The sequence below is a fragment of the Dermacentor albipictus genome, chromosome 3 (genome assembly GCF_038994185.2).
Source record: "Dermacentor albipictus isolate Rhodes 1998 colony chromosome 3, USDA_Dalb.pri_finalv2, whole genome shotgun sequence".
NCBI lineage: Eukaryota > Metazoa > Arthropoda > Arachnida > Ixodida > Ixodidae > Dermacentor > Dermacentor albipictus.
The window spans coordinates 8,370,043-8,434,928 of record NC_091823.1 but is presented as its reverse complement, the minus strand read 5'-3'; the positions used below and the strand labels follow the sequence as shown (position 1 = coordinate 8,434,928).

Below are 64,886 nucleotides of genomic sequence, written 5' to 3'. Positions count from 1 at the left end.
GATCATTCAGGACTGCCTCGTACACATGTTTTCGAGCGGTGGTGGCATTTGCGCATGCAGCTTCTAGACATTTCATAAGAAGTGCCTTAGTGCAGCTTGCGTATTCAATTTTACTGCAGCTTATTTACGAGTAGCAACTCCATGTGAAAAAATCGGACTACTTAAACAAATTTACTTCCTGATGGACAGATTAACAGTTTGTTTCCAATGGTGTTTTGATAGTTTTAAGTGGTTACAAATAGGAATCGGAGAATGATCATACAGCCGCATGTCGTCATCTGGGTGTCATCAGCTCTTTCAAAGAATTATCAATGCGAAATTCAAAATTTTTTTTTCCCCTGTTGCCACAATAGGTATCAAAGAAGTAACGGTATGAAATACTTGGTTTCATGTGTGAGAAATGGTTACGCATTTCTTTAAGCCTTCAATATTCAAAAGCACTCGTAAATTTTCTGACAGTGGCAGCGATGCAAAGATGAGTGGCCAAATGCACAGTATGCATGAATGAACAGATAAATTCATTATGAAAAGGATAGCATTCACTTATGTGGTGGTGGGCGATCATGGAGGATTATGGCAAATTTCATACTCATAGTGGAAAATTAGACCAAATGGGTCCAGTCCTATCTAAAGGTCGCACCTTGTCAAAATCGAGGAAAAAAGTGTGGCCCTTGCACAGGTTTCTATGGCAATTTCCTAGCATGGTCCAATTGAGTGAAGCTAAAACCTTGGGCAGGGCATACATTCTCCAAATTACAAAATTAATTTGCATAAAATTACAAGTTATTCCTATTGTTCACTTAATTTTGTCATTTGAAATGAACATTAAAAAGTAATTTTATCAACTATTTCTGCTTGCTCCCATTCAAAACACTAACAGTTAAGCTCACAACCATAAAAGGAAATAGACAATGAAGTCAAAAAGTATAGGGGAAGTTACTCAATCAGTCATTTCTATGTGCCCAGGAGCAACCCTAAGATCAGGGTGCTGGTACATGCATACAAATAAAAAAATGAAGTGATGCATAATACGAGAAAAAACAAAAAAGGAGAGTACATACAACAAAATGCAAGGCAAGTACAAAATAAAGAGGAGAAAGGCAGTTGAACAGCGTGTGAAACTATAAAGGAAGAACGTAAATCTTGGAAAAGTACAATGACAGTGACGTACGAAAAACATCAAGATCATGAAAATAAGCGTTATAAAGACTTGTTATTCTGTGGACGGTTGAGTGTCAGTGATGACAGGCTCGAACATGAAAAGGATTTTGTTCCCTGGTGATATCGCACGAAATACGAAACATGATACAGCTGAAGAGTTCGGGGCAGGTGAGAATACCGCAAAGGAGTTTGAAAAAAAAAAAAAAAAGACAGGTCAGTGTGATTAAGCAGCAAATAAGAGCAGTGGCAATAATCCAACAGTGCTAGAACAAGTTCCAGTGTCAGTGTTAGCAAAGTGGTGGCCATATCTGCTTAGAAACGTTTTCTAGACCCATTCTCTAATGTCACTGCTGGATCTAGAAATGCCATTCCAGACAACCGACGCATATTCGAGTTGAAGAGGACAGGTTGTTGTGTACAACTTGTGGAAAGGTGGAGGAGAATCGAATTCCTTTGCTAGTCTGCAAACAGTGCCCAGAGAGTGCATATTTTGGCATACAGACAATGAGGTGAGAGAAAGCATGAGGGAAGTCTATTGTTATGTTTACTATTAGGAATGTACGAATAAGGTAAAGGAAAATAAAGTGGAGAGAAAGAAAACTTGCCATAGGTGGGAGGCGAACCCCTGCAGTGTGCATGTAGTGCTTTACTCTCATCTACTTTTCTGGGTATTTGTGTGCAAGCCCCAGGAATGTTATCCAGTGCCACTTCACTGAGTTTTTTCATATTGTTACAAGCACGGGGAAAAGGGGTTTATTGAGGCGTGCGAGAGCAGGAACGGCAGGCTACGAACAACAGGAATGGCCGCTGCACAGTCTTCCTTCTCCTCTTCCCCTCTCTTCTTGATCCCCGCGTCCCTTTGACGCGCTTGGACGTAACATGCCTCCCCTCGCAGACAAAGCCCCCTGGGCGAGTCAACTAGCTTGTCGTGGCGTGCATGATTTCAACCGTGCGACATGTGCGACTTGTGTCCTAGCAGAACGTCTACCAGTGTTCGTGAGGCGCGCGAGAGTATAGTTAACTTCGCTGACTTTGTCGATGACAACATACGGTCCATCGTAGTTTGCCAGCAGCTTTTGACACAAACCGCGCTTCCTTGTGGGAGTCCAAAGCCAAACGAGATCACCAGGGTGATATGTAACAGGCCGATGTCGTGCGTCGTAGCGGGCTTTGGAGTTTTCTTGTGATGCCAAAGTCCGAAGACGCGCAAGTCGCCGAGCCTCTTCAGCGAGGCATAGCGCATCGGCGACCGTAGGATTGTCGTGGTCGTAAAAAGGGAGGACAGTGTCGAGCGTATACCGGGGCGGCCGAGCATATAGAAGGAAGAAGGGGCTGTAGCCGGTTGTCTCGTGCTTGGCGGTGTTGTAGGCGTAAGTAATAAACGGTAGAACTTCATCCCAATTCTTGTGATCGGACGCAACATACATGGAAAGCATATTGGTGATTGTTCGATTAGTGCGCTCAGTGAGGCCGTTCGTTTGGGGATGATACGGCGTCGAGTGCCGGAGGTGCGAGTTACATAAACGCACAAGTTCTTCCACGATATCCGCCGTGAATTGACGTCCCCGGTCACTTATGATAACACCAGGCGGTCCATGCCGTAGAACAATAGCGTAAAGTAAGAAAAGCGACACTTCGGTGGCAGTTGCTGATGGTATAGCCGCCGTCTCGCAATAGCGTGTGAAATAGTCGGCGCAGACAATTATCCAGCGGTTCCCCTTAGATGACTTTGGAAAAGGGCCCAACAGATCAATTCCAACTTGCCGAAAGGGTGAGCTGGAAGGCGGCACAGGTTGAAGGAGACCAGATGGGCCAGTGGTTGGGCGTTTCCTACGTTGGCACTGTATGCAGCTGGCGACATAAAACTCAACCGAATGTCGCATCCGGGGCCAGTAAAAGCGTTCTTGAATGCGATAAAGTGTGCGCACAGTGCCTAAGTGACCGGAGGTAGGGTCATCATGCATAGCCTGAAGGATTGCTGGCCGGAGACGCTCCGGCACCACTAGAAGGAAGCGTGCACCCGTGCTTGAGTAGTTCCTTTTGTACAGGAGCCCGTCACGTACACAGTAGCTGCTTGTTGCACTTGAATGGGCAGAAGTAAAGAGTGGCTCCAATTTAGTGTCTGTCCGTTGTTCTGCTTTGAACGCATCGATATCCGGAAAAGCGGGTGTCACAGAAGCGACGAGATGATCAAAATCGTCTGCGTCGCAGTCCGTCGTGGCAAGCGGCATACGGGAAAGGCAGTCTGCGTCAGCGTGTTTTCGGCCACTCTTGTAGGAAACAGTGAAGTTATATTCCTGCAACCTCAAAGCCCAGCGCGCAAGGCGACCACAAGGGTCGCGAAGGTTCACGAGCCAGCACAGGGAATGGTGGTCTGTGACGACTTGGAATGGGCGTCCGTACAAGTACGAGCGAAATCGCTGAACCGCAAAGATTACAGCGAGGCATTCTTGCTCTGTCACCGTGTAATTCCGTTCAGGTTTGCTTAATGAGCGGCTTGCGTAAGCAATCACGTGCTGACGGTCGTCATAGCGTTGGACCAATACGGCACCCAGACCAACGCCACTAGCATCTGTGTGGATTTCTGTCGGCGCAGTAGGATTGAAGTGGCGAAGGATAGGTCGGGAGGTTAACAGGAACTTCAGCTGACGAAATGCAGAATCGCACTCGGGTGTCCAGTCAAACCGTGCGTCTTTATGTAGCAGATTTGTCAGGGGATAAGCGACGTCAGCAAAACCAGGAATAAATCGGCGAAAGTAAGAGCAAAGGCCCAGAAAACTGCGAAGTTGCTTCACTGACTGCGGTGCACTGAATGCCTCGACAGCTGCCGTCTTGAGGGGATCAGGCCGGATACCGTCTTTGTCAACAAGGTGACCCAGCACAAGGGTTTGACGGTCACCAAAGTGACATTTCTTGGAGTTCAGAACCAGGCCAGCGTTTTTGATGCAGTCGAGGACAATATCCAGGCGCGTATTGTGCTCATTCAATGTGCGCCCAAATATAACAACGTCGTCAAGATAGCACATACAGATGTTCCACTTTAACCCACGCAGAATGGTGTCCATGAACCTTTCAAAGGTTGCTGGAGCGTTGCACAACCCAAACGGCATCACATTGAATTCGAATAATCCATCCGGGGTTATGAAGGCTGTTTTCTCCTTGTCTGCCCGGTGTATAGGGATTTGCCAATATCCTGAGCGCAGGTCCACTGAAGAAAAATAAGAGGCCGAATGCAGGCAATCAATTGCATCATCAATCCGGGGCAGGGGGTAGACATCCTTCTTAGTCACGGCGTTTAATCTTCGATAATCTACGCAAAATCTCCAGTTACCGTCTTTCTTTCGGACAAGTATGACCGGAGCTGCCCAAGGACTCGAGGACTCTTGTATTATCCCATTTTTCATCATGTCACTCACTTGTTCCCCGATTATCTTGCGCTCGTTAGGCGACACGCGATAAGGCTTTTGCCTGATCGGGCGCGCAGATCCCGTATCGATAGTATGGCGTGTTCGTGACTCGGGAATCGAGAACGCTTTGTCCGGCTGCGCAAAGTCAAACACTGACAGATGCTTAGAAAGCGTATCCACCAAGGTATGGCGCTCCCTCGTGCTGAGTGACTTGTTTATCATAGACAGAAGCTTTTTGTCTGAGACGTGGCGAAGGTCAGCAGGTTCACACGGCGGATCTGTTAGTACGGCTACGGACGAGGACGAGTATTCTGTAAAGTAGGCGAGTTTCAGGCCGTCTGGAAGCAGGACGGGTTCTGCCGAGCAGTTGGCCGTCCACAAGCCAGCACGCCCCTTGCCGATGGATACCACACAATGAGGGACAAAAATGTTCTTCTTCATACAATTTAGATGCATTGGCTCTACGGAGGCATCGAAACTGTCTGGCACTTCACCGCGACACACAACCGGCACGCACACAGAGGTGGACGCAGGCACAACAGTATCTGCAGATACACAAAGTTCACCTTGACTGCAAGTCTCCTCTAAGAGCCCGGACGAAACATGGCCATCGACGCAAACTTCCCCCGTGCGACAGTCGACGGTCGCACCACACTGTCGCAAAAAGTCGATGCCCAAAATCACTTCGTGCGTCGATCGGGGAATAACTACAAATTCCGTCGCGAAAACTCCACCAGCCAAGGATACGTCAGCAGTGCACACACACACAGGGCGCAACGACTCGCCGCTCACTCCACAAAACGTTGCAGCCTGGTCCCACCGAAATACAACTTTACGCCCCAACCGACCTTTAAAACCGAGACTCATTACGGATACAGTTGCTCCGGTATCCACTAAAGCCATTGTAGCAACACCATCAACAAGTACATGCACTTTGTTCTTAATCATAGCAACTGCAGGGGGCATTTCTGTCGATAGCACGTGTCGAGCGACCTCACCCCCATCGGCCGCGCTAGCTAGTTTTCCGGTTGTGAAGGCGAGGCGGAGCGGCGCACTGGCGATGGAGACTGACGTAAACGCGGTGCACGAGAAGTCGGCGGTGGCGTCAAACTCCTGTCAGATGCCGGCGAGCGGCTCCGGAAGCTTCTCTGCCAGTAATCGTTGCCAGAAGGGACGCCAGCTGACCAAGAGGTGGTGTACGGCTGTTGAGTTGTCCTCGTAGGAGGTGTGGGCCTTGTTGAAGATCGGGATCGACCATTCCACGTCGTTGGGCGACGATTGCAGAACCTCGCTATGTGGCCCGCGACACCGCATTGGAAACATACCGGCAGATGCCTCAAATTGCGATGTTCTTCCATGTAGTCGCGCATGTTGCTGTCGACTGCATAGACAGTAGGTGGGTGACATTCGTCATGGCTAGGCATCGGCCGCTGGGAGGCGTGTGTGCGGCGTGGGCGTTGGTCGTAGTCATGACCGTGATAGCTCATGGTCCCTCTCGTTTGTGGGGTAGACCTATACTCGATGGTCGCTGAGTTCACCGTGGGTTGCCATGTCGTCGAAACGGCCGTGTTTCTCATCTCGTGTGGTGAGTACGCGCCAGTGATGCCGGGTGTGCAACGGTACATCTCTTCCTGATGAAGCAACTCTTCGCGAACAATCTGCCGTATAGTGGATGGAAGGTCAACACACGAGCTTGGGTCTACACTCGCCACCGTCGTGACATTAGCCAGGCGACCAAACTTCGGTATTATCCGTCGCATCTTCAGCGTCTCAAAGGTTCGGCAGTGGCGAATGACGTCAGACACGGAATCCAAGCTTTCCTTGCCGATCAAAAAATTGTAGACGTCTTCGGCTATTCCTTTCAACAAATGTCCAACTTTGTCATCTTCAGACATTTGAGAGTTGACTATTTTACACAGTTTCAGCACTTCTTCTATATAAGTCGTACAGGTCTCGCCGGGAATCTGAGCTCGTTGCGAAAGCGTCTGTTCAGCGCGTTTCTTTTTTGCGCTAGAATCTCCAAAACACGCTCTGAGCTCCTCGACGAAAAGCTCCCACGAAGTGAGCGTGTCTTCGTGATTCTCGTACCAGACGAGCGCAGTGTCGGTAAGGGAAAATACAACATTGAACAACTGTGCGGTCGCGTTCCAACCGTTAGACCGGCTCACCCTTCGGTAGTTCGTGAGCCACTCGTCGACATCTTCTCCGGCTTTTCCTCCGAAAGTGAGTGGCACGCGGTAGTATTGCCACGGAACACCAGGTGCTGGCCTAGAAGCCGCGTCAGATCCTTCGGGAGTCTGGCAGGCGTATTCAGGCATGTCAGGTGAGGGTGGCGGAAGTCCGGCAAGTCGACGGCTTCGGCGAAGTTGTAGCAGCGTAGGCTCCGTGGTTACGAGGTGTACCCCGCACCTCCACCAATTTGTTACAAGCACGGGGAAAAGGGGTTTATTGAGGCGTGCGAGAGCAGGAACGGCAGGCTACGAACAACAGGAATGGCCGCTGCACAGTCTTCCTTCTCCTCTTCCCCTCTCTTCTTGATCCCCGCGTCCCTTTGACGCGCTTGGACGTAACAATATGCTTGTGACCAATAACAAAAAAACGGGCCTTTCTTCAGATCCCCTTATTATTCTGGCTTTTAATGATTAAACTACAATTTTATATGTCACAGTAAACACTGCGACTATTATTTTCTCAAATAAAGGAAGGTAAAAGAGGAAACCACAGGGAATGAGCACATTTTCAGCAGTAAGGAAGAAACTGTCTGTAGATCACATGACTTCTTGGAATGCAGAAGCATATTAAAGCTTGGGAGAATTAAGTCTGCATTTTTAGAACTGTTTTCAGTGAAAGCAATAAATATGTCAAATGTGTCTTTGCAATGTGAATTTCTATATTTGGGTAAGCGTTCGATAAAAAGAGAAGGGCAGTGCCATAAAAAGGGTGACTATGAAAAATGCTTTAGGTCTCGATCTGTGGTCATGGTGAGAAGGCGTGGCTTTTTGTGAAAGCCAAAGTGCTGCATGGTTCACCAATTAAAGCCATTAATAAAGGTAAAATCAGACATCCACCTGTTTGTAGCAATTGCTACTAAGGAAACCCACACGGGTTCTTCGAAAGAAAAGCCTTGCAGTTGAAGAAAAATTCGTCCTGGTCCGGAACTCGAACCCGGCACCACCACCTTTCCAGGGCAGCCGCTCTGCCATCTGAGCTAACCAGGCGGCTAGCAGATGGCAGGGCGAAGTCGAATTTGTCGACAACACGAAGCAAAGGCAAGTGTTTGGTGTAATAGTTCTGCCGAAAACCCGCAAGGTGGAGAGCAATTGTAGCCTTTATAGCAATTGCTACGAACGGGTGGATGTCAGATTTTCCCTTTATTAATTACTTCTCTCCACCTTGCAGGTTTCTGCAGAACTATTACATCAAGCTCTTGCCTTTGCTTTGAGTTGTTGAAAAATTTGACTTCGCCCTGCCATCTGCTAGCTGCCTGGTTAGCTCAGATGGCAGAGTGGCTGCCCCAGAAAGGTGGTGGTCACAGGTTCAAGTCCCGGACTAGGACGGATTTTTCTTCAACTGTGAGGCTTTCCTTTTGAGGAACCCATGTGGGTTTCCTTTGTAGCAGTTGCTACAAACAGGGGGATGTCTGATTTTGCCTTCATATTAATTACTTCTCTCAACCTTGAAGGGTTTCCACAGACAGTCAATTAAAGCCATTGCATAATAGTAAGAAAGCTTTTATTTTTTGCACATATAGGCACTTGAATAAAAATGAAATAAAATATATTTTTTAAAAGGTAAAAAATGACAAGATTGCATACTTTGCTTTGGTTTTTCTGTAAAACTGAAGCAACAAAACAATTGGTATTGTTGCTGCAAATATACCACTGTGTGACCAAAATGCGGATTAAGTTGCAGAAAAAAGCTGCCTCCTGTAAGCGACGTAAGGCCAAGGTGCATGAATGCACCAGTACTGCAGCAAGAACTAGCCTGTCGGGCAATTCGGTGGACGTGACATGCACTTTGCGTTATGGTTGGCTTATTAGTCCAAGAGAACTTCACTCTTAGGTCGGACAGTTTCAGCAACACCTGAAAAATAAAAGAGGAGTAGGGGTGATCAAAACAGGTAAATAAGCTGAACAAGTTTGTCAAGGTGAATATGTTTGATCACGCTCAAAAGTGGCACAAATTTGATGATATCCACGAAATGAGAGAAATTCCCCGACATTCATCTACAAGAACAGTCCAGAAATTTTTTGACAGCATCTTTCACAGAAAAAAAAATATATACAATGAGAACGTGAATAAGGATCAGATAACCCCGAATTGAAATCTGCTCAGAGTAATTAATTTGAATCTGCCGATGTCATTAAGAAAAGTTGTGGAGCTGCATAAATTTTTCTACATGATCGTGAATGCAAACTTTTTTTAATTTTCCAAATAAAGTGTTGCAGGAAATATTCCTTCAGTATCCAGTGGTTGTGAATCCAGAACAGACTACATTGGTGTGGTGACATTATTATATGAAGTGATCATTTTCAAGTTTGCCAGAATTTTTTTAATTTGCCTGTGGCATATAGCATAATTCTTTTCCTTGGGCTGGGTTATTTGAAGAGCCGGATACTACTAGCATGAGAAATCAACACACATTCAACTTGGTAACAAAAATGCACTAATTATTTTATGGCATATTTGCAATTTACAAATTGAAGTCGAAGAGTTTGCAAGACATATCCACTTGAAGTGAATCACCAGTTTTGAGATATTTCCTATATATAGGTGTTCCAGTTACTTTTGTGCATAAAAAAGTGTTTCGTTAAAAAAATTGACACAGAAACTCCTCTGGGAGTTGTCTAACTATGTGTAAGCATTGTGCTGCTTGTGGTACGTCCACACTAGCGACAAAAACGCGCGCGACACAACGCGCGCGGCGAGCGGTGCTGTCGCGCGCGGCAAGATTCACGAAAAGCGGCAGCAACGCGCGGCAAACGCGCTAATGGGTGCGAGACCCATTTTTCGCGGCAGACGCGAAACGTCCACCAATCAGAAGCGAGCCGCTTTACGGGCCGCGCTGTTGTGGCGCCACCTGTCGCATAAGCAAAGAATCATAATCTATGGGCTCTGAGACTGAACAGTGACACGCGCGCCGTAAAATCTCAGAGGCCATTTCCAGTCAAGGGGGCTGTTTTTGTTAAGCCTTACCAGACCGCCACTGAGGCGTCGACGAAGAATTCGCCTCGCAATGGAGGCGTTTTTGGAAACCGTTCGCGGATATGCGTACCTCTATGATAAATCGAGCGTCGGACAAGGAGCTGCGCGCCAACCGCTGGCACATTATGGACAGCAGTTTGGCATGACAGGTGAGTAATTGGTGAAGGTGGGGAAGCAGAGTGTGCGCCTGGCCCTCAGTGTCCCTGTACCGCACTCAAAACTTTCTCGTCCGCTGTCTGGCACGTCGGCGTCGCACAAGTAAAGAACAAACAAGTATTATAGTGTTCACATGTCACCAGTAGCTCCTCGTCCGTATCCGACATGCCTGAGCGTGGCCGGCAGAGGCGCAAAAAAAACACAGACACTTCCGATGGAAGACGCAATGGGCAGAACGGAGAGTGCGTTGTCGCGAGAAGTATCGAATGGAACGAGACAACGCGGGACTCCACGGGCCGCTGCCGCGTGCCGCAAAACGCGACTGTGGACTTGCCCGCACCCGTCTGCCGCGCGGGCGCTTGCCGCGTGCGGCGTGTCGCGCGCGTTTTTGTCGCTAGTGTGGGCGTACCGTACCATTACTCATCTCCACACAGCCGGGTGTCATTATCAATGTTATGAAACTTGATCTGACCAGTATAAACCCTTATCAGCTCTTATCAGTCATCAACTTTATAGGACTGGATCTGAGCCTTATCAACCCTATCCTTATGCACCCTTATCAGTGCGTACTAACCTTATCATTCTTTAGCACCTTATCCATCTGCGTAGAACCATTATCTACCGTGATGAGACCCATATAACTTCTTGTCACTCCTTAACTCATTGACTGCTTATGTCTGTGTTACACGACGTGAAGCACATGAGCCCTCGGAGATGAGTGGCATTTCGGTTGGTGAAGTCAGTGAAGGTCGCAGGCTCATGCACGAGAATCGGCAGCCAAGGAGCTCGAGGCAGCGGGTGCAGCATAAAACATGCTCAAACGTATGTAAATTGTGCAACCGGCGTGGTGTATGAAATCCCGCTCAAGTGTAGAAGCATCTACGTGGGTCAAACGGGCCGTTGCGTGAATGAACGCGCAGGGAAATATGCCCATTCAATTTGGAATAAAGAAGAAGCAAACTTGCCCGCTAATTACCTTGCGTGCAGTGGATGCGAGCCTCTGCTTAAGAAAATGAAAACTCTAGGAAAAAGTAAAAATAAAACAATGCGTGAGCTTTTGGAGGCCCTACCACATAAAGGAAAACAGCAATAAATGTGTTAGCAACACTTCTGTCAAGTTGTACTAAAAGGAAAAGAATTTTCTGCACAGCTGTTGTTGATTACGAGTTGACTCGGGTTTTTTTACTCTCCCTCTCTCATCCTTTCATTGGCTGTGATTCCGCATATATAAGGCATCTTCACACAAATAAAACCAGTTGATCGTTTGCGCTCCTTCCGTGTCTGTCGCCTTTTCCTGTGGTTTTCTTTTTTTTTGAATGCGCAACTTGGTTCTTCAAAGCAATGCACCAATTAGCCCAGCAAGAAGTTCTTCTAAGCTGCTGTAGACTTAAATCCCAGCTGGATTGAAATTTTGGACTGCATAAAATGCAACTTTTCGGTAGTGTAGATACTATGCAGCAGCCTTCATGCAATATTTTACATTTGAACTACAAGTGGCTGCATCATGAAAACCTGATAAAAATAGACCTTCTTGATACCAAAACTAAAAGCCACTACTGCTGCTTACCAGAAATGACGCAGAGCCCAAAATGCTGAGAATCAGTGCAGTGACTAGTAGCAGTAAACTCCAAGATTGGACGGCACTGTGGCACATTGAACATTTCAGAGGTCACCGTCTGGGATACTATATACACCATATCTGCTAACCACGAGATGCCTGTGTTGCCTGCTAATGTGCTATTTGAAAGCTGTTAATAAAAATTTTGACAACTACCAGCTCAGCAGCTTCACCAATATTACTTCGATAGTACATAGTACAACTAACTTATGATCAGCTTTAGCCAAATTAAAATTTTCTTGCATTTGGCCTTTTAGCGGAACACTGCTGTCATTTTTCTGCACTGAACTCGAAGCTAGTAGTTCTGCATGGATGCTAGCTCATTCTCACAGCAGTTCTTTGTATCTGGCACCCTGCTGTCACAGTACAAAGCACCTTGCACTCGCTGCCTGATGGACTCCATAGAGCTGGTTGACATGTGATAGACATGCCATTAACAACTGCCTCACAACCAGTCTTGCTTGATGCTGTTGTTGCTGCTGCTCTATAATGCTATATCCGTGTCAGCGAGAATTGGCACAAACACCATGGAGTGTTAATGCTATGGCTTCAGCTGCACAGAACGCCATGGTGCCACCATGTAGGAAACCTTTACCTGAAGCAGCCCTGCCCTCTCGGGTGGCACCGTCACCTTTGTCCAGCTCATGCCTCTGTTCACTGTTCATTGGGGGAACATCTGCAGCTTCCTTCTTGTAGAGTTCATCAACAATCTCTGTGACCACGGGCAGCACTTGGTCCAGCATGGTCTCAGTCTGGTTCATGACCAGCAACATTTGCTCTTTCAGGGCCTTGACACTGCTTTGAACCTCCATCAGATGGTGCAGCAGTGTGTCTATCTGCAAGCAGCAGGCATAACTACTCCACTCACGGGCAAGACTTTGTCATAAAAGCTATGCCTCTCCTTGATAGTATAGTACTTTTTGTCCCAAAGTGGCCGTTGAGCTCTTGCATGCATCAATAAGGCCAATGTAATGGCAGTACAGTCATTATCTACAAGAGGGGATAAAGGCACAGCTAGTGTGCTGCAAGGTACGAACACTAATATGTATTTTTATGCGCCAGAACCACAACATAATTATGAGACATGCCATAGTGGGCACCTCCGGATTAATTTTGACCACCAGGGGTTCTTTAACGTACACCCCATGTACGGTGCATGAGAGTTTTTTTTCATTCCACCAGCATGGCTGGGTTCGAACCCATGACTCTGAGCTCAATAGCACAATGCCATAGCCACCATGGCGAGCAGACACTGTTTTCATAGCAAACTGTAAGCAAACACCGAGGATGAAAATGCATGAATGCACTTCGGTTTAATTAATTTAACAATAACTGACAATACCAGTGATGGCAGTTATTCAGGCAAAAATAGGTTACACCCCAGGACCTTAGATCCTTGCTCCTCAATCAGAGAACTCTATTTGTAAGTGTCCTATTGATTTAGAATTCCTTTGGGATATGCAAAAGATTAAGTTTTTTTTAAAATAACAAACTAGAACATACTGCTCCTTTATACATGCTCGCTTATGTTGCCATTATTTTCGTTAAATTTACAATAAACCAAAGAATGAAATAACCAACTTGCAATGATGAGTTGCAATACATCTGGCTGAAGAACAAGCAAGCATTGTGTTTGGGAGTGTACGGGTGTATTTGTTTTTTAAATTGTTTTTTAAAGAGACGAGCATAGCGAAAGATGAAAGAGCAAATGCGGAGCGGGAGATGAAAGACGCAAGCCACAAACGGCGAAGACCAATGAGAGTGGCCCCTTCAGTGACGTGCATGAGGTAAACTGGTGCCATGCGGACCCGCCCGACCGATTGATGTGTACCTGTATCTGGTCTCGGCCAGACCACTCGTTTTGTACTACTGTCTGCTTGCGTCAGCTCTCGCTCGCGCTTGTTAGGCTTGCTTGGTTTGGTCTTGTTCATGCTTGTTTCTATTGCCATGGTTTGCAATTGTTTTGTAATCAGATTATATGCGCCATGCGAATTGTGTAGTACTTTCTGGAAGCCATGCAGCATTAGTGATTACACTGGAACGTTCGACGAGTCATGTTTAAAAGCCGATGTGTTTGACCAGCAAATCAGATTTTCGACGATTGCCGACTCTGCTACATGTCTCTCTCAAATTCTTTGCCTCAATATATCGCAAAATGAAAACACGTATAGAGCTGTGCTCAAATTTCGCATTAGGGAGTATCGTAATTGTCGGTTAAATTCTTTTTTTCAGACTAAACTGCAAAGTGAATGACATAGCCGCACTTACTTTCTTGGGCCTGCTAATCAGGGGCGTAGCCAGGGGGGGGGTTATGGGGCTTCAGCCCCCCCCCCCCCCGAAATTTTTTCGTGCTGTCATGCGCCGCCGACCAAAACAACTCCCGGCGCCGGAAATCATGCTCAATTTTGTCTAGAATGTCCTTAATTCACGCTCGAAAAGACATTTAAGCGAGAACATTGCGAAATCGGGCTGGATTTCGCAGCAACGCCCATGCACCGGGAGTCACATATCGTAACGCAAGGAGCCCCACCGAGCACAAAATTTCAAGGGCGTTTTGATGGCGAGCGTGCTCGTCTCGGCATCTCGCGGAGGCCGCGGAATCTACGGAGCGCTTGGATTTCAATTCAGAAACTTTGTGGCTATAAAGTTCTCATAAAATTTTGATGCGAAAGGTGCATTGACATTTCCGAAGTCGTGCTTTAGATTTTCAATTACGGAACTTTGTGGGTTTAATGCTGTTGTAAACATTTGACGCCAATGGTGCATCGACTTTTCAAAAGTCGTACATCGGGCCATACAACGAGACAAGCCAAATCAACATACTATCAGACAAGTTGACAAAGCACGCAGCGAGGTCCTATGAGACAAAGCGTTGTGGTGGTTCATTTGTGCCGTCAGGTCACAGAAAAGAATATGAAACATTTTTTGCCACCTGCGCCAAAGCATCCATGTCAAGACACTAAATCCACCATTGTAACTAAGTTCTTATTTCTTTTTCTACCTAGACTTTTATTCGCGAGGATACATTGAGCCCCTTTCTCTTCTTTTTTTTTATTTTTTTCTCGTAACCCGCGGGCTGCCGATCCAGCCAGAGCGCATGCGTTTTTCTCGTGCTGCATCGACAACCGCGCTACGCACTTGGATGCGCGTTCCTTTTCTCTGGCCGGCTGCATTTTCGCCTGGCAGAGTTTTGGACGCTTCCTGGCTAGCAGACGAGAAAAAGAAACAATGCATAGTCACTCACCGCCAGCACTGCGGGGACTCGACGGATTGCAACGAGTTCGCTTGAGCGCAACCTCTCCGGAAAATTTTGTCTCGCCGGTGTAGGATACCAAGCATTATGCGTATGGTTTTCTGTGGACCAAGCATCACACGATTTCTTCGATATTCCTTCGGTAGCAACACTAGGTGCCCAAAGTAGGCTTTCGATTGTAGCCAATATGCGTTCCTTTGCGTTATTCTATTTCGCCGCCCCCCGCCCCACAAAAGAAGAAAAGGAAGACATTGTTGCGGCGCAGCGAATTGTCGCATGGTGAAAGTTCGATTTTGTTACTTCTTTTGCGGAAAGTAATGGGCCACGGGACGCTTCAGGTGCTGGATACTATTATATTATTGCGATAGCAGCTATATGATGACTCCAGGCGCATTCCTGCTGTTGCCCGCATGTTCCGTATAAATAAAGGCCAAGGGCGATAACATCGTGACCACGCGCCGCATGCTCTATGTGCAAATGAAAGCGTGGGGGGGAAGGGGGGGGTGAGCTGACGATGAGTCTTGTGTGCGCAAGGGAGAAAAGCGGGGAGGAAGCGCGCCGCCTTCCGTCGCACGCGATACATTTTTAGAGTGGAGGGAGGGGGGGGGGTGATCTGTGAATCTGTGGTTGCTCAACCTGTTTATTTGCCTTGTCTGACACATTATATATAGTGACTTTTTCTTAGGTACGTAGATTTATTGGAGACTTATACGTATATTTAAATTTCTTGTTGCAAGGTTTTGTGTATATGCGCAGTGAACTTTGTTTCCAGTGACAATTTTTGCCCTGTATCAACCTGTATCGTCACCCCGCGCAATAATGGTTCGGTTCATTATTTTCGAGGCATGCGCGTAGCACATACGCATCTCATTTACATGTGACATGCAGAGGTGAGGTTAAATGTTCTTTAATGCTCTCATACACTGGGTTGAACATGGTTGCGTGGCATAATGGACACTCCAAAAGTTGAACAGCTTGATGTCATTAGGTTTTTGACAAATGAAGATGTTTCCCCAAAAGAAATTATTCGCCGTATGGCTGCCGTATACGTTGAACATTGCGTTTCATTGGCCACTGCGAAGCGTTGTAGCCAACTGTTCAAAGAAGGACATGAAAGTTACAAAGAAGATCCATGGCCGGGCCAAAGCCACCGTGCAATCACCCCCAACACAATTGAAAATGCCATGGTTGCTCAGTGGCTATGGTGTTGGGCTGCTGAGCACGAGTTCGCGGGATCGAATCCCGGTCACGGCGGCTGCATTTCGATGGAGGCGAAATGCGAAAACACTGGTGTACTTAGATTTAGGTGCACGTCAAAGAACCCCAGATGAAGGCGACGACTTTTTGTCTGCAATTGTGACCGGGGATGACTCGTGGTGCCGCTACTACTAGCCTGAAACACTACGGCAAAGCTTACAGTGGAAACATTTTAATTCAACATTCCCAAGGAAAACAAAGGCCGTCATGTTGACTTCTTTTTAGATCGTTAGGGGCCATTATTGATCGAATTTTCTAAACCTGGAGAAACTCTAAATCCTTTCAGATATTGTGAAAGGTCGTATCGGCTGCGTGTCGCAATCAAGAACAAAGGACGGGGAAAATTGAGCATTGGGAACATCTTGCTTCACGACATTGCCCGTTCCCACGTCGCTGATGTGGTTAATACAAAACTGGCAAAGTTCAAGTGGGAAACGCTGCAGCATCTCTCATGCAGCCCAGACCTGTTGCCTTGCGTCTTCCACATTTGGTAAAATTTGAAGAAACTGCTCAAGGGAACCACATTCGTGTCAGAAGATGACGTGTAGTCATTTACAGATTTTTGTGGCAGCAACTCAAGGAGTTTTATGAGCGGGAATCACGCGACTCGTTAGTAGGACAAGTGTCTAAGTACTCATGGTGACTACTTTTAAATAAAGTACCCCGTTTGTCATATATTCGCATTGGCTCACTTTAATTTGACTCGCCCTCGTATATTTTGCACAACTCCTGCTTTTTATATGTGCGCTCTGTTGCGACTATAATTTCCGAGCAATGACTCGCAATACACAACCGGTGACAGCTGCTACTGCTCAATACATTCTAACAAAGGACAGCGTCATTGAGATTTTCCCCTGGTTGTTGCATATGTACGAAAATGTAAACAAGGTTGTTGAATGACATATATATATATATATATATATATATATATATATATATATATATATATATATATATATATACATATATTTTTATCCCTTGACTAAATTATAAGGGGAGGCCGAGCTGCAAAGTGAGCCCCCCACGAACGAAATTTCTGGCTACGCCACTGCTGCTAATATATAACATACTGCATTAAAGAAACTGAAAAGTGCAGCAATAACAAGCCTGTAGTTCTTAAGAATAGCAATCTTCAACAATATGGAAGGATTCTTACAGGATAAAAACATACAGCAAACTGCAACTGCAGAGAGATTATGGGGTTTTATGTGCCAAAACAATGATCTGATTATGAGGCACGCCATATTGTGGAACTCTGGATTAATTTTGACTACCGGTGGCTTTTTACCATGCACCTAAATTCAATTACATGGGGGTTTTTGCATTTCGTCCCCATAAAAATGTGGCCACCGTGGCCAGGATTTAATCCTGCGTCCTTGTGCATAGCAGCGCAACACCTAAGCCCCTAAACAACCACAGTGGTTCAAACTGCAATTGCAGGGGCAAGTTTTTGTGATTGATCAACAGAGACCTGCACAAACATACCTCTCTGCTGCATCTGGTAGCTATGGCAAATTGTCACGATGAGAAAAAAAAAGCAGTATGTATTTTTCAAGACCAAAAAATTTAACTTACTTTTGCACTGAGCACAGCCTTGGATGATGGTGCTTAAAAAAAATAATAAGACAAAGTAAGACAATATCAAAGTACAAGAACTAGTTAGCACAGAGTCGCACTGTATATAGCTCATAATAATCCGAAATTCCACTGATTTAAACAAATCACAAAGTCCGCTATATTTTCTTTGCATTATGAAGTTGATACAAAACTTTCTTTTAGATAGAATTATTTCAAACATTCTGGCTTTACAGAGTACAGCCAGATACAGCTTCTCGGAGAACATCCATAAGGCATGAAGGATCAGAATTCATCAATGTCTGATACTTGGGGTGCAAACTGACCAACTCTACCCACAACTATGGTCTGTCTATCCGTCTCTCTCTGTGCATGTATGTGTGTCCATTTGTATATCTTTTAGTTACATTCTGGGTCAAAGCTTAATAAACCATGGATAATCCAAGTTTCTAATGCATCACCCAAACAAAAAAGCTGATGGCCCTATTAAAATCTTAGTGCCTCTACCTTGAACATGCGAAGTGCTAATGCTTTTTGTTCTTGCTGCTCAGTGAGGAATGCACGTGTAACACTCAAGGCTAACACCAGTGTTCTAGGATTTCTCTGCATTTGACACTACACTTTGGCTCAAGAAAGTGGTCACTGTGCTTCAATAACACTTTGTGGCGATTCCCGAGTAAAAGTTTTGTAATTGGACGCTTTTGGCATGTGCCAAATGCACTGGAGTGAAGGTGTATTCTTTGAGCAACTTGTCTTCGTAGAAACCGTTAAGGAGTGTGCAGTGTCTTATTCAGTTGGGGGGTGGGGAGGGGGTGGCAAGGGGGTGGCATGGTGTTGTGGTGCATTTGGTGGAGTCGAGGAAGGGCTTCGAATGGATGCCTGTATTCAAATATAAAGGTAAACTACATAAAAAGAGAAACACAAGAATGAAAGGAAAGGGGGTACGGGGGCAACTGTGCGCAAGCAAGAAAACAAAACATGCATGTACAAATCTGTGGTGTCTGCACATACGCTTCTCCCTGCTGACAGCACCATTGGTGGGAGCTGCCGGTTGCAAGCTGGCCTTTGTCACAGCAGCACTGGATTTGGCCTGCGAAAGGAGGAACAAACAGACCATATATCTAGCACAACAAGCAGGTAAAAAATAACACTGCGACATGTTAATAACTAATTATTAGTAATTAACTATAATTACCTCCGGCATCATCAATTTAAAATCTGTGTGGTGTGTGTCCCGCATCTCATTTTGAAGTTGTTCTTGGTTTTATACAAAACAGCAGCACATCCATTAGTAATAAGGAAACAAAATCAGTTTCAGATTCGTCATTATCAGCCTATTTTCTATGTCCACTGCAGGATGAAGGTCTCTCCCAGCAATCTCCGATTGTTCCTGCCTTGCACTAGCTGATTCCAACTTGCATCTGCAAATTTCCTAATCTCATCACCCCGCCTAATTTCCCGACGTCCTCGACTGCGCTTCTCTTACCTTGGCACCCATTCTTTAACTCTAAAGGTTCACCGGTTATGTGCCCTATGCATTACATGGCCTGTCCAGTTCCATTTCTTTCTCTTAATGTCAACTAGAATATAGACTATCCCCATTTGCTCTCTGATCCACATCGCTCTCTTCCCCTCTCTTAACATTATGCCTAACCTTTTTCATGCCATTGCTCTTTGCACGGTCCTTTTCTTCTCAAGCTTCTTTTCTCAAGCTTCTTTGTTAACCTCCAATTTCCTGAAGCCCCATATATTGGCACTGGTAGAATGAAATGATTGTACACTCTTCAACGACAGTGGTAAGCTCCTGGTCAGGATTTCGTAATGCCTGCTGTATGCACTCCAACCCATTTTTATTCTTCTGTAAATTTCCTTCTCATTATCACGGGCCCCTGTGAGTGACTGACCTAGATAAACATACTCCTGTACAGATTTTAGAGGCTGACTGGCGATCCTGAATTCTTGTTCCCTTGCCAGCTATTGAACATTGCCTTTGTCTTCTGCATCTTATATTCAATCCTACTCTTATACTTCCTTGGTTAGGATCATCAAACATTTCTTGCAGTTCATCCCCAGTGTTGCTGAACACGACAGTGTCATCTGCAAATCGAAGGTTGTTGAGATATTCACTGTTGATCCTCACTCCTGAGCCTTCTCAGTCAAATAGCTTGAACACTTCTAAGCATGCAGTGAATAGCATTGGAGAGACTGTCTTCTTGGCTGATCTCTTTCTTGATAGATAATTTTCTACTTTTCTTGTGGAGAAGCAATGTAGCTGTGGAATCTCGTAGATATTTCACAAGATATTCACGTATGCCTCCTGCACTCCTTGATTACGCAAGCTCTACTGAATCAAATACCTTTTCACAATCTATGAAAGCTTCAGGTTCTGGGCTAACTAATCGTAAATGAATAATATTACACAACTTGCATGTGTTAAGGACATTTCCAGTCAAACTCATCAAATCCAACAATTCAGTTGGTGCATTTGTCATGCACCAATGTTGACAAAATGCACATGCAACACATCACCTCCATTCCTCACTTGTTTCCTCTGCCCACTCCACTCAGTCAAGCAGCAGCAGCTGTATTGATTTTGGAAGAAATTTACAGCTTGCTCATTTTCATACTCTGTAATGGCGGACTGGTTAATGCAGAGAAACTAGAAAACAGCAGTACAGAAACGAGATGACAGTAAGAGGGATGGCGCAACCTGTTGTTCAGTACTTCTTGCTGTTGTCTCGTTTCTATGCTGTTGATTTCCAATTTCAAACTTAATCTTGAATAGAAATAGGCAGCAAATAGAACACCAACACAGAAATACAAAAAGCAGCACTGCAATAGCGGGAACATGCAACCGCAACCATGCAGTTCGAATTTCAAAACAAAATAGTGTGCAAGAATGGCAACAGCCAGGCCATAACAAGCATCGAGTCACCTTAGAATGACAGAAAGCTGAGCTAGTTGGTAAGGATTCATAATGCAAAAAAGAGGTGAGGTTGTCCAAAAAAGAGGTGAGGCGTGTTGTCCACTTCTCTACTCTTGTGTCCTGTCTGCACGCCTCACCTCTTTTTTGCATTATGAATCAAGTCAACCTTATTATTCCGGCCCAAGTGGAAGCTGCATCAATCTATTATAGTGCAGTTCTGAAGGATGTGAAGGTCTCAGCAAGCAGTTAGTTTCAGTATCACACAATTACCTTTTATGTTGAGATAATAAATCTTTGTATTTTTCTACAAAGCCACTTGCAAGGTTTCCTATTTGATCTTGTGGAGGAGAGGCACGAGTGCACATCAGTCTTTATAAATTTCAAGACCGTAATTTTATGTAGGGGTGTGCAAATACCAAATAGTAGATTTTGAATCGAATCAGAAAAAAAAAAAACAAAAAAAACAAGCTGAATATCGAATCAGAATTTTTCTTTCACAAAATTTAATACTTTAAAATTTTGGACAAAAAACAGTGCATGGTGCTGCACTTGCCCAGGTGTCTCCTCGCATTGCATAAAAGAAATGTAGCAAGCTATCAGTAACTTAGGTACATAGAAAGCACTGATTACAGCTCAGTTCTATTATATGAAAGTCTGGAAAACATTTTATGGTAGAATTTCTGTTGAACAGAATCAAATGCTTTTTTTCCTTGACAACTAATCAATCAGTGACGTTCTGTTGTACTGAAGATCAATGACATTGTCAATTTAATAGTGGACCTGTGTTTTGCAGCAATCTTTTATTGATTGCATAGAAATTTTTGCCTTCCAGCTTTTCTCTAAAATGCAGAAGGGCTATCCAACTTTACGGCGGTTGGGTTATCATAAGGCCAATCTACACGACAGTCAAAATGACCGCAATTCACGTGACTCAATCACCGCGCCGTGTGTAGCTGGTGCTGATCCTAAAGAGAAAGTGCCGTCAGCACAGTCTCATTGTCAGGATCAGCTCATGGTTTGCCACCTGTCAAAGATTCTGAAATCTGGAGGGTCATGGCAAGTTTTTTATTCTTCCCCTTTCGTTCATTTGTCGTTTTCGCAAATGCATGCAACCAGGTCATGACACTTTCGCGTCCACTGTTTAAATCAAGAGCTAGTCTTTTAATGGGTTCCTCGAATCTACAAAAAGACAGCGATGTGCGTCTACAAGCAGCATTGGGAACGAGAGGCTGTTATATGGTGTGTTGCAAAGATGGCAGCCATGACCCAGTGACGACAATGACGTCTTATAGATATCTTGTGGACAACCTCTGCCAGGACATGGATATCCTAGGGATGTGTCGAATATGCACTGCGGACGTCCTTCACATCACCATTTGGCAGCAGTTTCCAAGTCCTGTGGACATCCCTTGCATGTTCATGAGGAACATCATGGGGACATGCTGCGTGCATTTTACGGGTATGCCCCAGGGCCATGGCCAAGGGCTTTTGCACAGTGTTCACCTTAATGTCCATAGTGCAGTTGTAACACATACTGCATGACAGATGCAATGGGCAGAGCGTCCATGCTCAAGAACAGATACATATTGTGCACGTTACGTGTGCTCTCACATACGTGGAAGTGGAGCACTAATTCTAGGCCTTCCGCCAAGCGCAACTGGCTTATCGAACTAACTGAAGCTTTTAAAGTAAATTGTGTAGAAACATTTGTAAAGTACGGTGCACATACGATACAGACATGATAGCGTCGGATTGTAATTTTAACATGTGAGAAAACATAATTCTGTTATGAGGAAACTCAAAGACAATGCCTCAATTGGAGGACAAATATTTACATGTATGTCGTAAAAGGTCCATCTGTGATAACCTTGGGACATTCGTGGTAGGATATCTGAACCAGGTTCATGTGCGATATTCTTGGGACACCTATGGTAGGATATCCGAAACTGGACGTCCAGTGGATGTCCCATTTGTCTCTGAAATGATACATGGTCATTGGGACATGATTTGGATGTCCTATGGACGAAGTGTTTTTACTGGGGAACAACTTCTGTACACTGCCATCTCGTACTCTCGCTTTCTCTTGTGAAGCGGTCTGTTGGATTTCCGATTGTTGTACAGCTGCTGCAAGTACATATCTGTCGATTCGGCACCAAACTGTAACTTTAGTCGCAGACTCCTGATGAAGCAGTGCCGATTAGGTCTAACGGCCTAGGCGGTGCGACCATGAGGAAAATTCGCTGCTGGCCAATGTGTTAACGGGCCACAAGCCATCACGAAATGCTTGCCGCTAATATGTTCTTACAGGTGGGTCGTCAGTTATCGGTCCCAAGATCACGTGTGTTATCACACCTGCGATATCTAGGTGGCATTAATTCAACACGATATATCCACGTGCCTATTGGCAGCTATTTTCGGTCCGATCTTCGCACATGCTTTTGCCCTTCATGAAATACGTGTTGCTATTGCTGCCATTCCCTCTGTGCATGTGGTGTTGTCATTTCAATCGGTCCTGTGAACCAGGACGAAGCATGTACCAACAGAGGCGGTCCTGGCCGATGCAAGGGACTCGAGCATGACGGGCTTCGTAGTGCACGTGACCCTGGCACTGCACTGAGTTCCACATTGAATACTTGCAAAATCGAATAATAGATATTCAATTTGCAAATTGAATTACTCGAATGTTCACTATCAAATTCAATTCAGTGCTATTAAACTATTCGCACACCCCTAAACTTATGTGTTCTTTAGTAGGCATAACTCACGTCCGACTGTATGCAAACTCGGTGAACAACGCAGCTATTGTCACAACGAGACAGAGAATGCTTGAAATGGTGTTGCAGACATATTGTGCTATTACTACAAACAAAACCTGGTGCTAACACAAGGCACGAAGAAAAAATATTGTGCTATGTGTGGCACTGAACAGTAATCGCAATTATTATTTGTTTATTTACAGATACTGGCAGCCCTTATATAGGGCTATTACAGGAGTAGAATAGATATGTATAACAGTTAGCATCCTGGAAAACAATCATATCAGATATTTCTTGCATTCAAATGTAACAGGTGAAAGGACAAATTAATGGCACGAAACAACATATAAGCAAATTACTACCAAACAGACATACCTAGTGACATTTCGGCAAAAAATATTCCATTAGCAGTTACAAATCAGGACATCGGCTATGTGTTTTATGAATGAATCAGTTGAGGATGAGACAGCTTCTTCAGACAGAAAATTGCATTCACTGATAGGTCTTGGAAAGAAGGTATGCTAAAAACAGTCCATACGAACAGCAGGAGTACAAATAAACATTGAATAGCGGTGCCTGGATGTCTCACTGCAAAGAATTTCAAGATAGTCTGCATATTTCATATGAACATGATGATTAATAATATGATAAAGATATTTCAGCCTTTTGTATTTAGTTATAGCCTGTAATGTGAGTAGGTCTGCAAGTTAACACAGTTCAGAAGGCAAATTCTACTGGCGATACAGTTAAACCTCAATATAACGAACTCAAATGGAATGAAATTCTCAATATAACGAAGTATTTAACTTTTCATAACCTCTTGTCCATAGAACAGCATGTATTTAGAACCTCAACATACCGAAGTGTATTTGCATGCCATTTCAATATAACAAAATTTCACTGCCGCCGCAAAGGAATGCTGAGCCACTTCCAAAAGCTTGTACTTTTACCAAGGATAAAAAGGAATATCATGAGAAGCCAACAAACAATGACACCAAGGAAAACATAGGGGAAATTACTTGCACTTACTAAGTGAAATAAAGAACTGGTAAATTAATGGCAATGAAAGTGGATAAAAAAACAACTTGCTGCAGGTGGGGAACGATCCCACATCTCCGCATTATGCGTGCAATTAAAAGGAGGTAATTTTAGAATAAAGTAGACTTTTTTTTCTGCAGATACTGCAATGCTTATCATGAAGCCTATTTTCAGACTGAACAGTTCCTCTGTCTCAGTTTCACTTGATTGCTCTGACCCAATTCTGCAGTGCATGAGAAAAAGTGCAGTACTATGGTTATGTGCTAAACCCAAACAAGCTGACCACACGGCATTCATCCTATTGTCATCTTCCAATGTGAGTGTCTTATTTTACGCTATTATGTCTTCCCTATATCTGGACCAGCTATCCCAGCATTGAGTTCATTTAGACCAGCTGCCAACAATAAGAATCCAAATATGGCAGCAGCAAACTAGATGTGCAAGGTAGTAGGCATCATAAGAAAAGTTAAGCGTAGCAACACATATTTTCAAAGCTGTACGAGCTCTACCGCCACATGCTTCTTGAATGTAAATAGATGACATTTAGCAAGCATGAAGCTTTGGATACACACATTAGATATTTTAATTCGAAAGTAAAGTTGGTCTCAAAGTGCTGGACCTGGTGTCATTGACATTATCATGACACACAGCAAAGGTTGCTGATGCTGTCTTGTAATAAGGCTACGCAAGATGATGTTCATAAAAAAAAATAAACAGACATGCTTCATGCATTTATTCCGGCTAAGCTCGTTTGTGGCAACCACAGTTATTGCAGGAATAGAGCAAGCCAATGTGTCATAACTTATCTAACCCCTGGGTACCAAAACTGGTACATAAAAGCAGGTAGTATATTAAGTAAATCATTTAGGAAACTTCGACACTTGCCAGTATTTTTTCTGGGGCTTAAGGGATTTGTACCTTCATTTAATGCTAAGAACTGCGAAGTAAAATATAGTGCGTCAGTACTCATTCAAGAAGTAGGAAGCCAAAAGGGTCCTCACAGCAGGCACTTTTTGGGCCTTTGGCCTTGATGCTGTGCTGGCAGGGCTTGTAGCAGCTTGGCTGGCCGGCTTCTGAGAGCTGCTGTACTCTTTAATCAGTTTCACAATGTCCCTGCACATGATTATCTGTGCAAGAAATGTGAATCAACAGGAGCATGTTCAATGCACGAGAGAGAGATCACACTGCCTTGGTGGCAGCAAATTCTAGGTGTCAACTGCATTACACTGCAAGTATGCTAGCATGCTCATGTCACAAAGTTAACATTTTTCTGAAATAACAGCCTTGGAAACCTGCCCTACCACATATCTAATGATGGACCTATCTATCTAACGATGACAGGCATCACATGATATTGAGCCTGAAAGTTTTACACTACTTGCAGATTTCCGCAATAATTGTCATGATTAAGCCATATTTTTTTGAACCTGTGGCTACAAAAAAGCCAGCTCTGCACCTTAGCAGAATTAAAGCTTCAAAAAATAAGGTTTAGTCGCATTGAAGCAAATAGTGCGGAAATGCCACTGATGCTAACTTGGAGCACAAAGTAGAGAACAAAAAGTTGCAGAGGGCCATTCAAGGAGAAGCCTTCTGCAGTTTACCCAAAGAAGTAATAACTGGATCAATGATGAGTTTGACGACTGATCTTCAGTTAGCAACCTTGTGGGACTTATGGTGAAGCTAGCCAAATGTTCCAATACATGCACCTGCCATAACATGACGGTAGTTTTGGCCACAGATGCCAGCCACAAAGGCAGGAGGAACCCTCTAGCAGCAATTTCAGTAAAGAAAAGCTGAGGGGCTAACCTTCTTCTCGGCAAAGCCAGACGAGAAAAACTGCGAACTACTCAGTGGAGGCTTCCACTGGAAGAGCTCCCGCAGCACTAGGTACATGGTTTCAAGGAACTTCGTCCTGTTGTGCTTGTACGGGGGCAGTTTCAGGTCTCTCCGTAAAATTTCATTGGCCAAGCGTGTGTTATACCACTGGAACAGGTAGTCGTAAATTGGCAGGTAGACCTCTGGGTCACCAGCCATCATCCTGCAGCATGAAATAAAAGAACATGCTGGAAATGCCCTGCCATAACTAGCTTGCAGCTGGAGAAAAATTCAGTGGTGAAGCCACTAGTGTAACGAAATGCCACACAACCAATTGAGTTCTACAAGCTCAGGTATACACCACTGCAGCTTGCAAATAAAAAAGAAAACGGTGAAGCATAAGAAATGTGGTAATGTGAATATGGCATCCAACAGCCTCCATCACAAAAGGGCGGAAGCATTGTAGCAAAGGGGGGACACTTCCCATGGCCCAATTTCTGGCACAGGCTTGTACTGTAGTTGGGCAGACCAGTGAAATGCTAGGTGTTCCCTTACACGTCCAGCCCGTCTAGCAAAAAGCACAAGGTGGAGTCTATAGAAGGTGTTTCTCAAAAGCATTTCCTAAGGTTAGCTACACCCAGGAGCCTATTACCTGACATTTCTCTGCACATGTGTTAATGTGATAAAAGCATTAATGGGCAAGGGAGCATGCAGATAACCTGTGTAGACCAGCTTATAAATTAGGATGAGTGCAGGAAACATGGACTAACATTAATATCTGCTGGTAAAAAAAGGAAAGATTTAGTTGCTCGGGTATTTCCCAATAGATGGTGATAGACGTTCAATTCCGATAGCAGAACTCTAGTGAATGTTTCGCAAGAGTGCCAGGTATGCAAGATTCTTACAGCTAAATGGCTTGTTAGTTAGCACTTAGATCTTGTACAGAGGTGACCTTTTGCACTGCATGCAGCTTATCACCACATTTCGGTGCACCACTTTCCCCTTTTGTTCAGAAGAAATCACAAGTACCTATTGTCTGTGGCAATGCCCGACAATAAATGTCAATCTCTCAGTAATACAGGGGTGCCATCTGCCATCAGTGAGAAGGAACAATGAACGCTGTGTTTCATACTCATGATTTATTCTGGCCGGAGTAGGGCAAATAATACATTACAAAATGGTATTAAAATGTATAACCTATGCACTAAATTTGAGTAATGACAAAGCAGCGGTTTAGCCATTACTTTAGAAACATTTTATGCCTAAAGCTACCTTATCAATTGCTTCATTTTCGTCATACGAAAAAAAAAAAAAAAGAAGGACAACTTTGCCCAACACTGGCACTGCATTGCAAACACTACACAGAATTAAAGCCTTAGGAAGCCATTTTATATTGCACAGCATTTTACCCACAAAATAGTGCCAATCAGCGCATCTGTGCAGTGCATAATTACACATATATATTCAAACAAGGCAGGATTTTTTTAGCATGTTAAAAGAATTTTAAAAAATGATTTAGGGTTTTACGTGCCAAAATCACTATCTGATCATGAAGCGCGCCGTAGCGGACGAGCCCGGATTAATTTTGACGACCCGGTGTTTTTTAATATGCACCTAAATCAAAGTACACAAGCGTTTTTCGGGATTGAATCCACGACCTTGATCGACGATCGTTAAAGAACCCCAGGTGGTCAGCATTAAGCCAGGGCTCTCCAATGCGACATTCCTCATAACTAATTGTGTAGTTTCAGGGCGTTAAACATCACAATTAAATTATAGTTAATAAATGTCTCAAAAAAATAGGATGCCTGTAAAAAAAAAAAATGGAATGCAATACGCACGCATAATGAGAAAAGATGCCAATAGTAACAGTAAACAGACAACGATAACATATCAGCGGCACGGAGAGGTGAACGGAATGCGTGGGCATACCAGCATGACACAATGAGGCCAACGACATGCTCTATTTGCAGCGGCATTTCTTTCGCGTCGCAAAGTGATCATCGTCAATAAAAGCAAGAAAAAAAGAAAGTCAGCACATAGAGCAGCGGCATAACTGCGCGGAAATTAAACCTTGAAGCAATCACGAGAATGCAACATACGAATACGTTAAGAACGCATCACAAGCACGTTCGAAATCGGCGAGAGCTTGTAATCTGAAACCAGGGTTGTTGGGAGGTTAATAGCTTCAGGCCTTCTCACCCTTCGAGGTTTAAAAGAGCCGACGGTGTTTTGACGCTGCGGATCTCTGCGCTGAGCATCTTGAGGTTGTTTCTTATGTCTCCTGTAGCCATTTCCGAATCTGCGTCGGCGAAAATAAACAAGTACGACTGGCACGAACCAGTGGGCGAACCGACGCAGAGAGGCCGCCGCTGCCCTTTAAAATCCCCGCACCAGCACAGTATCTGCTCCGCACCAAACAAATAAATTACCAAAAAACAAGTTTATTAAAATATTAACAATATAATAAAAACACACTTATTTAAGTAATCTACTGCATATTACAAATTATGTAATTATTCTATTTTGGTAATGTTTTAATTGACAACAAATTGATGCCATTATTGATGCAAATAGTATTGATTACTAAAAGAAAAATAATGTAGTTGCGTTAAAAATACAATTATGAAAGGAAATAATAACATTTAATGGGAAACTTTTACCTTATCCTTCTCTTCGATGCATGGCTACATGATAAAACTCTATGATTCTATGGCTGTGTGACCGGCGCTACCGGCGCTCTGTGTGCTGCTGTAAGCAAAGCACTGGGGCTAAAAGCTAGTGATACTTATACAATAGACTGTAAACATTACTGGGATCACTAAGTAAGCATGTCGTTTGACTCCGGTGAAGCCAGTACTGGTGTGGACAGAGAAATGCAACAATTCTTGGCCGTGGAACAGCAGAAGGCGCAGTTCCAGGCGCAGGTGGGAACACGTGGGTTTCTGTGTCATTTGTAACTGTCCATATTTTCGCATGTTGCTTCTCTGCACGGTTATTTTTCTAATACTGCTGACGTGCTGTTACTGGTCTTCGTCTTTGTGAACGACGGCCCAATATGGTGCAGACTAGCTCGTGTGTAGGCGACAGTAGCAGTTGCTTTTGCGGCTACGGTGGCTTGTGCCTTAAACTTTTCTTTTGCGCGTTATTTCATTAATTCATTCATTCATTCATTTTTCTCATGGTCCTCTCATTTTAACAGCGATTTCGAAAGCACCTAGAGTGTGTTTTAATCTCTGAGGACTTCCTTCGAAGCTTGCGGTGTTTTTTCTTCGACGAAAATCCGAGGTGAAGGTCACAATAGTGCCTTGTTTCCTTGTTAATCCCCCGAGAAGCTGTGGCCGTGGTGCGGCCTGTGTGCCTTTTACCGTGTTGTTCAGAAATAGCGTAACAGTGAACAAACGGGGCAAAATGAACTAGCCTGTGCAACACTTCATCGAATAGGGCTCGTAAGAAGTCCGGTGATTCGATGCAGGAAACCTACTTGTCTATTCGAGTTCGTTATTCGTTATAACCAGCTTCCAGTTTAGTTATAACGACGGTTAAGTGTTCTGCGCAATGCGTTGTCACAATGTTATGTTAAGTCATATCTTTATCCCCTACAGGCGCCATTTAATTCTGTCCACCGAAAATTAGGTTTCACCACATTTCTTGCATCTTCAGACTCGTGAAACGTTTGCAGCTGCAGAACAGATAAAGTTTACTGAGTGTGGACTCCATGCGAGAAATCTCAACAGGAACATCAAATATGTGAACATAATCATTTTATCTGTAGCATACTTAACATCCAACCACTTTAAAAAATATACCTTTTGTAGAACATTGAGAATAACAATGAAAGTGAACCCACTACATGACTGCATACTGACACCGTGAACAAACACCGACCTTGAAGCCTGTTCGTTTTACAAATTGAAGAACAGGTCCAATTGGAAGATGTATGCTACATATTTAAATTTTTATTATTTTTGTCAGTGCTTTTGCTGTGCTATTTGGCATGTGCCAAGATAGCCTATGCCAACGTTTAACCATGTAACACATGTAACACATAGCACATGTAAACGTTTAACCCGAAGGGGTTAAACGTTTACATTTTTACATACTTAGCTTGCACATGGAAGAAAGCTTCTTCTTTGGTAGGACGAGATGGATGATTGTTTTAAGCATAAGCATTTTTTAGCTGAATTTGGCCTTTGGGCACAATGTCATCATGGTTACACTTCTAAAAGGCGTAAAAAGGGACAGGTTAATGATAAAAAAGTAGATGCAGTTTGGGCAGGAGTTAAAATGAGCTGCACAGTTGGTACTTAATACTGAAATGAAACTGTCAGAAATAAAAAATTAAGCGGAGCCTCCCTGAATGGAAACTGTCCAAGATAAGTGTAGCATTATATGGCAGTTGGCATGGTGTAGAATGTGTCATGCATGGTAATGACGTGAGATGGGGTTATGCTGATGTAGCATGTATTGTTTATTTATATAGACACTTTTTGCACAGCACTTTGCTCTAGAAGAATGAGGCGGCACTTTCGGTAGTGCGCCACATGTTGCCTCAGCGAAAGTTCACGAATACGAAACCACTACTGCTTCTGCCCTGCTACTATGCAATCGGCTGTCAGAAATCTAACTGGGTGATTGCTAACGCACCGTGCTCCATTCATGCTGAAAAGTGTAGAATGGCAGAGGGAAGACGTCTGCAGTAGCTGGCTGCAAAAATAGTGACTGGAATATCAAGAAATAGAATGAGTCTGTGTGGCGAAGTTCATGGACCGCCTGTGTTGCCGGCACTTTGCGAGGCATGGCTTTTTTCAAGGATAAAAGAATTCACTCATCCGCAGGTGTTGTATCGCTAAATTCAAAGGAAAGGACTTCAACTCCAGAACGATGGCAAGAGTGAGTACCACTCTTTGCACAGTGACGGAGGGAGTAGCGCCACTTCCTGGCCCAGTAAATTTCTAGCACGTTATGTACACACATCCACCCCAACTCACATGCAAATTTACGCCCACTCTTTTACCAACGTATCAAGAATATAAATGAATGGACGCTTACTTGAATCAATGTGCTGAAGCATGAGTGACTACACCGACAACACGCAAATGTTCGAAGCTGAACGTTTTGTAATGGTCCACAGAGTAAGTGAGGGACTAGCGATAATACGTCTTGGTTACAAACTATTGCAAAGTACAGAATATCTATGTTCCAAGCCTTGTCCTCGGTTAGAACAAATCTATTGCAACTAAGCACAGTTGCGAACAATTCAGCAGAATATAAACGATCAGATAATGACCGCAGCGACGAAGTTTTCTGAATCGGAAACATGACAAGGTACTGTTAAAAGTGTTTTCCAAATAAATAACGAGGAGAAAAACACAATGATCCTGACTAATCCATAAACGAAAAATTTGGACAACTTGCAATACACTTCTAGTGCTGCTTTTGGTACAAGCGCCATATATGCTGCTCACGCTGTTTTGGAAAGGTGTAATGAGCTCCAAAAGTGCTTAGATGTCCTTTGAAGCTGTGGCAAAATCTTCAGGTCGTTCAGCCAGTCACCATCTACAATATCCGCCGAAACAGAGTTTTACTGAGATGCTCTGGCATCATGCACATCCATTGTAAACATAATGGTAGCTGAGGCAAGCAATGGATGCATCACCACGTGATCAAACATGGCAGTACCTACAGGATCGCTGCGAAAAAGGTCTATATGCGTGAGGAGTACGAGTGGAGAGGTGCATGTACAGTAGACTCCCTTTAAGACAAACTCAAAGGGACCATGAAAATTTGTTCATCTTATCAGACGAATAATTGGCAACATGATCAGATGCATCCAAATATCTTGCTTCAAAACTGTAAATGAAGTAGACTTACAGAGGCGGAAAAATGACAAAAATATTTATTTAGCTGAACTTTACTGAAAACTTGGTAGAAAAAGGAGAAACAAAGCGAAGCATCGTGGAGGAGGAAGGTAGGCGGTAACATGCTGGGGTTGACCTCCTCTAGCAGTTTCTACAGGTTTTGTTTGCGATACGAACATACCGGCTCCGTCTTGTGATAACATCGTCCTTGCGCACCTTACACTGTATGTGTTAGTGAAAGCATGCGACGATGAGCCGACGATGACGGCTCAATCTCGCGTGCACAAAGGGAGGAAAGGGGAGAAGAAGCACGCCCTCTTTTGTTGCGTGCTTGGCACCAGGGGGGATGGGGGTTGTATTTCGGCTGCGCGTGGTCGTGTGGGCTTTATCTTGAAAGCGATCTGCTTTGGGGGCACAGTCTAGGTGGGCCGATGGGTCATAGTTTTGCATGCGCTGAGTTCTCTCTGCTCAGTTTGTGTTGAACTGATAGACAGCATGAAAGTCAGTTTGCTCACTGCTGCTGCCGCGATACCTCATGCCAGCATTTTGACAGCGAACGTCCGCGGTCATAAAGTGTGATGTGTTCATGTTTGCCTTTATGCGTTGGCACAATGCTTGTTAATTTAGTTAGTAAGCGAATGTTTACAGGAGGGGGGGGGGGTTCTACTCTGGCGGCTGGTACGTATGGCATGGCCGCGCAAGCCCTGTCTTGAATACGATCTGCGATGTGGACAGTGTAGGTGTCTAGGCCCACCAAGGGTCGATAGCTTTGTGTGCGCTATAGCTTGTGCATCACTCGCGTTCACAAAGTGAAACATCGCGAACTTTTTTCAGGCGAAGCATGTATTGCTAGCCTGCGGCGGCGATGTAACGCTAAAAAACCAGCTGCTCTTGAAGCTACACACATGCACGAATTGCTATACATATTAAAAAAAAAGCAATATACCCGTTGAACAAAGAATCCTGCTGCGCTGCTGATGTCATTCCCTCTTCCACTAGGAGTCGTGTGTCTAGATAATGTGAAAGGAACGAGTGTTTCTAGTGTTGGAACACTATCGGAGCTGCGATGGGTTGGCCGCGCATCGTGCGTTTGGCCGAAGAACGGGCGGTGTTTGATAAATGCCGCCAGGAACATGCTCGAGAAACGGCTCGTCGTCGTCGTGCTCACCTCGCCATATGAGGGAGCATGAAGCTGGCCTGTTACGACAACGAAGAGCTGCAGATCCCGAGCTTCACTTCACAGTAGTAGAAGGGCGGTCAATTTTTTTGCTTCCTCCTTTTGTTTTTGCCTCTGTCCACAAGAGATGTGCACCGCAGGCCTCCAGTACGGGGCCTCGATGCGGGCGCCCGCTGGCACGGCGCATTGAGGCATCCTTGTTTCCATGATTGGTAGCGGTGGCAGTCACTCCGAATGTTTGTCTTAACCGAAAAGTACATCTGAGGCGGTTCGTCCTAAGCGGATTTTTTTTTGCATTGAGTCTATGGAGAACCATGCAAACGTTCACATGTTGCTCGTTATATGTGAGAATTTGACTTAACTGAGTTTGTCTTAACAAGAGTTCACTCTATTTACATTGCCGAACATGTGCATTGCACAACACACCGACCGCCATATAATACTATGCATATCTTTAATAGCTATCATTCAGGGAGGTTCCACTTAATTTGTTTGCACAATGCCTGGTTTGGCATAATCAACACGTTAATGCCGTTATAAGCAGCGAGGGGGGGGTTGCGGACGGCTGCATGTGCACGCGTAATTAATGCTTGAGTGGCACATCCTCTTATTTCAAATCCCCTTTAGTCTCCTTCCATCCTCAATTGTCAGGTGTTTACTAGGGCTTCCCATACTGCTTGCATTTCCCCTTTTAGTGTAGGCTTTAGGCATTTCTGGTCTAGCTTTAATGCCTTTTTCTATGTATGGCACATAGTGAACGGTGAAAGCGGACGGGCTCGTAGAATGTTTTTAGTGTCAGTGCAAACAATGGTCCATTTATCACTACTCCGGATGGCAGCTATTAACTCCACACACGACGGGCCTAAAGGGCAACTTCAGCGTTTTTTTTTTAACCATATTAGGATGTTGTCATTTTCAATTGGCATTGACAGTCCTGTCACCGGTAGGGTGGTTTGATTTGTTTAGAAATTCATTGATAATTTTAGTCGCACATTGTCGCCTAATATCAAAACTCTCTGCACTTAAATTGGACTGTCTTACCCTGTCATGACTCTGAAATTTCCTGTCTAATCGTCAGCAGTTTACTATTGCAAATAACTGCTTTTCCTTCGTAACAGACGTTTCTTCTGGTGTACCTCAGGGTAGCGTCCTCGGTCCCTTGCTTTTTCTAATCTTTTTTAACGACCTACCTCAAAATTTGTCCTCCACCATCAGAATATTCGCTGACGACTGCATAATTTATTGCCCAATTAAAAATTCAGATGATCATCTTGTTCTTCAGCAAGACCTTCAACAAATCATTAGCTGGTGCAATAAATGGATAATGACTTTGAATACCACAAAATGCAAAGTAATGTTGTTTACCCGGAAGTTGGCAACCTCACCTTATCCCTACCATATTAACAATTACTGTTACAACAGCTACACAATATAAGTATCTAGGAGTTCTATTCACATCGAATCTATCTTGGACAGAGCATATCACATCCATTTAAGCTAAGGCCTCCCCATCATTGGGGTACTCGCGACACAACTTAAGAAATGTTCGTTAACATGTTCGCAAGCTAGCTTACCTAACTCTCGTTCGTCGCAAGCTCGAGTATGCATCTTCCATTTGGTCCTCTCATCAGAAATACCTCATTGAAATGCTAGAACAGATTCAGAACAGAGCAAGCTGCTTCATCATAAACGATTACAGCTACCAGTCTAGTGTAACACAAATGAAAGTTAAGCTCTCATTACAATCCTTGAACACTCGCCGAGACATTGCCCTTTTATCACTGTTCCACAAATTCCTTCACTCCACTCGAACACCTGCATGCGTGAAACGACCCTACTCCACGTCACATAGGCTTCATAATCATTTCAGTTATGCTCACCTTTACAGTTCTACAAAAGCATTCCATTACTGTGCTCTTCCTCGTGCTATCAGAACGTGGAATTCGCTCCCGGACAGCATTGCATGCCAGTCCAAGTACGATTCATTCCGCAATGCCTTGACTGAATGCAAGACTAAAGAAATGTGAAGTTTTACGTTTGTCGCACAATGCTTTCTTGTACTTGCACTATCTTTTACAGCTTATTGTCGCATTATTACCGTTATGTCGCTATGTTTACCGTTTCGTTGGAATGTCGCGTCTGTAACTTTTCTGTCATTTTTATTCATTATTACTGTTTAACACTCTGATCTTGTTAATTACATGACTTCACTGATAACAATCTGCATGATTTATTCTTTGTTATTATATTATGTTTTCTTCTTTTCCCTAGTGAATTGTGAACTAAATAATTCTTTTTTCATCTCGGTTGCACTTGCGGTTGTAGTTTGTAAACAGATAGGGTTTATAGATGTCTTGTATTGTATGCATTTTCTATGCACTGCCCCCCTTACTCAATGCCTCACCTTGAGGCCTGTAAGGTATCTTTCAATAAATAAATAAATAACCAATGAACAAGATACCGAAATTGAAATGGGTAGCTCCTTCGTGCGACGTCACAATGAGTCAATAACATCAGATCCTACACTACCATAATGTTAACACACACAATGCATGGTAAACACACATTAAAAATGGTGCTAACGCTAAAGAAGCAAAGCTGATTATGTCTCTTGACGACACAGGGAGGTTTTACAGATTTTCCGAACTAGACAGCCGTGATTTTAGCGACAGTGGCGGTGTAGTCTCCGATGTCGCAAACACAGGGTGGCCAGTAAAAAGTCATGAGTTGGGAACCCAACCAATCTTTAAAATTAATTTTCAGGAATACTAAATGACTTGCGACCACATTGTTTGGCCTTGATAATCAGAGTGCAAAGGACAATGTGTATTCAAAATTTTATTAAGACCAGTGGACATAAAAAAATATCGCTGGAGTTGCTTTTTAAACTCCACATTCTTGCCCTGTATTAGGAAGGGGTTTTTTTTAGCTCCACACAGTTTTTCAATGGGTTCGCCATATAATGTGCATTAAAAAAAAGTGAAATAGCATATGAGCTATAAATAAAAATATTAGTTTTAAATAATGGTGATTGAGCCTTGCTTTTGAACTTGTGTGCTGTTTGTGTGGACATTAAAGGTGCACTAAAGAGAAAAATGATTTCTTCTGCATCAGTAAGTTACCTTTCTACAACGCCAAAAACACCGCTCTTACCACGATAAGACGCTTGGTAAGCCTGAAGTAGCGCAAGAACGAAAGATGGGTGGCGATGCCACCTTAAAGTTCGCGCACCTGGTCGCTGTGACGTCATGGATTTTGATGGCATCTTCTAGGGCATATTTAAGTATATAGCGGTACAGATTGACTACATTGTGTTCTGAAGGAACCAGATATTGAACATAGCAAGTTTCGGGAACCTTTACTCAGCCAATGCGGCGCAAATGCGAAAACAAACTTTGGCATTCCTGACGTCACACTGACGTACCGGCATCGGGGTTTCAGTGTGAATTTTAAATACTCATACTTTCACCTTCATTTTCTCATCTAATAATCAAACTATTATTTTGAAATGACTGCCTGCAGAGTTCTCAAACAATGCTTCATTAGTCTAAACTGATTTATTGTTTCACTTTAGTGTCCCTTTAAGTAAACAATCTTGAGCTCTTTTATTCCAGGCATTCCAAACTGGTTAAAAGGGCAGTTGTGAAACACACAATGGTTATCAGGTTGTCGTTGCATAAGTTATCCAGCTAGACCAATTACAAAACTTGGGTTTTCATAAACTACTGTGGACTCCAGATAATTGGAACCTTTAAATGGAAATGCCGGATAAACGGAAGTGTCATCAGCTTTGGTTGGCCGCCCATAGACGCAATGTTAGAAAATGTGTGTTAAATAAGACCCGTCATCATTTTGTGAACTCATATTAAATGGAACTTTAACTGAAACTATGACCTACCTCATCAGCACATGGGACTAGAAAAGTACGACAAACATGCCAAATAATGATGGTATAAATAAAGATAAATAATAAGTATTCCATCAGGCAGTTGCGGGAAATTTAATGCTAATTAAAGATGTCCAAGTTGCATGAGGACTTCGTTAGGCAAGTATAATGATCCCCGAGCAGGAAGAGCACTGTAAAGTAGGTAGGTGCTTGCGGTCAGGCTGCCACTACTGCTTCATTCTCATTGCCAGGAATAAGAGACCTCAGATGATGCCCTCGTTACCTGCTCTGATGAGACAGTTGAGGATATTATTGGTTAAGTTCCTGACGAAGACTATAAATCTGTTGACGAAGACATAGGTGCTGCTGTTTCTGTGCACATTACTGTTTTGGACCAGACGGCAAGAGATGCTGTTAAAACTCTGCAGCGCTATTTCGAATGCGAGAACTGTGCAGAATTAGTGGCAACTGTCTCATGTATGAACAAAACCTCATGCAAAAGAAGCTACAATATTAAAAGCGGAGCACAGTAGAGCATCTCTTTTCACCACCATAATATCGAAACACTGGGATGTTCGAATAAAACAATTCTGGGTGACGTTTGTGTCCTTCACTTAAACGGAACTTTGGAGAAATGGAGCACATTTTCCTGTCTCTTCGAGTCGTACTTAGACGGAGTCTACTGTAGTTATCAACTTTGCAAGGGTGCAGCCAGAGGAGGGGGATATGGCACTCCCAGGCTATGCCATGCTTAAGTGATGAGTTCACCAGACTTCTGACGGTGTGAAAATGTGGTTTAGAAGAAAGGAACATTATCATTTCCCATTGTTTCTATGTTACTGACAATGGTGTGTTTGTTCTCAGGTCCATCGGCTCAATGAGATTTGCTGGGATAAGTGCATGGACAAGCCAGGCACCAAGCTGGACGGGCGGACAGAGACCTGCCTGTCAAACTGTGTTGAGCGTTTTATCGACACATCACTCTCAATCACTAACCGCTTTGCACAGTTACTGCAAAGGTCAGCTGCTGGCCACACATAGCCCTGTGTGAAAATCTAGGTCATTGAACGAAGCAAATTTATTGCATCACTGTTCATCTGGAAGAAAGAAAGAAAGAAAAACAAAACCCAGGAGTTGACTACAACGGTGGCAAGTCTCACCAGGCTTCATCATGTTCAGTAGTACAAATTAAAAATTATTACTTGATGAATGATGAAATTAATGAACAGAAGGTGCAGTACTCTCGCATCCGCAGCTGTTTGTATTGCCTCTACATTCAGTGACTTCTTTCTTTTCATGCATTCCTAGTGTTCTCACCCTTACCTTTGGACTGCAGTGACACCTGCTTCCAGAATCTTATAGGCCGTGTAGAATGAATGCAGGACATATGTTGGTGCATCAGTAGCGAAATTTTATTAAACAGGGAAATGTCACAGTATGCACTCACATGAACTAAGGGAAAGCTATAAATTATCAGGTCACGAGACTGGAATTTGCCACACCTTGTAACAGGTGTGTCTGGAGTAAGCCTCTTGGCAAACTGTTTGTAGGTTGGCATGCAGAGTTCGCACAATAAAAAAAAAAAATTGTAAGTGGATGAAGACTCACGGTAAGCATGTGCAGGACCCTGTTCATTATCTGCTGCTACCACAATAGATGATGGGCATGCATTTACCTGCTTGCAGCTTACAGTCTATAAAACACACAATCATGAGAATGCACAACATTGAACACATTCAAAGCAGTAGGATGTGTGTACATCTGGGGTTTCACAACAGGGACGCTTCTTTACAATTTTTACGATGCTGTTGAAAAGCCTGATGAGATTAGAGCTTAGTTGCAGCACAGAGATTCACCAAGTTCTATATCTTGTGTAATTGATAATGTTTTTGTCTTATAGCCACATCTTTTTTTCTTCTTTGTAACTGATGATGATCCTAAATAATTCTGGTCTCCATTGTAAGCAGTAGTTTAAGCAGAGCCCCGAAGGATTCTCCACACGAGTTACACACTTCATGAATAAACTGCAGTGTGTACTATGGCAAAGCAGTGATTCATATTTGCTTAGGCAGGGAAACTTCCCAAAAGTTGCTCCACAGGAAGCCAAAAAAAAGGAATGAATGACTGTTTTGAAGGACTGCGTCTGCATTAAGGCACTGCGGGTCAACAACATGGTGAACTGTCAAAGGTCTGGACCATGTCGGCTGTGTGTTCTAGGCTGCATTTTTATGTCCACCTTCAAAATATGGATAGTGACATGCAGTAGTGGAGGGAGTATGAGGACAAAGTCAGCAGGGAAGTTCTATAGCTCTTTTTGAGGCCCAGTGCTAGCAGAACCACATATGTGGTATTAGGTATGTATCTACTGTAGATAAATAAGCTATTATTAGTCTTCAGTCACAGCGCATGCTACTTTTGCTTTGAAAGCACTAAGAGAATCCTAAAATGAAAGTAGCGCTTTGCATTTGGGCTGACTGCCTTTGATTATGCCAGCTGCATATGCAGCCTTATGTGTTTAGAGAGGCATGGGCATTGATTGAAATTTTTTTGCTTGAATTGTTCTCTAGAGAATTATTGTCTTGAATTATTGAATTCTAGTCCTTGAGTGATTTGGTCGGAGAAGTGTACATTACTTACACAAGAAATAAAAATACATATGCAACTAATTTTAAAATTTTGCTAATTCGCATCTTAATTACATTACAGCACATATTGCAATTTACGAATTTGGTCAGTTTACAAGGGGTGTCCACTTCGAATAAATTTCCGGAATGACACTAGTTTCAAGATCTGTGCCATCAAACGCTGAAATAATGCCCTGTTGCACTTAGAATTTTATCAAAGTGCTCTTTTATGCATTGAAACACAAAAGTTACTGGAATGCCCACATATTTCATCCCATATTTTGGGAAATATCTTGAAGCTGGTGTCACCCTGGAAATTTGTTTCAAGTGGATATGTCTTGCAGGCTCATTGTCTACAATTTGGAAATTGCAGTATATGCTGTATGGCAACCAATTCAGTTAATTAGTGAATTGTTAATTAGCTGTACCTCTGTTTAGATTTCTCATGCTAGTAATGTCTGCCTCTAAATAATCTAGCTCAAGAACAAGGATTATGCTATCTACGACAGGTGATTATTAAAAATTATGTAAAACTTGGAAATGATCACACTATATAATAATCAACTGCAGTATGAAAAACAAGAACCATATGCTGTAGATAAATCACTGCATTTCTTATGCAGCAAATTCAGTTTGTGTGTCCACTTCGTAGCATGTTGGCGGGAGTAGAAGCACAAAAAATATTGCAATGATGGAACTCGGGGGAAAAAAAAAACTTTTTTTGGGGGGTAGAAAAGCAAATGACTTCGATTAAAACTTCCATGACAAAAGTTGTAATGCTTCTCAAATATGTCTGCTTTTTTGCATGCTTTTCCATGGGCCACCTTAGTGTGTTACCATCTGAACATAGACAAAACTGCATTTTTGCCAAAGTCGGCCTTTTATTTTAGAGCCTCTGCACAGCACATGAGCGGAAATAAAATTTTAGGATAGTATGTTCTAGGGACAGTTCTATAAAAATAATTCCAGGTTTTCTTTCGTGTCCATTCATTGTGAAAGATTTCCCCAAAATGCTATAATTAGCGCATTTTTACCTTGGTGCTAAGTACTGGAAAGCATAAAAGCACTTTGTGAAACTGTTTTAAAGTGAAAGCACAATGTTCAAACAATGCAAGAATGCAGAGTTTGAAAGAATGTGCAAAACGGTCAATTTTTGGCAAATTTTTGTTTCGTACCTGGCTTTCCACCGTTTCGTAAAATTCAAATGGCTCTAACGGGTGCAAAAAATGTGTTCTGGTTAAAACATTTTGGGATAGCACTGTGCACGTAATGCTTCTCTACATTTAATTTTTTTAGGGAAATGGATATTACTTGAGCACTACTGTTGGTACAGTAGGCATGGAATGACTCTGTAAACGGTTATTGATTCCCAACCCTATGAAAAGCAGTTTTAGTTTCTTAGCAACCAAAAGAATGAACTTTCTCCCTAATCTTGTTGGGAGCAAGTGGTTGTAGTTTGTGTGTGTTTGCGCAGTGTTGCGCTGCAATTGATAGGTACTAGAGAAGATGTTATAGCCCTTAGATCGCTCATTTCATGCCTAATGCTGTTATAAAGTGAAAATGAAACAACCTTGTGGAATGAATACAGACACGATCTGTAGCGAGTGACAAGTCAAGAATGTAAAGGCATTCCTTCCAATAAAACACCTCTCCCTGCTTCATTCAATAGTTTCTTGCATGAAAAGGAGCTGCTCCCACTGTGCACATTGAGTCACCCACCACACCCACAAACATCACCGAAATCACCATGTTACCAAGAGGGCAGCTCAAAGTGCAACAAAGCAGTCTTTGGAAAAGGGATAAACAGATTTTCATAACCTCTTGTCCAATGTACTTCTGACTCCAGCTACCCCCCCTATGCCACCCCCTGTGTGTGTACAAGCACCGAGAAGGCGGAACGGCCCAGTTCATATATCTATTTCCACAGGCAAGGGTGCCACACACACTTGAACAAAAAGCTCCCCTGTTAGGGTGAGATGAGAATATTCAGGACTAGGAAGCACCTAAGCAAAGCAAGGACAGAGCATGGACACCAAGGATAAGAGAGAACGGGGAAACAATATGCATGTGTATGTATGTGATCCTTATGATGGGCACTTGCCATTGCATTCTTGACTTGTCACTGACTATGGTGACTAGCATCGGGCATTAAAATAATTAGTGAAGACAGCTTGCTGTTGTACATCCATGGCAGTCAATGCTAGGTGTGCCAGGTCCCTGTTGCAGTGCTGTATTTAAATGTTTAATTTTAAGTAACTATTCATTTCTCTTCATGATACTACACACGTATTGGTACAGAAAAGAAACTATGAAAGTGATTCACTACAAGAGGATGTCCCTATTCTGTGCAAAAGCTGCTGTTAGCAGATTAACCAGTGCTGCAGCTTAACAGGTGCCATTGTTAAATGGGTATCATTTGGTTTCCATGACTTCACTTCAATAAATTCTTCCTATTTAATGACTGTTAAGTGGCTACTTTTGTCTCGTGCACTGAATCATTGCATTCCTTTGAAAGTTCTGCTATAATTTGTATTGCAGTGTATATTCCTTATACAGCAGAACTTTATAAATGCAAAAATTTTGTGATCCAGTTTTGATTGAATTTATTGGAAAGACTGCAGCAATTGGCCTGCTGTGAGCTACCATGATGGTGTAGTCATAAGTGTGATCTTCGTAGATATTAGTTCACTTATGTGCTGATGAGTGCCGCATTCTTGGTAGTAAATAATGCCATGAAATCAACAAGAAGTTTATATTCAGACATTCCATAAGTTCCCTAGCGACAACTCATTTCTTGCTTTTTGCTAATGTAATGCACTTGGAGTTTGAGTGCAGTCTTGAGTGGTTTCCCATGACATTTGTTGGTTGAAGAAAGCCTGGCTTGTCCTTAAGCTAAGCACTTTGCACAGTATTTTTGCTGCCTTAGTAATGGTGTGATTTTCTGACTGTGTTATATATTTCTGTAAACTTGAGCCAGTATATTCTATATTCTTCTCGCCCGGTTTTATTTTATTATCACCCATTGCCTAAGAGCGGTCATTTCTTGTAATTATACAGGTGGGGCACTGCTTAGGCCAATGATGAAGCACAAGGAAGAATAGAATTCCTGTAGAAGCTTCACAATATTTTATATTGATTAGCACTAAGCAGTTATGAACATGTTTTGAAAATGCATTCTTTCTTGATTTATATGTGGATTCCCTCAATCTTAATGGGGAAAGAATGCCTAATTTCTCAGGCAATTGAAATTAAGAAAACTTCAAAGCCTTTTAACATTAGACATTATAGGTTACTAAAATCGTAGTTTATGCATAAAGTAGCAGCATCAAATCGTATTGCGTATTCTTTGTGGAGCGCAGCAGCATTTCCTCAGGAAACATACTAGCCAAGTTGCTTATGCGGCACAAAAATACTGGCCTAATGTTCTGCAAGGTGTTGTCATTATAGGAAAGTAGACACATGAGGTCAGGGCCTACAGGCAAAAGATTTTGCAATTTCTCTCACTTAGCACATTTTGATGAAGGGCGGTCTCTAAGCTAAGAACAGTGTAATGTTTGAACATGAATAATGCTCACACGGAAAGCTGTGCAGTAACATCATTTGTACATTGCTCGTGCTCATTCTCATCGATCTTCATTCTGCGTTTATGTGCAAAGGGAGAGGGATTTGTCGACGTCTTTGCAGACCTTATCCCTTGATAGGGATCTAATCGACAGTCATGTCAAACAACAAAAGATCATAATTGCTAGCTCATTGCTTTCACTCTGAATGAAACTACAGTGAGTAATCCTTGCTGAAGCTACCTGAAACGTTTATCACGACTACTTTTTTCTTGCAAGAAGTGAGCAGCTATGTTCAAAAGCAGTAACGTGAAAATTGCACACCATTTACATATGGAGTGAAACTTTCCCACATGCCAGCAATGTTTTCAGGAGCTGCTTGTGCAGGCAGCATCTTTTTTTTTTTTTTACCTCCTCACTGTAAGTACTTGACCTTCATGCACGTGAAAATGTATTGCTTCTGGTTTAGACTTTTGTCTTAATGTTTTGGAACCATTATGATTTCATTCAAGGCAACGGTTATTATGACATCATACAAATGTTTACCCATAAGCAAAAGTATATGAACCATAGGCTTAAATCAAGAATTGGACGGAAACCCGTCTGGTCGGGAATATACATGACAACAATTTTTAAAAATCCAGACCACTGAGTCCACAATCGCAATAATGGAAACTTTCCCCACATGTACGCACGTTGCCTATGTCGCATTTTAAAAGCCTACATAACGGGACCATTTCCACCTTCAACTTCATTGGGAACAAGGCTTCCGTACGGAAGCCAAAACATCATTTTCTCTATAAACATTTGTGGTCGGTGTCTACTTTTACTGTTTTCACGGAACCATAGGCTTGCTGAAAAAACAATTTAATTGGTAATTTTGAACCCGCCGTGGTTGCTCAGTGGCTATGGTGTTAGGCTGCTGAGCACGAGGTTGCGGGATCGAATCCCGGCCACGGCAGCCGCATTTCTATGGGGGCGAAATGCGAAAACACCCGTGTATTTAGATTTAGGTGCACGTTAAAGACCCCTAGGTGGTCGAAATTTCTGGAGTCCTCCACTACGGCGTGCCTCATGATCAGAAAGTGGTTTTGGCACGTAAAACCCCATAATTTAAATTTTTTTTGTAATTTTGAAGTGCAAACTGAAATTGGTGAGTGCACCGTAAAGTTTGCAATCCCAGGTTTGAACTGCAGTCCTCAATTTCAAGTTATATTCATAGGCAGAGAAGAAAATTGGCTTTATTGTAGAATCGCTGGGCTGTATACTTTTGCTCAGGGGAGTACGTGTCTCTTATCTGCTCCAATAGCTGCACTCTGAAAATTTGTGCAATGTGAAACAGATGCAATTTGACAGCAAATCTTGCTCTCCGTGATTGCCTTTGTAGAGTTGTAGTCAAACATTTCCCCTCTGTAACCTGACCAGTCGTGATGCAACTGAATGGTACTGGAATGGCCTATAAACTTCCTAGAACAATATGAATCATGGTTTAAGAAATAATGGAGAATGTTATGCAATAAAAGCTACCAGTGCTACCAGGTAAATTTGTATCTTAGTTATCAGTAAACTTTTCATCACATCTGTTTCATTCAACTCAACTTCAATTCACTACCTCAGGGTAGCTGTCTAACTTAAATGTAGCAAAGAACATTGAAGAAACCCTGCATTGGTTCTAACAAGCTAACTTTTACTTAGGCACACGCAGGAACGTTACTCACAGGAGAAATTCTAATCCTAAATTTGGGCAAGTACAACCGTATTAAGTTCATTTTGGTGCGAGTGAGGACCAGCATCTGCCTGCATCCCTCCTGTTTTATTATCTGCACTTGCTGTTGGTAAACATATGCCCTGCACATTCATAAACGGGAAATTAACATTTGGAAGTTATTTATTTTTGAGCTGCTCTTCAGTAATAGAATCTAACTGTATGGCTGGCTTAAAGCGTAGAGACCCCCTGTTATCCTGCGCTTCACAACTCTTTGAATGCCTACAGAACAAAACTCAAAAGATGAATGGCTGTTGATGTGCTAGCATGAATGGCTTGGAATTCAATCTTGCACATGCATGCATTCACAAACATACAGGAGTGGAACAATGGCAATGAGCAAAAAAAAGGGGGGGGGGGAGAGGGACGATGGAGGCAGATGTATTGCCTGAAAGTTATTGGGGCTCCGCCATGCTCATTTTTAAGAAGAGTTGCTTGTTGAGGTTCAATTAAGTACAAGTACACTTTTCCAGTGGAGGCCTATAACATGTAGACAAGTTGTTGGTAACACGGAAAGCTGTCGCTGCAGGTTACTGCAAAAAGATGAACATGTGACTTGCTTAATACTATATGGATAGGCATTTTTTAATTGAACCAAGAAAAGGCATAGACTCCAAAAGATTAATAAGCTTTCTTGTCAATGTAGTAACCACTAAAAAACGGGAAGAAACTTTCATGTGCATACCTGTTTTCAGTGTTTTATGGCTTGTCTATGACTGTGATAATACCAATAACTTTGCAGCTTTTGTTTTGCATCGTACTTGAGACAAGATTGATTTAAAATGAATACAAATGTAAGGAAGCCTTTTGTAGTATGTTTCCATTCCTCTTTTGACAAATGTCTTGATTTCTGCTGTGTGGTTCTTGCCAAGTGCGCCTCGTAAGTTGTCGCAATTACATTAAGTAACTAGTTTCAAGTGTGTATTCCCATTTACTCAGCGCATGTTGACGTATCCCCAGTGCGGCATAGTATCTCAATTCCTTTGAAAACAAAGGAACACTGGAATGATAAAATGATGGAAATGTCTTTAACGGCAACAGAAAGCTTCCGAAGAATTTCTCTTAATGAAAAGACCCAACTGCCAGTTTGTGGTGTTTCTGAATGAACATATCACTGGTATATGTAATGAAGAAGGCAACACCTGTAGTAATCAGGCAGATTTCGATATTTTCTTGCCAAATTTTAGTATTGCCTGGCTTACACGATAGTATTCTTAATTCAACATTGGCTAATCTGAATACGAATAATGTTACTTCAAATGCACACCGACAATACTATAAAGAATGAGCAATTAGAAAAGCACAACAATTGGATACTTTGTATCCTTGCTTTGCTGAGAACGATGTCAGTCTGACAGAGGCAATGTATGGTTCCAAATTGTAGTTTCTGGTTCCTTTAATAGGGAAGAGCTGCACTAAACCTACGTGCAATCATGATGGCTTGCTTTTATTTATGCCTTAGAATTCGGAGTGCCAGAGTGGAAAATAGTATGTGTGAAGTGTGGGATGCCGGTCACGTGGTGTTTATATATATGTGTGTGTGTGTGTGTGTGTGTGTGTGTGTGTGTGTGTGTATGCACATATATATATATATATATATATATATATATATATATATATATATATATATATATCTTTCAGTAGAAATATACTGGGAAATGACTGTGCTAGTAAGTAGCCATGGTTTTTACCAGAAAACCTGAGATGGTCGGGCAATACATCTGGGGTACCTAATTGGTGTGAAATAGTAATAATAATAGTGGGCGTGGCTTATAAGCTGCACACATCCTGGAAAAAAGAAAAAGCCATAGCCGAACTTGGGAAAGGGGTGAACATGAAGTTTATAAATCGTCAACAACGCAGCTCTGCATTCAGTATTTTTATGACTGAACCAGCGCAACAATCTCATTGAATTTCTCCTCTTTAAGAGCTTTAATCTGCGGTAGCTATATAGAATAGTGGCATAAAATATCCTAAAATACTTCAGTGACGTAATTGAGGAATCAACTCCTGCTGATAAATGATTATAAGAACTGAACTGACTAACCTTAGGAGGAAGAAACCCGTAATGCTATCACTCAAGCTCAGACGTATTATTGTTAACATCACAAGGTACTGTTATGAAGAAAGAAAGTCTGTGTCATCAACATGGAGATACAGTTGAACACCTTGACTAATCCTGACTGAGCAGGGGCAGAAAAAAATCTTGAACAAGAGCAGAGAAAGAACTAATCCGTGTGTCATGCCAGCCTGTAATCTGTTCCTGTGTGTTCAAGGAGTAACCCGATGCTGGAAACAAAAGAATTTTCTTCAGGAACAGAATGCGTGAAGCCAGCATACAATATAGGCTGTAGTCCAGAAGAGCACAGCTTGCTAATCTAGAAATCTATATTTGACCCTGTTATAAGCCTTACCCTATGAAAGTCCTGCTAGTTAATTGAGAATTTCCTAATGAACATGCATTGGCCACATTGAATATTCAGAGTGTAACCCTGTCTGTTGATAGAAGAGTACTGAGGTGAACGTCAATCACTCTGCGAAACATTAACAGGTTAGATGTAAGTGAAGTTGGACTAATTTTATCAGGGACATAGCAGAGCCTGATCTTTAAGTGTAAGCGCAATTCTTCAAGTTTCCAAGAGGTTAAAGTGCAAGTAGTATATATATATTATAGGGAGCAGTTAGTAACAATGTTCAAAACTTATGGAAGCCATCAAACAAGAGTTTGATATGGAATATGCACCCTGCAGAAGGTGTGATATAAAGGCGCTTTCGTCATCCTTATTGCCGTTTAAAATTCCCACTGTCCTGTGCCTTGGGTGTTAATGTAAAAGGAATGGTCAATACTACCAAGATTTCTGAAAACTTAACAAGCGGCAGAGCGTGCAGTAAACGAATAAAGGCGGAGAAATCGAACTGATAGAGGGTGCAGCTGAGTTACTCGCTCTGTGTATGCGCAAGGTGTGAAAAGGAGCGAAAGTGGGATATGATGACTTCCCATTGGGCAGGATGCCATGCTTGCCATTGGAGAACCACAACTCAACTGAGAACTCTGAGCCGCTTGGCAAACGAGCAGTGAAGCTTATCAGGTCACTGTTTTCCCCTATGCATGCTTCGCACGTTTTCAGTGCAAACATAAATCTTCTGCGTGATGTCAAGGCTTCGAGTTTATGGGACTTTTGATATTTAAGAGGCATTGTAGTGCAGTCACTAGAGTGCTAGGAATGACTAAAGGCTTGGATAAGGCAAGGCGGTGACATTTGGTTACGTTTCTCAAATAACACACTAAAGAAAGATGAGGCTGTCTCCCCTTGATTATGGCCATAGCTTTTTCAAATTTTGTCAGAAAGTGTCATATCTTTATACAGCGTTTGCCCATAAAGTAATGAGACTGCCTGCCGCGCGGCGCTGCAGTCGCCAGTAATGCCCCCCCTGAGGTGGGATTTGTGGTGGGGGTTCTAAGCTAAGTAATGCACCAGGTGGCAGTCACGTCCAAACTCTTATGCAGTGAGGATCTGAAGTCGCTCAAAAGCTGTTTCAAGTTTTTTTTCACGGCAGAAAACGTCAAAAATGGATCGTTCACTGGAGCAGGGGTGCGCAATTAAATTTGCTGTCACCTGGGCAAAACCGCTTCTGAGATGCTTGCCTTGGTTAAGGAGGTTAAGGACGTCCTGTCAAGGACCCAGGTTTTCTGGTGGTTCAGCGAATTCAAAAACGGACGGGAGACCATGGAAGACAGAGTGGTTTGGACGAAAATGTGGCCAAAGTAAGGAATCTGGACTCCGACTGTTGTTTGAGTATCAGATTAATCGCCGAAGACTTCAACATGTGCAAAACAATGGCTCACAATATTATTTCTGAAAATTTAAACATGCCGAAGGTTTGTTCCAAATTGGTGCAAAAAGTGTTGAGTGATGTACAAGAACGACGAGTTGACATTTCCCGTGAGTTGTTAGTGCAGTTAGAAAGTGAACGGGGCTTTCCATACGGCATAATAACAGGTGACAAATCATGGGTGCTCTAGTACGACCCCGATACCAAGCGTCAAAGTTCAGAGTGGCACACCACCAAAGTTCAGAGTGGCACACCACAAACTCCCTGCGCCCCAAGAAAGCAAGAATGCCGATATCCAAAATAAAAACAATGTTCATAGTCTTTTTTTGACAATGTGGGGTGGTCAACAAAGAATTTGTACCTCTGGGATAAAGCATCAATGCAGTGTTCTACAAAGAAGTCCGAGCGCCTTCACAGTGCTGTCAAACAGAAATGACTGGAGATTACCGATTGCTGGAAGCTCAACCACGACAACACTCCAGCCCACACCACCTTCGTTTTGACCACCTACCTGGCCCAGATAGGGGTTGCAACCTTGCTGCAGCCATCGTACAGCCTCGCTGTGAGCGCGGCAGACTTTCCTGTTCCGAAAGCTAAAGAGAAGCCAGAAAGGTCACCATTTCGACGATGTTCCCGCCATCGAACGAGCTCTCACAGAGCCTCTGAAGGAGGTTACGGCAGCCGACTTCCAGGGAGCCTTTCCGGCGTGGGAATTGTGTTGGCAGCGGTGTATCGATGCCCAAGGAGACTATGTTGAAGAATTTTAATAATATGTATCAATTGGATTAATAAATTCTTTTTACCAGAGCCAATTTCATTACCTTACGGACAAACCCTATAGAGGGATAATTACTTGTACATCTTTGGAGCGAGCATTATAATTGCCAGCATGGTAGAAAACAAAGAATAAACAAGCTAAAATGAGTATAAGTGTTGAACACGGGGATAATGGTTACTTCGGCGTGTCCTCATCCTCGCGTGGGTCGTCTGGATGGGCATGACTCAGACACATTCATGCACACATACATGCAAAATAATGCTCACTTCGTTGTGAAATTTCATATGAAGGTGAATATTTGTGAGGAAACCTAACACACATTAAGGAGGAACTCGTTCCATAAATAACTCTGACCCAGAGGTACGAGTGATTGATTGGGATCACAATATCAATACAGCTGATATGACTATTCTTGTTGAAGTGTGTGAGAAAAGTTCCCTAACATTGCTCTCACGTACCGTGGCTGTCTCTCATCCCTCTGCAGGTGCACATTACAGTGGCGTTAAGACACCTACCATATTGCTACACTGTGCTGTATGCAGTATATCTTGGCGCAAGTCTTGATTTTATTCCCTTTTCTTTTCTTTTTTGGTGATGCATTTTAACTGCAGTGTACAAAGCAGTCTATCGGTTAGAAAAAGAAAGTAACACGTTACTTTACGCACATCAAGCGAACTGTTCACTACTCCAAGAGACAAACGCATGAAAAAATCTTTCACTGGCTGCCATCCCAAAAGGGTCACTCTGCCACCATGTGCTGTGCAAGGGGACAAGCCCCTCCACAGATAGCAAAGTCAGTTTCCCCATCATCTAGAATGGGAGCTAACGGACAATTTGCGTCTCAATTTTGAATGTATGTCAGCGCAAAACAAAAAAAAGTCAAAACCCGCGTTATTCTTCCAGCTGATATTAATGCACGTGTGCGCGTAATTTGTACAAAAATTAGCTAAAAATAAATAAACCAGAAAAAGTTCTGACACTTATACTGATGTCGTATGTACACTTCTGTTCATGATTGGGGCTGATCCGGATCGAGCTTGATCAGGATCAGGTGTTGCCACGCGGTCATTTGTGATTGCGATCCTGCAAGATCCGGATGCAGGCGATCATGATCGGGCCCCTTGATCGCGATCGAAGGCTGACATCTGCACCCTCTAGCGCAGTATTCTGAAAATGCTAAAAACAAGAAGTGAAAACGAATAAAAAAATGTTTTAAAATCTTTTACCAGCAACAATAAGCTGTAAAAGTGAAATACTGTCCAAACTTAATCATATTTTGCAAATCAGAATTTTTAGCTAACAGGTTATGCAGCCTTGAGAGCTGCTGACGATCAGCAGACGATAAATTGACCCGGATCATTAGACCATGTAGCAGCGACCATTGTTGATTGCAATAAAAAAACCCAATCCGGATTGGCCCTGATCGCGATCAGAAGTGTACGTGTGACACCGGTATTAGATTTTGCTTGGAATCAAGAGCAACACCTAAGAACAGAGGAATCAAGAGGCTAACGCGAGATTGCCAGGTCCCATGCACACAAATGAACAAATCAACCAAACTACTAGTACAGTGTGAAAAACCAAAAGAAACAGACAACACAATGTTGCACAGTTGCAATCTTTTGGTTTGTTATATCAACTAGTAGTTTCATTGATTTGTTCGTTTGTGCAAATGGAATCTGGCAATTTTGTTATTTCTCTGTTTTTTGTTTTTGCCTTTGATGCCAAGTGAAATCAAAGTGCCACATAATTTTTTCTTGTTTAAAACTTTTCATGCATATCTGTATAAATAGTGCTCAAAGTTCTTTAAAGATCAGTTGGAAGAGCAGCATGTGTGTCTTGTCGCTTTCTTTTTCGCACTGATGTACATTCGAAATGCCGTACCAACACGCCCAAACTACTGGCAGCATATACAGTAACTCTACAAACTACCACCTTGTTGCGCCGCAAGTGAGATTTGTTGAGTGCCAGTAACCTAGAAGAGAGGAGGTTGCCTTCCATACTTCTGTCGGAATGACTGTCACAGCAGATGCCCGGCACGCAACCCAATGTGACCATTTTTACGACTTGCCTTTCGATACCCCATATGGCACACAAACACAACAGCCCCTGCCCAGATGGGCTGAGAAATGAAATTCTGTGAAGCACATTGTGTGGGACTCTACGAGTGGCTCCCTGTCACACCCTCATGTACACACGACGATGGTGCACCTGGGCACATATAGTGCTGCTGCTCTGAGTAGCACTGGCAGCGTCGCAGTTGTGTTCCTGGACCGGCCGTGCATCGCAGGCGTCTGTGGCATTGCGCGTTGAGCCGTGGTGCTGATATTGAGGCTCTGGCTTTCACCTACATGAGCGCTCGTGCTTGTGCACTTTCGGTCAAAGAGCATCCTGTGAGAATTTTCTGTTGTCTTGGTGAACTACACATCTTTTGCTACGCTTAATTTATCCCATCTGTCAGACGTCCACCGACTCGGCCTCTTCCAGGCGCTTGAGGAAGAGCTCGCGCTGAGTCTGGAAGCTGTCCTTATCAGCCGACGGTGCCGGTTCACGAGTCACGGGTGTCGTCGACGCTGACGACTCGGCGACACCTTCGTCATTGTTGGCTTCCTCCAGTACGGCAAGTTCGAGTGGGGGGACTTCGCGCCTGTACTGAGACGGCGAATTTTGGCAGGACGATACACCCTGGTTGAGTATCGCGATGAATGCGGGACTGCGACAGCTGGCGTACGTCGCATCGTCGTCAGACGACAAAGTCCGGTACTCGTCTGACGACAATGTTCGGTACTCGTCTGTGGTCGTCGTGTTTGCAGTTGTCATCATGCTGCCACCGCTGCATGGCGCCAGTTCAACTGACTGGTAGATAGACTCTTCTCTGCTACCTCTGCGTTCTCCATGGTTGAAGCTTGTCTGTGAACGTGACCGGTGCGGCAATGTGGGAAAAGAGCCGGCGTGAGGAACGGTGGGTGTTTGCAGGTCGCTGCCGCCCTGGCCGTTGATTGTCTCGTCGTTGGATGCGGCTGCGATGATCGGCAGGCTGCCTCTGGACTGCTGGAGGCCATCGTTGGACCTGCGTGCAGTACGCAGACGCTCCATGAATTCCCCCAGTGGCAAAGCATTCCGACGGACTCTCCTTACAGGAAACCTGCTTATACGGTAAAATGCACCCACATTACGATGGACGGGCCTTCAAAACATCTATCATGGTTATTGACGTGAATGGACAAAAACACCTCGGCGCTATGATGGACTATGGTGGGCATTGTTCGGGCATGGCACGGTGTCACAGCTGTGAGAACAACAAGAAGAACTGCGAGGGCAAAGCAGTGTGCAGAATTTGATTGCCGATAACTATTTCATATAAAGCACGTTAAACATACTTTTGTTGGAAAACATATATCAATAGGAGATGCTCGAACACCACACAAGTTCCACACGTTTCATAAAATAGGCTGTAGGTCTTCTTTAAGTGTTAACTAATGCGGAATGTTACGTACCATGCAGTTTATGAAAATATGACGACCACGTGGTGTATCTTATTTATGCAGTCACTTCACACATAACCTTGAGGCTGCATGAAATAGCGCCAGATGGCAGGACGCACTTGTAAGTTCCAGTGGTCAGTTGGTACAAATTCAACCATGAATGAATGCGAAAGCATTGCGGTCACTGTGTGATGCCCATGCCTTTTCAGTCGGCTTAATTTAATTTCGCTGTAATTAACACCGAGGGTCGTGGATTTGACTCCCACCAAAGGTCGAGGGTTCGACTCCCACCAAAGATAGTGGGTTCGAGTGCCGTAATGAACTCAATCTTAAACCTGCTTAATTAACTTTGTCTTAATTAACTCCACTTTAATTGATGTCATCAATTGCCTCAATTGGTTCACTTGGACCATTTGGACTTCTTGGACCATAGTTGGTGACCACAACGCCGGATTTTCCGCCCAATTAGCCACACATTAACTGCTTTCGCATTAAAACATGCAGTATTGCAGGAATTGCATCACACGCCATCAAAGTTGCAAGGGCTCCTCTATATACTTGCATGACTTATTTGCATATTTGCCGTTGTGCGCTGCGGTTCAGCACAGCTGTCCTTCCACGATTACTTAGTCTATACTGGCATCGTTAGCTGATCAGAGCGACATTTGTGATTTGCTGCCTGAATTTCTCACTTAACAGGTTTTCCAAAAGCACGTTTTCAAAAAGGCCGTATAGAGAAAGAGAAGACAAATAAATGAATAAGTAGTGGGCCGAAACTTCTCCAGTTATACGCTTTCTCTTAGCTTTTCCTTCGTAAGTTGATGCGTCGTTGCTTCCGTCGGTGCCTGTAATCCAACGCGCAAGTGCTTTAGCGCATACACCATTACTCTTGGCGGCACGCTCAGTTATGCCACATAATATTGAGCGATTCCCATAGCGCACTATGTCTGTATTGCCTTGCACCAAGGTACACCGACCTTACAGATCCGCAACGGTACTACAATACGGCACTACTTTTCTGCACTTCTACCGCCGGCACTGCTTTGCGAGTTTTCGCTCTCTCAGTACAGTTAAGCGGTCGGCCGACATGCGTATCGCGCGATGTACTCGGCATTGGGAAGTTGCAGCACCTGCAACCCGGCGCATCCTGGAAAGAGTGTCGTGGAGGGAGCAGCAGGTCCTCGGCCCGCAGCTGCAGCATCCGGGTCCCCTCATCGAGCCGCCAGTGCAAGTCGTGCACGCGGGCCGGAGAGCGCACCGGAAATTGTGCGCCGAGGCGCGAGATGACCGCGACACCAGCCTCGCTGTTCTCCAGGGACGCTCGCTTGCGCTTGAACCTCTCCAGCAGCGACGACAATGGGCTCTCGGACTGCGCTCGAGTCACACTGCTCTGTACACACTGCTCTGTACACACTTGGACCTTACACACTTTATACATGGCACACAGGGCGCAACCAGCTGCTGCGGTTCTTTCTGCAGACGGAAGGAGAGCTTTTGGTCGTAACAGCCTACAACTGTTATCTTAACGTACACTTTCCATAACTGTTTAAAGACGGGAGCGGTGCTCATGGTCGGTCCCGTTCGCGAGATGTCTCACCACTCGGCACCGGATTGGTTGATGTCTCCGAGCAACATTGCCGAGCCTTATGCACTTTGCGTGCATAAGGCTCGGCACTGTGCGAGGAACGCTTTCGCCCGTGGACAACGGTGCGGCCAATACCGCGCGCGTCACGCGAAATGTCGCGAAAACGATTGTATCCTCGAAAGTGATAAACCGAGAACACGACCCCAGAATTAATGGCGGATTATATATGCAGCGTTGGCGGTTACACCGTTGTTCCTCCAATGTTTATGGCGGAGACTGCGATTCATAAGTTTTGGAGCAGCCGTCCCACCTTCCCATCAACTTATCTGTGTTTCAAGAAAAAAAAAAGAAACTATTCCTCTTTCTTCAATATCAAAATACCTGAAGCTTGTTATATTCAATATACTGCTATGACGATGTCTGATACGACGGAATATACCTAAAATCTCGTTAGTCGTGCTCTATTCCGGTATTTCGTGAACTTAAACTGCGCTAGGGATGAAACACCGAGTTGGATCGTTCCCCACCTGCGGCCAGTCGTTTTTTCTTCCGCTTTCATTGCCATTAATTTATCATTTCTTTATTTCAATTACTAAGTAAAAGTAATTTCCCCTGTGTTTTCCTTGGTGTCTTTGTTGCCTTCTCATGATATGATTAATAAAAATCGGACCCCTCGGTTAACTCCCTTTCTTCTCGTTCTCCCCTATTTCGGCAGTTCTTGTATTTCTATGGTGAAGCTAAAGACCATGCACAGATTCCAATCCCTAACAGCGCTATCGAATTATTTTTCTTGCGAGCTGCTCAACGTTCCACAGAGCATCGCTTGCTATTCCCGGTTTACTCTGCGGGGAGGAACTCGGCTGCTTGCCGGACACCACCGTGGCATCGGATCGTGCTTCATGGGAAATGACTCTGGGCGATGTAGTTTATTCCTAATTACCTAGAAAAGTTCTTACACCAACCAAGCTGAGCAACAGCTGCTGTTATGAGGTTAATTTATTGTAAGGTTCATAACAGCGCAGCACAATATATATGGACAAAAGGACGCTAAAAACGACGACACGGCGCCTTGCGATGAATCCTAACCAACTGGCCCAACTTGCCTTGCCGTCTTGACCTTATGAGGTTAGCTGTTAAACGCAAAAGTTGGTGCACGCAATAAAATTAACACAGAAAACTCGTGTGCTGTTCTTCGCACGGTACACCAACGCACAGCAGTGACATTTTGCCGGGCGCTGCGGACTTTTATGCCTTTTTTGTCTTGCGGCATCGTGCGCACAGCTTACTTGTTAGCTTGACAGATGACAATACGTGGTAAATATTATGTGGCGTTGTTTGTAATAAGCGGAAACTCGCTGTTCGCGACTTGAGAGATGCCGTGTTTTTGCACCTTTGTACTGTCAAATCACGCCGCATGTCGTGCACTTTTCAGCGAGCCTGTCCTCATCTCCAAGCCCCACCTCGTGTCCCACAGCAGTGCACGCGTTGCCTTCATGAAACTTCCAGGTGCCGACATTATAACGCTCGTCCTCGCCGGCGGCTGACGCTATCGAATGTGCAGATCCTCATATGTCTGGTGGGGACGCTCGAGTGTGTCGCATCCCCTGACGTTCCTCTTCTTCGCACGACTCGCAACTCCTGACGATCGGCTTTCCCGCGTGACACACACGCGAGGGTGGAAGCCGGTATTCTACCGAAGCTGTTTCACGTGCCGCTGAGGACGTTTGATCGTTCTACATTGTGTACAAACAGTGCGGCCGTCGGCAACAGCAATACTGAGCGATTGCCGCGCGATTGATTAAGGTTCTACACGGCAAGTTGTAAAGCACCTCCAGTAAGCGTTCTACCGCACGAAAAAAAAAAATGAAAAGAAGTTTGGTAAAAGCAGTATAATTGCTAAAGCGAACTAAATTCTGCGAGGCAATGACACTGTCTCCAGGGGCTCTCAGCAATTATGTCCTGGTGACGCTGCTAGCGTCCGTGCAAGCGACATTTTCCCCCTGCCTTCTCCCATATCGGAGCCGAAGGCCCATACGTCACAGCACCGTAGTACCGTAGAGCAAAACTTTCAAAATGCTCCGCCGAACACCCACCTTGACAGAGTTGTTTTCAGATGACGCTTCAGCGGAGAGTGGCTCTCCCAGTAGCCTCTTCAGCCGCGCTATCTCGGCATCCAGCTATGGGATAATTGTAAGAGTTATCTGCAAGTTTCCAAGAAATTTAAGCTAAATGAAATCATGAAGGCGTTCAATGTAGCGCAATCAGCACATGGACATGCAGGGACAGCATGTCACACACTCTGTGTTCATGTATGCTAGTAGCGCTACATTGAACACCTCCGTGAACTGGTACACACCAAGACCAAATCGCAACACTCAATGGAAGCCACACGCGCGAGAAAATTTTGTGTAGAACATTGAACGGCCGACCCACGACCTTCAAGCAATATGGCCCACAAAGGGGTTGCAGGGCAGCTCTTGTGAAGAGATAAAAGCCATAAGGGAAAGGCAGGCAAGCCTTAACGGTACCGCCGTCATATAAGAAACGCAGTTATGCACCCCCTCCCAATTTTTTTTTTTTTTCTGGTGGGAAAATTAGCCGCAAAGAAAAATGAAACGACTCTGGCTTGTATTCAACTCATCACGTTAGTGCACTGCATTCGCGTTCGATATCATTTATCAGGTCATTCAGGCTTTGTTTTTAGCATTAATTTAGCCACTTACAATTACAGCTTTACGCAAGTGATTCTGAAAGAGAGGTACGGGTACCTTAGTATTAATATTCTAGGTGTTGGTTTGGTTGACTGTGACTACGTCAAATGGCGCAGCTTTGCACTTTCGACCTGCGGATTTGTGTAATACTGCTCAGTCGCATATCTTACTAATGTCGTCAGGAATAAAGAATATGCTAGGTTGGCTGGAAGTTTGCACATTTAGGGTCTGAATAATTTAGCGATTCCGTTCCATTTTTACATCTTTCCGCGCTTCGTAAGCAGCAGCGCGTTATCACCATGATCGGCAGGTCGCGAGCGGCAGACGATGCGGAAAGCTTTCAGTCTAGCGAAAAGAATTTTACGTTATACCTGTTCAGATTGCAGACGGTGAGCGCTTTTCTTTTTGTTCTCTCTTCGCGGTGATGTGAGTCTACATGCGTTAGTACTGGTAGCATAAAGTGATCGTGTGCAAGGAAAGCTTCGCTCGAATAAAATTCTCGAGAGTTTTAGCACGAAAGCACTTGAATCGATGCCAAATTAGTGCAAGCGTCAACGTACTTCCTATATTGGACTTGCATAAGTGTTCAGCTAAAGAACAACCAGCATAAGAAAATGCTATAATATTCAGCGAAGAAAATAAGCCATACATGCAGTGATTAACAACGGAACGACGGTGTTTTTTGCCTGACACTATTTTTAGTGGGTATTGTTCCTCTTGTGATGTATTACGGAAGCCGTCTGCCTATAGTCCCTGTCTGTATTTACTAAAATATTCACTTGTGCTTCCTGCACGCCTTGACTCATGCGTTGGCAGTGAACCCAACCGCCGCGGTCATTCTGCTGCTGAGCACGAGGTAGTGGGTCCGATTCGCGGCCGCAAGAGGCGGAAGGCTACAACGCTCGTGTGCCGTGGTTCGCGCGCACGTTAAAGAAATACACTTGGGAAGATACGTAATCCGAACCTTTCCACTACGGCGCACATCCTAACCCGCAGTGCAGTTTCGCGACGTTAAACCCCACAGTGTAACTTGTTATTGCGACAGCGATTATATGGACACTCCAGGCGCATTTCTGCCGTCAACGTGAGGTTCCGTATAAAATCCAAGGGCGATAAAATCGTCGCCGCGCGTCGTATGCTGTATAGGCGAGTGAAAGCGTGAGAGGGTGAGTCGATCCGTTCTAGGTAGTTGGGATCGTCAACTTAGTATGACAGAAAGCAAAAGTAAACTTAAATGGGAAGACTTGAAAGATCGTAGACGAAACCGCAGGTTGAAATTTTCCCATAATATCTACCATTCTAAAACTGGAATCGATAAGGAGAAGTACATCCTAGAGCCGTCCTATATATCCCAAAGGAGGGACCACAATCTCAAAGTAAATGAATTTTCCTTTAAAGGTGACGTCTTGCGTTATTCATATTTTGTTAGATGTATGAGAGAGTGGAATGACCTTTCGCCTATGATTGCATCCATTGTGTCGAATGATGATTTTTACCACGCTTTGTGTAATTAGTTTCTTAATTGGTCTCAAATATGATGCCTATTTTTATGTATCCCCCTGCTGTAATGCCTGCAAAGGCGAAGCAGGTATCAAATAAATAAAGAAAAAATAAAATTCAAAATTCAATTGTGGGGTTTTACGTGCCAAAACCACTTTCTGATTATGAGGCACGCCGTAGTGCAGGACTCCGGAAATTTCGACCACCTGGGGTTCTAACGTGCGCCTAAACCTATAGGCACACGGTTGTTTTCGCCCCCATCGAAATACGGCCACCGTGTCCGGGATTCGATCCCGCGACCTCGTACTCAGCAGCCCAACACCATAGCCACTGAGCAACCACGGCGGGTGAGAAAAAAATAAAGGTGGCGAACGCGGATCGCATGCGCAAGCGAGGAAGGCGAGGGCGGCAGCGCGCCCTCTCCTGTCGCACGGGGGCCGAGGGAGGGGGAGGGGGCGTTCTGCTCCAGCTGTTGCTAAAGTCCCTCATGGCGCTACCTTGGAAATTATAGAGGGGCCTTAGCTGTTGCATACGGCGCGGCCGTGCGGGCGCCCTATCTTGAAAGCGATCTGCGACGTTTGTAGAGTGCGCGTAGTGTTTGTAGCTACGTATGCGCTGTGCTTTCGACGTTTCGTTCGCGTTGATGCGAGAGATGCACGAGGGTCAATTCACTTGCTGTTGCCGCGATTCCTCGCTCCAGCGTTTTGACAGCGAGTTTCCGCGGTCATCGAGCGAGATATGTTCATGGTTAGATGCGCGCGCGTGATAGCGTGCCTGTTATTTTTGTTAGTAAGCGAATGCTTACAAGTTTATACGGCCGATAAAACTACTATCCTTGCTTCGTATAGATCTCTACTAATTTGCTATCGAAATCAGTGTTTCGCCTTTCGGGCGTAACTGCGGCTTTTCTTTTTTAATGACAAAGGCACGAAATCATGTCGCCTTGGACCTCTAAGGTCTGCCTCTACATCTCAGTCACAGCTATTCCTTAACCACATTGCCACTCTTCACGACAGTCGAATTAATAAGGTCGGAAGGGCTTTTTCCTCGCCGACACTCGTATTTTTACTGACCTTCGTAACCGCGTATATTCTGCGCGTTCCTTTGTGCCGTGGCGGCTGTGGGGCTCAACGCGCAGATCACCGTCAAACAAATCGAGCGGACATACCTGCGCGATTTCGCGCGCGTACGCGCGGCTCTGGACCTCGGTGCGGTAGTAGAGCTCACGGCGCTCGTCGATGGCGAATCGTCGGGTATTGAACTCGACCCGCACGCCCGAAGACGCCACCACGGCGTCCGCATCGGCATTGTTCATGATGGCGTGGATCTGCGCATACAATATTGTTAGGCTCAAAGCTTCGCTCACAATAACCGTCGTGTAGTCAATGCACAAACCTTTGACATTTGTTTCGCATAAAGCGCCATGATGCACGGGTTAAGGGACAGATGCTGTCTGTAATGAAAAGCTGGCGATGTTTGTCTGGCTTGCCATGCTATATACTCCAGCAGTTGGGTGCAATATACTACACGCACGCACGCAGTCCTTGGTAAAGGCCTTGAACAAAACGAGAACAAGGTGAAAGCAGGAGCCACCGTTTCGACAATTGGTCTTGTATTTTTCAAGGCAACATATTCTCTCCTCGGCACAGTATATATAGGTGCGGTTCTTCTAAAGGGGGGAGAATGCAAGGGCTTGTGGGCGAGGCAATGACTGAGAGTGTGTTAGCGGAAAGGGTGTAGAATTGATAGGAAAGGTGTGCTACTGAACGTCGGTGATGGAATGTGAGGTAGCGCCGTGTGTAAGCCGGTTGACATGTCACTGTAGGTTCCACTTTTCGTGGAAGGGGCTTGGACGACCGGAGGGGGGGGGGGGGGGGGGTGCGGGATTATCTGCTCCGCTGGAGGTCAATTGCCTATAGTATGAAATTTAGCATAGCGATCGAATAGATTCTAAAGCTCCCTTTGAAACGGTATAATGCCTATTGGTTGCAATGTCTTGAACTTATGGATGAGGTATGAGTCTTAGTATTTCCTGTCTCGCATAGAACGGAAATTTGACTGCTTAGTAAGTAGAGTTTAGGTTCATCAAAGTTATGACCTGGTTGGTTGAAATGCTCGGCGACGGATTTTGGAAGATGTTCCAAAAGGACTTCTGCTTGGGCAAGTTGGTGCTTAGATTTCCTAGGTATACTTTGTGGCGCAAAATACATTTCTGGAAAAGGGACAGAAGAAAGGGACCCTTTTCCAGAAATGTATTTCTTCTGTCCCTTTTCCAGAAATGTATTTTGCGCCACAAAGTATACCTAGGATTTTGGAAGTTTTTTAGCTGTGTCCGCGCGATCTCCATTTAACCTGACCTTCGTTGATTGTCTCGTTTCACCGATATATTGTTTCTTACAGAAAGAACATCCAAGCATATAAATTACATCGGAACTAGCGCAAGTAAAGCTAGTTTTCACTTCGTGTGTATAGCTAATTGCGGTGCTTTTAATTTTACCGTCACTTTGAAGATGCTTGCAGGTTTCACACCTGGGGCGAGAACATGTCTTTATTACGGGGGAGTGATGTTGGCTGACTTTCGCATGCATTAACATGTCTTTGAAATTTCTGTTTCGGTGATAGGTAACCCTGGGTACATCCGGGAACGCCTTTCTCAGACTTCGCTTGTATGCACAGGAATGTTGGGAAGTGGAGGCATGTTTGATAGAGCCAGCGCCACCGGGGTCAGGACACATTCTAGATGCGTCTGCTGCCCGGTGTTCCGTCTGTCGCGACGGGATTTAGACTGTTAAAACGGCGTGTACGATGATTTTATTGCTTTATTTTGTAAGGCTGTTATCAAACCGGAAGCGCTCGCACCTAAATGTATAGTTATATCGAACGCCAATGGTGACGATATTGGTTCTATAAATTTGTAAGTACGAGAAGGTTTGTGTCGCTCATTGTGCGCCGTTTTCAGTAGTACATGCTTGCTTTCTTCATTTACTTTTTTTGTGGCACGTCAGCAAACATAAATGCAACATGTATTACTATCTTCATATGGGGACTCAATTCGTCCTCCCTCTGAGCTCTCCCATAAAAAAGAAAGCTTTATTTGACATCAGCGACTAGTTTTCGACCATGTCACTGAACTTTACAGGCGCAAGATGTGTGTGTGCGTTGCGCTCTGAAGCAGTTTAGCAAGGTTTATTACCAACCAGCTGGCCAGCTACGTACAAGTTCATTGTGGTCCCAATTTAACGCACTAGTTCAATCGCAAACGCGTCTCTTCTGGACACAGTGTAGGAAACCGTGGGTACAACATGTGTCCGTAGGAGCGAGCGGTCGTTTCTAGGCGCCAGCATGGCGAGGCGGTGTCGGATGAAGCGTGCGCGTGCAAGGAAAAAGGCGCTCGCCTTGGGCAGAAAGAGCAGGCACAGCGTGGTGGTCGTGGAGACGAATATGAGCGTGCCGACGAGCGCGTAGGTGAGCGTGTAGCGCTCCGTCGAGATGACGTTGGCGAGCGCCACCACGAGGGCCGAGGTGATGACGGCGTTGTAGACGCTCATGCCGATGTACTGCGAATCGTTGAGCGCCGGTATCTGGACGTTGCGTGTCTCCCAGGCCATGTAGCAGCCGACGACGAGCAGCAGGCCCTTGTAGATGTACAGGGCACCCAGCCACTTGGCCATGTGCTCCGAGTGACATTGCTCGCGCTGCGGCAGGTACACCACGTCCCGCTCCAACTTGGAGATCTGCGCCGACGGGACAAAGGCGCACAGAGCAACTCGCTTGAGGTCGTACGAGTGTACGACGCAGCCATGGAGAGATACAACACTGAAGCGGGCCACCTGTCTGCGCAGCGTGGGTTTCTAAATTACGGCGGTGAAGCTACGTACAGTATCCGCGAATCAAAATAACCTTTTGGGTGAGTTGGTAGGGCTTGCCGTATACATTATATCGATTGGCGTGAAGGAGGTGTACTGAACAGAAGACGCAATTGTTTGTGTGATTTTCTCGTGTATGTCTTAATTGGGACCGTTCGAGAGTGTGCTGCGCATAACACTGCGTACCGTGCACATAAGGTGCCCTTCCAACAGAAAAATCAGTGAGCACGTCACCTATATATTCCGCTTCGCTATATATTCAGCCACCCCTATTTTTCTCTTCATGTTTGAACAGATTAAAACGATCGCAGTTTCACCCGCATAGTGAATAATTGATTATTACTATAGAAAAGTATTAGACAACAACACGAAGCAAGGGTCGTAGTTTCATCGGTCGTATAAATTTTGTAACCCCCCCCCCCCCTTATGTAACACCTCAAAAGGGGTCTTTAAGGAAAATAAAGTGATGTGATAAATTGCAATGAACATTTGCTTATAATTCTTTTACCAAGCATGATGTCACGTGTGCACGGACAGACATGAGCAGATCTCGCTTGGTGACAGCGAGTACTCACTATGCCAACCCCCCACCACTTCTGGCGAGCGCTTACCTTCCCGCTCCCCCCTTCCGCACACGAGGAGACGACGGGCATCCGCCCCACTCCCCTCACTGCGCGCGCAAGACGCCGCCGCACCAAGCCGCCACTCTCTCGGCCCTCCTTCGCACCTACAGCGTGGCCGAGATCTTATCATGCTTGCACTTTATACAGAACATCATGACAACGCTGACGCCGACGGCGGAAATGCTCCTGAAGTGTCCGTATAATATTGCTATCGCAAAAAATTGCATCGGTCATGCCGCAAAAAAAAAAAAAGAAAAGCAACTCGGCCTGTTCAGGTAAATATCTGAGAAGGAGGTCACCCTTGTGCGACAAATCTCAATGACGAGGTAGCTAATTATTATATTCGCGAATCGACATTTCCAATTGTTTACTTTAGGCTGCATGTTGAAATTGCCAAATTGACCGAGAAGTTAAGTGGTGTATGCTTAGAAGAAATCCTCAGTAAACGAGGCGCGGCCGTATCTTTATCGTATAGGCGAAACTTCTGCGTTCTTGCAATTGAATTTGTTCTTTCGTTGTTTATGCCTCTCTCAGCGCGGCACCTCTTCCAACCTAGTTGTGTTTTTCCCCTCTTCTTGTGTATTCCTTTCCAGTAACATACTTTGCAGCGCGACGCGTGGCCATATTTTAGAGCGCAAAAGCGCCCATTCCTGCGTTGAGCGTCGGCGTAACCGAGCGAATGAGCAGAGAGAAGGATGAAAGCTCCTCTACTGAGTTGAGTGTGTCTGCATCACAGTACGTGAAAAAAGAAAGCCGTATCGCGCGCGCTCGTCCTTTCGCTCCGCTCGCGCTTGGCGAGGAAAATTTGATTCGCGCGCGCGCGCTCCTGCTTTCTTCTGCGGCGCTTGGACATCAGAGTGAAAGTAGCCTGTCTTGCGCGTGCTCGTTCGCCCACGCTTGAACGCCGTAGTGCGTGAAGTGGTGTCCAGCGATGTACACACTTAGATGTGGTTTCAAGAAGATAGCCGACAGTGATGCTTTCTTTCGCAGTGCGAACATAAAAAAGGGACACCTGTTGGTGGCTCATGTGCACTGTGTTGAGCAGATTGTTCAAGAGAACACCGTCTTCGTCAAGGCGAAGTGTGTGTCACAGGTGAACGACAACATCGTTTACGACGTGGAATTTGAGGTAACTATTTCACCTTTTTTGCATGGTCAATTGAGCAAACGTTCAGCTTTGTAGGGTGACCGGAACCATTCTGTGCGCTTAGTGTATGTGTCAAGATAGACGGTCAGGGTAAATGTATGTGTAAAGACGGTCAAGGTAAATGACATTGACCTAAAGGTCCAAACCTGAGGGCTTTTACTGTAAAGATCTCCAACATCAAGGCCTTTAGCATAAATGCATTCACTCTAGAGGCCTTTGAGGCTAGCACCAGTTAGTAAACAAGTATATGTGGCTTGTAGGCCACAATGAGACACAAATGCTTTCGCATTCACAGCACGCAAGTAGTCTTAACTGTA

General features: G+C 44.2%; 3 protein-coding genes across 20 annotated transcripts in view; 1 reads left to right on the top strand and 2 right to left on the bottom strand.

The window, feature by feature from the left end:
• Positions 1–8,283: 8,283 nt before the first annotated feature.
• LOC139057197 (centrosomal protein of 44 kDa-like) lies at positions 8,284–28,572 on the bottom strand. Of its 7 annotated transcripts, XM_070535035.1 has the most exons (10): positions 28,370–28,572; positions 26,159–26,390; positions 25,319–25,479; positions 20,162–20,214; positions 18,644–18,722; positions 17,633–17,664; positions 14,792–14,901; positions 12,143–12,383; positions 10,906–10,950; positions 8,521–8,651 (listed from the first exon to the last, which is right to left on the bottom strand). In XM_070535035.1, the coding sequence occupies exons 1-9, from the start codon at positions 28,459–28,461 to the stop codon at positions 10,934–10,936; spliced, it is 1,017 nt and encodes a 338-aa protein (XP_070391136.1). In that variant the 5' UTR covers positions 28,462–28,572; the 3' UTR covers positions 8,521–8,651; positions 10,906–10,933. The 7 variants fall into 7 exon arrangements, with proteins under 7 accessions (XP_070391134.1, XP_070391138.1, XP_070391135.1 ...); XM_070535034.1 differs by lacking the exon at positions 10,906–10,950 and having other exon boundaries at positions 8,384–8,651; XM_070535036.1 differs by lacking the exons at positions 10,906–10,950; positions 14,792–14,901; positions 20,162–20,214 and adding an exon at positions 22,394–22,534 and having other exon boundaries at positions 8,384–8,651; positions 25,354–25,479.
• Positions 28,573–28,867: 295 nt separating this feature from the next.
• Tim8 (translocase of inner membrane 8) lies at positions 28,868–38,301 on the top strand. Its single transcript, XM_070535040.1, has 2 exons — positions 28,868–29,094; positions 37,956–38,301. Exons 1-2 carry the CDS (start codon positions 28,999–29,001, stop codon positions 38,130–38,132), a joined length of 273 nt encoding a protein of 90 aa, XP_070391141.1. The 5' UTR covers positions 28,868–28,998; the 3' UTR covers positions 38,133–38,301.
• An 8,398-nt stretch (positions 38,302–46,699) lies between these two features.
• Positions 46,700–64,886, bottom strand: part of GABA-B-R3 (gamma-aminobutyric acid type B receptor subunit 3) — a 694,297-nt gene continuing 676,110 nt past the window's right edge. For all 12 annotated transcript variants that reach the window (XM_070535013.1, XM_070535017.1, XM_070535019.1 and 9 more), the window contains 5 exons: positions 62,329–62,667; positions 60,102–60,260; positions 56,816–56,899; positions 54,268–54,506; positions 46,700–52,722 (listed from right to left, as the gene is read on the bottom strand). In XM_070535013.1, the coding sequence (XP_070391114.1) occupies positions 52,110–52,722; positions 54,268–54,506; positions 56,816–56,899; positions 60,102–60,260; positions 62,329–62,667 (1,434 nt within the window). In that variant the 3' untranslated portion in view covers positions 46,700–52,109. The remainder of the gene's footprint in view (positions 52,723–54,267; positions 54,507–56,815; positions 56,900–60,101; positions 60,261–62,328; positions 62,668–64,886) is intronic.

Bases quoted from the DNA above. Each gene is read 5' to 3' on its own strand.
- LOC139057197 (XM_070535033.1), bottom strand. From the start codon at position 28,461: ATGGCTACAGGAGACATAAGAAACAACCTCAAGATGCTCAGCGCAGAG. The intron at 25,480-26,158 runs GTTAGCCCCTCA...TTTCTTGCACAG, and splicing joins CTGGCTTTGCCGAGAAGAAG to ATAATCATGTGCAGGGACAT. The intron at 18,723-22,393 runs GTAAATATTTGT...CTCCTTTCGCAG, and splicing joins GGACCTTTTACGACATACAT to GCCAAATCCAGTGCTGCTGT.
- Tim8 (XM_070535040.1), top strand. From the start codon at position 28,999: ATGTCGTTTGACTCCGGTGAAGCCAGTACTGGTGTGGACAGAGAAATG. The intron at 29,095-37,955 runs GTGGGAACACGT...GTTTGTTCTCAG, and splicing joins AGGCGCAGTTCCAGGCGCAG to GTCCATCGGCTCAATGAGAT.